Source organism: Hyaena hyaena, unplaced genomic scaffold, assembly GCF_003009895.1.
Source record: "Hyaena hyaena isolate Hyena2069 unplaced genomic scaffold, ASM300989v1 scaffold_3, whole genome shotgun sequence".
NCBI classification, from domain to species: Eukaryota; Metazoa; Chordata; class Mammalia; order Carnivora; family Hyaenidae; genus Hyaena; species Hyaena hyaena.
Genome location: NW_024080635.1, coordinates 1,301,415 through 1,357,449, shown reverse-complemented (window position 1 = coordinate 1,357,449; position 56,035 = coordinate 1,301,415). Strand labels below are relative to the sequence as shown.

The following is a 56,035-nucleotide window of genomic DNA, read 5'->3' as shown; positions in this document are numbered from 1 at the left end:
TCACCAGAGGAGGAGAGAGTGGAGGTAGACACAGAAAAGATTTCCCGGAGCAAATAGGAAACCTCCTGGCTTCCTGACCCCTGCTAACATCCAAGATCCAGGATCTAAGCGTCCCACCGCGTAGGCGCTAGGGATTCTCAAGTGGCCGCCCTGCTGTTCCCATTTCCCAGTGTGGGGCAGCCGGGAGCATTGAAGCTTACTCAGGTTTGCGGAGCAGGGTGGCAGAGCTCAATGCTTTTTGTCGGAATCGACCAATGGGATGGCGGCACCCGGTTGCCAGGGCTACGGAGGGGGCCGGGCCGGGCGGGGCCTGAGCCCTCAGGGGCGGGGCATGGGCGGGGCTTATATAAGCGGACGGCAGCCTGAAGGCGGGGCGTGGGGTCGGTGGCTGCTGGGCGGGCGGGGCGCAGGCCGCGGGGCCCGAGCCGGGGGGAGCGGGCGAGCGGAGGCGCCGAGGATCCGATTCACTCGCTGGGGAGACCTATGGGCCGAAGCCGTGTAAATGCGTTTTAAGGCGAGTGCGGGGAGTGGCTCGGGGAGCCTCCGGGAGCGGGCGCCCTCGGCTCCAGTGCTGACCTGCCCCCGGCCCCCTTGCCTCCTCTCAGCAGGGGCCTCGGCTCCGCAACTGCCACTCCTCCTCGGGGTGTTGCACAAGTTTCGAGGTCACCGGCGACCCCCCCTAGCAGCACGCCTGGCTCTGGCCCCCGCGAAGGAGGACGGGGCTTGGTAAGGGGGTGTGGGGGGGCGGGTCCTCGGCCCTGCATGCGGGAGGGCTCACCTGGACAGAACCTCAGCCTTAGGGTTCCCGCCCGGGAGCCCGCAACCCCTACACACCATGTGGCCCCATGCACGCTTGGTTAGAATCCTAGCACGTCAGGACCAGCCTGGCCCTCCATTTACAAACGGTGAAACTGAGGCTACCAGAGGAGACAGGGAGTAGCCAGTGTCACGCAGCGGAGGGAGGACTCGAATCTAAGCTCTTGCTCTTGGGCTGAGACTCCTTGGTGGGGCCACGCCCAGCCTCTTTATTTGGGCGTGGTCAAGACTGAGGGTCCCCTGAAAACTTCCCCACTGGAGCTTCCTGGCTTGCCAGTTCCCTGTCCTTCTTTCCCCTTTTGCTAAAACCTGAATTTCACTACTGGAAAGGACCTCCAAAATAATCCATCCATATAACAGATTGGAAAACTGAGGTTCGGAGAGGCAGTGAGTGACATCTAGGCATGTAATGCATTGTCTCAGGCCAGGATTCCTGATCGTCCCCACACTTCCCAGTGAACCTAAGCTCCCCAGGCATGTGGGTGTGACAGGACTGAGCCCCGGGCTTGGGGAGGTCAGGGAGGGCAGTGGAGAGCAGTGGAGGGCAGCCCCCTCCAGCGGCTCCCTCACTCCGCACCTCCCCTCCCTGCAGTGTGTTGCATACTTTCTAAGGCGGCGGGGCGGCGGCTCCATCCAGCCCATCGGCTCCTCCTCCTCGGCATGGCTGGCTACTTGAGCGAAACGGACTTTGTGATGGTGGAGGAGGGCTTCAGCACCCGAGACCTGTTGGAGGAGCTCACGCTGGGGGCCTCACAGGCCACCGCGGTGAGCCGCTGGGAGTGGGGGTGGGTCCCCTGTTCCCTGTGCAGGCCCAGCGCATTCTCCCCAAGGACTCCTCTGGCCTTCGTCTTCCTTCACTAATTTGGTGCCCAGTCCCGGCTCTTGGCCAGACACGGGCTCATTGCATCCCCATTTCCTTGTCCTTGTCCCCAAACTTTGCCCTTCCTGCCTGCCCTGCCCTGATGAACAGCACCCCACCCTCTAGGTCAGAAACCTGGGAACCCTGTTTCCCCCGCACCCCCTGCTTTGGGGCATCACCAAGCTCTGACCACGACTTGCCAGTGTGGTCTTCTGGGGCCCTGGCTTTGTAGATCAGGCCTCATCTCTCTAGAGTCTCTCTCACCTCCTCCCTGCCTCCTCCCGCCCGCTCCTACTATATCACAGCCACGCTCAAACTCAGAACTGTGTGACGGTTCTCCACTGCCTGCCGGGTCAAGCCAGAGCTCTGTCTTCACAGTCCTCTCCCAGCTTCCCCACCGCCTCTCCAGCTCCATCACAGCCCGACCACTACTGGTATTTCCCAGTGATGCCATGTGCTGTTACCACCCCATTTCCCCGGCCTGTTCCCTCCGCCTGGAATGCCCTTCTGCTGGCCTCTCTCGCTCTTACCTGCTTCTCTCCTTCCTCATTACTCATCAGGGTTACTTTTTCCTAATCTCCCAGGCGGATTGTTTTAATGTCCTTTTCTCCGTGGCCTCCACTGCATTCTGTAGGAACTCCCGTCGAGTTTATTGAACGGGCTCGTAATTTCTTAAAGGGTTTTTCTGTGCTCTTCAAGACCCAAGCCCCATCTGGTCATCTCTGTCCCTTAGCATAATGTCAGACACCAAATGGGCTTGAGTAAAAAAGTGTTGCATAAAAGGGAAACTGAGTCCCGGTGAGGGTTTAAGTGATGCTGTCTCACCCATAGCCTCATCCACGGTGAGCCCTCAGCAAATCTGATGACCAGCTCACAGGCATGGGGCGCAGTGCAGTGGGATTAGCTCAAGGCGTCAGCGACCACCTATTTGTGGAAGACAGTGGGCTGCAGGCCATAGCTCTGGCCCACAGGGATGCATCGGATGAATTCGCACACAGTTCTGATACTTTGGGAGTGTGCGCTAAATGCAACGAGAGCATGAAAGGCAGAGTTGCTTTATTGGTTCAGAGGAGGCGGCATTTGAGCTAAAACTTGGAGACCTTTTTGGAGAAAGGGTCTTCTGCGTGAAGGGCATGGTGGGAACAAGAGCTTGGAGGTGGGAAAGACACTCCAGCGTGGAGCTGTAGCTAGGGGAGGGGTCAGAGCCAGATCACAATCCCCGTCCCCCCTCGAATGCAGGCTGAGGAGGCTGCCTTCTGTGCAGAGACTTTTAGAGGCGGCCTCAGGGTGAATACCTGGGAGCATTGTAGATGGGCCACACCGGGAAGGGGCTGAGCGCGGCCTCACGTTCACCCTTCTCATGCAGGGTGATGTTGCTGCCTTCTTCGTGGCTGACCTGGGTGCTGTCATGAGGAAGCACTTCTGCTTCCTGAAGTGCCTGCCGCGAGTCCGGCCCTTTTACACTGTCAAGTGCAACAGCAGCCCAGGTGTGCTGAAGGTCCTGGCTGAGCTTGGGCTGGGCTTCAGCTGTGCCAACAAGGTGAGCCTGTGGCCCCCTCACTGGCACCTGCCCCTCGCTGCCTGCTCAGCACACACATGGCTGGGCTGCTGCGGGTGGGCCCCCCGGGGAAGCAGGGGTCCCCTCTGGGAAGGGCCGCCCACTTGGGAGGTGGTTCAAGGGATCAGGGAGGGAAAAGCAGGCATGGAAGTTCTAAATTGGAACCTTGTGTGCCTCTGGGTAGGTGGGTCTCCTTTTTAAAGGAGATTTTCAAGCTTCTTGGCATAGAGTTATTCATGGTATTCTTTCAATTAAAGGGAAACAAAACGAAAACACCTTTTTATCATGGTTTTCTTTTCCTTTTAATAAGTCTTATTAACGTGTGACAGTACATTTTCTCAACTAGTCCTTCGAGAATTCTGTTGTGTTGCCAATTTTGCTGCCTTTCTCATTCGATTAATGCTGTTGTCTTAATCGCCTCTTGCTGTGTCTGGATTTACTTTGCTCATTTACTATTGTCGTTGAACTACAATGTGCTAGTCAATGTGTAAGTAGGGCTGACACTACAGTGTTGAGCAGGGCAGGCTCCTTTGTCCCAGAGTTGAACGCTTAGCTCATCTATTTTCATCCTGTTCTTAGTTGATAAAAGCCTTTTTTTAATTTAAAAAAATTTTTAATGTTTATTTATTTTTGAAAGAGAGACAGAGCACGAGTCAGGGAGGGGCAGCGAAAGATGGAGATAGAATCCAAAGCAGACTCCAGGCTCTGAGCAGTCAGCACAGACCCCGACGCGGGGCCTAAACCCCGCGTGAACTGTGAGACCATGACCTGAGCCAGAATCAGAGGCTTAACTGACTGAGCCACCCAGGCGCCCCTTTATAAAAGCCTTTAAGCTATAAAATTTTCTTCAGAGTATAACTATGGACATATTTATTCATTTAGCAAACCTTTTTTGATCACCGACTGTGGGGCTAAGTACCATCCAGGTGGGGATTTAGTGAATGAATGAAATAAAACAAAAAAGGCCCTTCTTTCATGGAACTTGCTTTCTAAAAAAGCAAGCTAAATCAGGAAAATCGATATTATTTTATAAGATGGTCAAAGCTATGGAGAAAATTCAGGTGGGGAAGGGAAGTAGAAAATGTTGGGAGGAAGGATTATACTTTTATACAGTTTGGCCAGGGAAGGCTTCACTGAAATTTGAATACAGACCTGAAGGAAGCAAAGGATCAAGCCAGGTGGATAACTAGGGAAAGAACATTCCAGGCAGAGGAAACAGCAAGTGCAAAGGCCCTGAGATGAGAGCAAACCTGATGGGTGTTGTGTTGTGATGTTGTCATTACTGTTATTATTATTTTTTAAATTTTAAATGTTTATTTATTTATTTTGAGGGTGAGGGAAGAGGAACGGAGAGAGGGGAGAGAGAGAACCCCAAGCAGGCTCTGCACGGAGCCTGATGCAGGGCTCGAACTCACACACCGCAAGATCATGACCTGAGCTGAAATCAAGAGTCAGACGCTTAACTGACTAAGCCACCCAGATGCCCCATTACTGTTATTTTTTTAAAATAGTTGGTAATGATTGTTTTTAGGGGAACTCCTTTTAAATCCTTGTCAGCAATAAGGCTGAGTGTTTTGAGGAGGATTTTATATCCTGCGACTTTGCTGAATTCATGGATCAGTTCTAGCAGTTTTTTGGTGGAATCTTTTGGGTTTTCCATCTACAGTATCATGTCATCTGTGAAGAGTGAACGTTTGACCTCCTCCTGGCCGGTTTGGATGCCTTTTGTTTCTTGGTATTGTCTGATTGCTGAGGCTAAGACTTCCAATACTATGTTTAGTTACAGTGGTGAGAGTGGACATCCCTGTCTTGTTCCTGACCTTAGGGGGAAGCTCTCAGTTTTTCCCCATTGAGGATGATATTAGCGGTGGGTCTTTTGCATATGCTTTTATGATCTCGGGGTATGATCCTTCTATCCCTACTTTCTTGAGGGTTTTTATCAAGAAAGGATGCTGTATTTGTCAAATGCTTTCTTTGCATCTGTTGAGAGGATCATGTGGTTCTTGTTCTTTCTTTTATTAGTGTGATATATCACATTGATTGTTTTGCGGATATTGAACCAGCCCTGCATCCCAGGTATGAATCCCACTTGATCGTGGTGAATAATGATTTTGACGTATTGTTGCATCTGGTTGGCTGGTATCTTGCTGAGGATTTTTGCATCCATGTTCATCAGGGAAATTCGTCTGTAGTTCACCTTTTTAGTGGGATCTTTGTCTGGTTTTGGAATCAAGGTAATGCTGGCCTCACAGAATGAGTTTGGAAATTTTCCTTCCATTTCTATTTTTTGGTACAGCTTCAAGAGAATAGGTGTTAATGCTTCTTTGAATGTTTGGTAGAATTCCCCTAGAAAGCCATCCTGCCCTGGACTCTTGTTTTTTAGGAGGAGAGTTTTAATTACTAATTTGATTTCTTTACTGGTTATGGGTCTGCTCAAAGTTTCTATTTCTTTCTGTTCCAGTTTTGGTAGTTTATATGTTTCTAGGAATTTGTCCATTTCTTCCAGATTGCCCAATTTATTGGCATGTTATTGCTCATAATCTCTTATGATTTCTGCAGTGTTGGTTGTGATGGTTCCTCTTTCATTCGTGATTCTATTCATTTAGGTCCTTTCCTTTTTCTTTGTGATCACACTGGCTAGGGGTTTATCAATTTTGTTAATTCTTTCAAAGAACTAGCTTCTGGTGTCATTGATCTGTTCTACCATCTTTTTTATTTCAATAGCATCGATTTCTTCTCTAATCTTTATTATTGCCTGTCTTCTGCTGGCTTGGGGTTTTATTTGCTGTTCTTTTTTCCAGCTCTTTAAGGTGTAAGGTTCGGGTGTGTGTCTGATACCTTTCTTCCTTTTCTAGGAAGGCCTGGATTGCTATGTACTTCCCTCTTATGACCACCTTTGCTGCGTCCCAGAGGTTGGGGGCTCTGGTGTTACCATTTTCATTAGCTTCCATGTGCTTTTTAATTTCCTCTTTAACTTGGTTAGTGAGGAGGATTCTAGAAAGAGACCCTGGAGGAGAAAGAAGGAGAGCTAGCCTGGGCAGGATGACATGGGTAGGAGAATTCTGGGTGGGAAAGAGGTGTTCCATGGTGGCACAGTGAGAACGAGAAGGTTCATCTTTATCAAAGATGAATGTTCATACTCTTAGTGAGTGATAGCTGAGTCCACCTCTATCAGCACTGCGAAGCCTCTTTGCATTAGCGCTTGCTTTGTACGCCTAGTTTTGTGCGTGTCTCACATGAAGCTGTGAGGGGCATAGGGGGAGAGAGAGAGAGAGCGAGCAAGAGCCATTTTACAGTTGAGGAAACTGTTGGCCAACCACATACAGCTTGCTGGTAGCAGGGCCAGGACCTCCCCCTGTGGCACACTGGGGCTCTGCTCGGGAGAGGAGGAAGGGGATCCTTCTCCAGCCTTCCTGGTCTAGAGGTCAAGAACAGAACCCAACCCAACCCTGGCTCATCTTGTGCATCTGGAAACCCAGAGGTGGGGCCCTGCGCTTGGCCCTCTGGCCTCAGGGAGGGCCTCCACAGAGAGCAGAGTTGTAGGGTGCTAGGGCTCAGAAGGATCTGGAAGTCCACAGGGACATTAAAAGCATGTACTGTTGCTGAGCACTTCTGTCACGCCAGGTACTTTGCTGAGCGTTTTCTGTACGTGATCTCATTTTGTTCTTGCAACAACCCTGTGAGGTAAGTATTCTTACCCTGATTCTGACAACAGCCCTGTGAGAGGAAGCATTTAACATATGGGCAAGGAGGCGCAGAGGGTGAGCGACTCACTGGGAAGTGGCCTCTTGCGTAGGGCCAGTGGCAGGGGGGGTCTCCGGGTGGCAGAGGGGGGTCTCCAGCTCTCTCACTGCATCTTTCCATTGTCCTTGGGGAGAGGACGGCAGAGCTGGGCCCCAGTTGGTGACCATTGCTTTAGCCAGCACCTGGGCTGGGAGAGGCCAAGGCCCCTCCCCGCAGGCGGGAAAGTCACTAGCCTTTGGGTACAGGTACTGAGATGGCTCTGGGATGCACAGCTTTTCTTGAAAGGCCAAGGCTGCCCTCTTCTGGTGGGACATCACTAGTGGCTACGCTTGGCAGCACCATGCCTTGGCGGGTGTTGACTGAGGACTCTGAGCTAGGGCTGGGTGTACAGTTACCAACAGACAGGTCAAGGGCACAGGCCCCGCTTTGCATGGGGCTCTGATCCACCCACCCACCTTCTCAAGGACCTTCTGTCACCTCCCATACCCCATCCTGTCTTCTCTTGCAGTCTCTACCAGCATCCTCCCCTCTTAAAAATCCTTCCCGGGACTCCATACCACCCCCCGGCCCAGTTCCATGCTCCCACTTGACAGCTAGAGTTGTCTACACTCACCTGTCTGTGCGCCTCTGGCTCTTTGCTTTAGCACCTGCATCTGAGCCACTGCATCCCCATTGCCACTGTCACTGCTCTGAGGAATCTCCTCTTACCAACATCCCCAGAGATCTCTAGGATCCAGTAGGCACTTTATTTTAATCGCTCACTTTGAATTATTCAAATAATACACCAATTCACTTACACACACACATAGGCCATCAGCTTTATGTCTCCATAGATAATCATTATGAGTTTGAGTTTGGTGGGTATGCGGTACTTAAAAAATACTTACAAATATGATCCATAGAAAATACACAAAATATAAAAAATATTTATGTGGTGGACACTGTCTCAATAGCTTTAAACGCAGAGGGTGTCGGAAATCTGTCCACGTCGATGCATTTCGACCTTGTTGGGGACACTCCTTGGTCCCCTTATTATCCTGACTCTCAACAGCATTCAGCATAGTGACTGTCTGTCTGTCTGTATGTTTCTGTGATAATAACACTTAATGTGAGATCTATCCTCTTAACAAATTTTCAAGTGTACGGTACAGTGTCGTTTCCTACAGACAGGGCTCTGCAGATCTCTGGGACTTAACTCACCTCACAGGACTGGGACTTTATGTCCACTGAATGGCGACTCCCCATTGGTGACATATTCTTTTTAAAATCAATCAACAATCACCTGTGCTCCCGGCTGTAAAAACTTCCACAGCAAGTCGGCTGATGGAGGACTCGGCTCTGCACCTGCCCCGCCCCTGCACGGGGCACCTCTGACCCCCGACACCCTTCCCCTGTACAGACACAAGTTGCAAGACGAGGTTCGCTGTGCCGGCAATGATGTTATAATCAGTGTATCATCCCCGCCTTCTGGACGCGTTCTTTGTCCTGCCTTCCCCACAGGTCTCGGATGCCCGACTTCCCGCTCTCTAAGTGGGAGAGCGCCTCTGGATTCTGTCTCAGGCCCCCTTGCTTGTCAACTCTCCCCCCTCTTAGGGAAGTTCATCTCCTCCCACGGCTTTAAATGCCATCACGATGCCACCACCTCCCACGTTTTGGCCCCCAGCCCAGACCTTCTATATCCAGCAGCTGACTTGATACCACAGGATGCCCGGAACCCAGTGTGTTCAAACGCACTCCTGATCTTCCCCTTCGAGAAGGGCCCCTCGGCCTGCAGGGCATGGAGTCAGACGTGCCCACTTGCGGCAATCCACCACCACGCTCGCCAGCCCCGCCTCCGGGGCACAACTCCCCCATCTGTTATGTCACCCAGGGCGAGCATGACCGGTCTCCCCAGAGTCCTCTCGGCCCTTCCTGAGCCCAAGTTCGCATGGTAGCCAGAGCGACATGCATTTAAACCTTGCATTTGAAGTGCACGTCTGACCACGTCCTTTCCCCTCTTGAAACCCTTCAAACGGATTCTCACGACTCATAGGGTAGAATGTAAATCCACATCAACCCACCTCCCTGCCACCTCATCTTCCCCCACTGGGCTCCCCCCCCCCCCAGACCCCTCCAGCGTCCTCTGGTCCTTGACTAGGCCGAGCACACTCTGCCTCAGAACCTGTGCACGGGCTGTTTCCTCCACCAGAAACATTCTTCCCTTCCTTCTCCACCTGGGCACGGCCTCCTGCGGGGCTCAGCCTATTTTTCTGACCCTCAGAAAGGCTGTCCTTCACTCCTCACACCTGGGCCTCCCGTGCCACTTTCCCCACAGCCTGAAAGCTTCACAGGGTCAGAGACTTTATTTTACTCGCCACTTGTTTTCTTTAGCACCAGTCACAGAGCCTGGCATCTCAATAGAGACTCAGAAACACTTGTAACTCAGCATCGAGGTTGAATTTTCCATTACAGTATTGTGGTTAAGAGCTGGTTGTGCTAAAGTCTGGCAGGGCTGTCGGCTTTGCCACTTGAAAGCTGTGTGACTTTGGACAAGTCCCTGAACCTCTCTGAGTCTCTCTTTCCTGTCTCATAAGACTATGATGAGGATTAAGTGAAAGAGTATATAAAATATAGTTTTTATTTTTTAAAATGTTTTTATTTATTTTTGAGAGAGAGGGAGAGAGAGACAGAGCATGAGGAGGGGAGGGGCAGAGGGAGAGAGGGAGACACAGAATCTGAAAGCAGGCTCCAGGCTCTGAGCTGTCAGCACAGAGCCCAACGCGGGCCTAGAACTCCTGAACCACAAGATCATGACCTGAGCTGAAGTCAGATGCTCAACCGATTGAGCCACCCCGATGCCCTATGTATATAAAATATTTAATGCAATGGCTGCCATATGGTAATTCTCCAATGAGTAACAATAGTTACTGTTTAAGTATTTATAATCAAAACTAAATCACAAGTCCCAAATTGCTACCATTGCTTCTTTTCTTACCTCATGTGGCGAATCTGGGAGCAAAATCACATTTTCAGGGCACCTGGGTGGCTCATTGGGTTCAGTGTCCGACTTTGGCTCAGGTCATGATCTCACAGTTTGTGAGTTCAAGCCCCTCATTGGGCTTTGTGTTGACAGCTCAGAGCCTGAAGCCTGCTTTGGATTCTGTGTTTCTGTCTCTCTCTGCCCCTCCCCTGCTCATTACACTGTCTCTCTCTCTCTTTCTCTCTCTCAAAAACAAACAAGCATTTTTAAGAAATCACATGTTTTCATACCCACTCAGACTCAGGGTTTTTGGAAGTAAGCTGTGAGGGCAGCAACCCCAGCCCTGTCCCACTCTGCTCCTTACTGGCTGTGTTTTGGCAGGCAGGTGGGCTCCTCTGAACTCGATTTTGTCCTCTGTAAACTGTGGCCAATAAATACTTCATAGGACAGTTACCGGCATCACATCGGATAATGCACAGTAGTACCTTGTGCTGAAAAGTTGCTAAATTGAAATTAGAGTCTTATTATGAATTTTCTTAAATTTATTTTTGAGAGACAGAGACAGAGAACAAGCAGGGGAGGGGCAGAGAGAGAAGGAGCCACAGCCTCCAAAGCAGGCTCCAGGCTCTGAGCTGTCAGCACAGAGCCCGATACGGGGCTTGAACTCACGAGCTATGAGATCATGACCTGAGTCGAAGTCAGACGCTTAACTGACTGAGCCACCCAGGCGCCCTTAGAGTCTTATTATAAACTCAGGCTGGCCTAAGATGGCCCTGTGTCTGCTATAGCGTTTCAGAACTGGCTTCGTGTTGACTTCCTTCCCCTAACTGTGGAGAGTCAGACTTGAGTTTGAAAGTTGGCCCTGCCTCCTTGTTGCTGCAATTGCCTCTCTGAGTACCGGTCTCCTTCTCTATAGAGTGGATCCAGTACTCCTCTGATGGGGTTGTTCTAAGGGGTAAATAAAGCAGTTAATCCAAAGCAAGGGTTGGCAAATCATGGATGGTTACCACACCCAGGCCACTGCCTGATCTTGGGAAGCGTGACTGGATCGCGTCCGTGCTCGTTCCCTCATGTGCTCTCTCTGGCGGCTTTGGTGTTGAGTAATCGTCACAGAACCTACATGGCCCGCTGAGCCCAAACCACCTGCCCACTGGCCCAAACCACCTGCCCACTGGTCCTTTACAGAAAAGGTTTACTAACATCTAATCTGGCGCCTGCTTGTGGTAGGTGCTCAGTGATGATGGTTGCTCTCATCTTCATCATGGTACCATGAATGCAACGATCTCATGAAACGGTGTTCTGGAAAGGTGAGGAAGAGGAGGCCCCCTGGGGAGAGGGGCTTGCCAGAGTCACCCAGCACAGTGCTATCCACGCAGCAGGCGTGGGTGTGGGTGTGGGATGATCTGGTTCTGTGAACTTTCCAGTGCATCAAGGAATACTCTTTAAACATTAAATCTGTCAGGGAAACGTGTCAGATGCCTACTGTCAGGGCCGTTGTGACTGCATATCGTGTCTTCGTTTCGTGTGAATTAGAAAATGTATCCCTGAAGACAGTTGTTATGATGAATATACTGATTTTGTCAGGATGAGATGCTTTACTGCCGGGAAGTTGTGACAAATATATAAATCTACCATGTATTCTCTGTGGATGGGACCTCCCTCCCCTCAGTTATACAGTGCGCTACCTGCATGACTGTCTGTGGCAGCCTTGCCTGTCCAAGAAAGGTGAACCTGCGTGAGTCCTCATTTTCATATATCTGTTGTGTAAAAACGAAGCCCCCTTCTTAAGGACCTCCCCATGCGTGGCTATGACTTTGCCCCTTGTTTGTGCTTCTCGGCTTCTGTGGGCCCGGTAGGCCCTGAGCCTCCTCACCATCACCTTTGGGACCCCACAGGCAGAGATGGAGTTGGTCCAGCGTATTGGCATCCCCGCCAGTAAGATCATCTACGCCAACCCCTGTAAGCAAATTGCACAGATCAAGTACGCTGCCAAGCATGGGGTCCGGCTGCTGAGCTTTGACAACGAGGTGGAGCTGGCAAAGGTGGTAAAGAGCCACCCCAGTGCCAAGTAAGCTGAGAACCACTCATGTGGGGAGGCCGGGCCGAGTGTGAGGACAGCGGGGGCGGGAGGGGTAGAGGTGGAGCAGAGGACCCTGCCCTGGACCCGGCCACAGTCACAGGAGGTTGGGGTGGGCGCTCCTCACTGGACCCAGCATGCCAGGGCCTGACTAGGACAGAGGCAAGAATAACCGCGACGGCCCAAGCAGAGCAAAGCCCACGGTGTCATGGAGGTCAAAGTCATGGGCCGAGAGAGCAACGGGGGGTGGCCAGGAAAGCTGTGCCAAGGAGGTGACATTTGAGGTGCACCCGAGGGGCAGACAGAATAAGGAGGGCGCACAGACAGTGCAGCAGAGCGAACTGCTGATGCAAAGAACGCATGGAGGTTGGAAACGGCATGGGTGTTTGAGAGATGAGAGAAGTTTGGTGTGGCTGGAACGTACCGTGTGGGGTGAGGGCAACGGTCAATGTTGGTCATCACGGTCACAAGGGGCAGGGGCCTGATGCCAACGGGCTCTGGCAGGGGCCAGGGCTGGACTTCTGCTTGGGCTGTGGCTTTCACATGATCACTTGACACCCTGGAGATTGGGGGTGGGGCCTCCTCGAGGTGTTGGGGAGGCCAGGTGATCGGACACTCTGGTTCACCCGAAGCAGCTTCCATTTTGTCTGTTTTACATGATATTGGGGTTTCCAATAAGACTGTTTAAAAGGTGGTGGCCCTCACGCAAGAAAAGTTGGAGAAGTCTGGCTGGTGTGGAGGCTGCCTCTGAAGAGGCGGGACCAGGGCAGGGGCCTAGGGCTGGGCCCGAGGACATCCAGGGAATGGCCTGGCCAGGCCCTGGAGGCTGATCGGCAGTGCAGGGACACGCAGGGGTCAGGAACCTGCGGGGCGGGCAGCTCTGAGCTCACGCCCCTTTGCTCAGAGAGGCCGTGGCTGGGGTAGGGGGAGATGGGGTCCACCCGGCAGAGGTGCCTGTCTCCTCAGGATGGTTCTGCACATCGCTGCGGAGGACTCCCCGAGCCACCTGAGCTTCAAGTTCGGGGCGTCGCTGAAATCCTGCAGACACCTGCTCGAAAATGCGAAGAGGAGCCACATGGAGGTGGTGGGTGTAAGGTGAGTGCCTGGAGGCCCCACCGACCTGCCAGGCCTGCGCCCCTTTCCCAAGAATTAATCACTTCTATACGAGCGCCCCCTCCCGGCCTCTCAAGGAGGGCCTGCCCCTGGGCCTAGAGTCCTGCCTTTGGAGAGCTTCCTCTCTTTGGAAAGAAGGTTTGGAGTGTCCCGAGGACTCAACCCCGTGGTCCCCACAAGGTCTTGTCCTCGGAGGCTCCAGGAGAGACCTGTGCAGGAGTTATACCAACTTGTAGGCCAAAGGTTGTGCAGCCACATCTTTGCTCTGCCTCTTTTCTTGCAGGGATATGGAAGAAGTCATAATAAAGACCTAACAGTGTAGTTTTCATTGATCCCGTGCTTAGGATATGCCAGGCACTGTGCTAAATGCTTCAGGTACATTATCCCACAGGCCTGTGGGATCTTATCCCCACTTTATAGGTGGGGAAACCAAAGCACAGGCAGGCTACACCGCCAACAGACAGGTACACATAGACCTGGCTGACTCTAGGGCCCTGGTCCTCATTCCAGAAAGCTCAGCCCCGGTGGCAGCACAAAGGGATGGGAGGGACACCAAGTACCAGGGGACCTTGGCTCTAGTCTCTCGTCCACTTCTCACTTGCCACAAGACCCTTGGTAATGTGTTTAACCTTCCAGACCGTCAGTCACTGCATCTGTAGAATGGGTACAGTGTCCATGTCCAAGGTTGCTCCCGGCTGGGGCTGAGCCGGTTGCACCTGGGGCCCTGCATGTAAGCCGGGGCTATTCCTCCCTTCCCAGTTTTCACGTTGGCAGTGGCTGCCCTGACCTTGAGGCCTACACTCAGTCTATCGCAGACGCCCGGCTTGTGTTTGAAATGGGTGCTGAGCTGGGCCACAGGATGCACATCCTGGACCTTGGTGGTGGCTTCCCTGGATTGGAGGGGACCAAAGTGAGATTCGAAGAGGTAACTCTGGGGTCAGATGCATGATACTAGGCTCTGTGGAGGGTGGAAGAGGGCATACTGGACACTGTGAGTGGAGCACATACAATGTGTTGTATACTGTGCTTGGTGCTTTATCTGGCCTATCTTTTTTAAAACGTTTATTTATTTACTGAGAGAGAGAGTGAGAGAGCTAGAGCATGAGTGGGGGAGGGTCAGAGAGAGAGGGAGACAGAGAATCTCTGTTCTTCGCAGGTTCTTTGCTGTCAGTGCAGAGTCTGATGCTTAACCTACTGAGCCACCTAGGAGGCCCTGGACTATCTTACTAGTAGCCCTGTTTACAGCTGAGCAAACTGAGTTTCTTGGAGGTTACGTCACTTTCTGAGTCCCAGCTCTGGCCTGTCTGTAACCCATGCAGATATTTGAAGCTTAACCACTCTTATTTGCTTAAGTCCTAAAACTCTTTGAGGGCCTGGTACGCTCTATTCCTCCTTGGGTGAACTGATGAGGAATCAAATGGGAGGGCGAGAAAAGGAAAAGCCCACCTTGTCTACTCCTTTTGAGATGAAATCAAGAAAAATGTGTCATCGCAATCCCCAATCCAACCACTAGAGGTCGCTTCTCCTAAGTAAGTGCCTAGTCCTGGAATATCCACATCCAGGGACTGACCCTAAGCAAATAATCCCCGATGGACACAAAGAGTTAGCCTCAAAGATGAGCATTGTAGCAGTGTTCGTAACAAAAGGCCCGTGGACTTTCCTGGTCCATCTAACACTCAGGAACTGGTTAAATGATGAAACATTTGTACGACTTCCATGTGAGGCCATTCACAGAATCTGTTGAATAAAACAGGTTATAAAACATATATATATATATATATATATATATATATATATATCCCTATTATGTTTATAATAAAAATGGCATTTGTATAAAAAAGAAAGGGGCTACTGCAAAAAGTTAGCAATGATAACAATCTGCATGATAGAATTAAGGGCGATTTTGATCTTTTTTCTTCTCTTTGTTTTCTGTGAAAAATGTGTCATTTAACAGATTGGTCATTTATAAAAGAAAGTTCCATATTAGGGCTTCTGGAATCGAGCACACCTCTTCCCATAATGGAGGCGTTGAGATAAGTGATTTACATGAATAGAAGAGTCTTGACCCAGCTCTGTGTGCCTCCCGCCTTCTTGGCCAACTGTCTGCAGTCCCCAGCTGGGAACTTAGCAGCTGCCAAGTCCTTCTTTCTGAAATCAAAGAAGCTTTCAATAAATAGACTTGGAAGGGCGCCTGGGTGGCTCAGTCAGTTCAGTGTCTGACTCTTGACTTTGGCTCAGGTCACGATCTCAGGGTTCGTGGGATCGAGCCCTGCATTGGTCTCTGTGCTGACAGCATGGAGCCTGCGTGGAATTTTCTCTCCCTTTCTCCTGCCCCTCCTCTGCCTGTGTTCTCTCTCTCTCTCTCTCTCTCTCAAAATAAATAAACTTAAAAAAAAAAAAAGAAATACACTTGGAGCTATAGGAAGTCCTCAGGATGCGAGACCCACATTTCAAACGTGTAATTGTCCTCCACCCCTCCCACCACCAGATTGCTTCTGTGATCAACTCGGCTTTGGACCTGTACTTCCCAGAGGGCTGTGGCGTGGACATTCTTGCCAAGCTGGGGCGCTACTATGTGACTTCGGCCTTCACCTTGGCAGTCAGCATCATCGCCAAGAAGGAGGTTCTTCTGGACCAGCCTGGCAGGGACGGTAAGTACCAGGTGGGCAGCACAGCCCCATTTTTTCCTGAAGCTAGGGACAGTAACTGGTCTGGTTTTAGGGGATGGGGACTCTGACGGGTAGATCCTTGCTTTAGGGAAACTTACAACCACGTCTTCTCTTACCCCCAAGGCACTTACTTAGTATTGTTTTTTCCTATGCATGCTTATATTTTATGAAGATTGAGATGAAAACAACCTCAGGGAGAACACCTTATTAACCCATTGTACACATGTGAAAATTGAGAGCCAAAGAGAATACAAGGGAATTGCTTAACAGGAAAAAGTAAAGCCTGCATTTGACCCCATGTCTGTCTCCTCTCCAAAGTACAGACTCTTACTCATCCAACTGCTTCTCATAACATAATGAAAATAATTAATAACAATTTATATTTGTCTAAGCCTACTAATAGATGACAGAACATAGGCATAGAGAGGTTGAGTCATTAGCCCAAAGTCACACGGCTGGTAAGGGGCAGTGCCTGGATTCGAGTTCAGGCTGGGCTGACTCATGGTTCTCGGCCCACACTGCAACATCAGCGCTCATCCTTGCCTTTTCAGATAGATCAGTTCTCCCAGCAGCACCCCCGAGTGAGGAGGGTCAGAGACTCTGATCCTGGGGCTTTGTCTTCTGCTCTAGGACCATAGGCAGGAGAGCTGAGGTCTGCATGTCTTCCCCTGAGAACCCATTTGGCAGGGTGGTGGGCTCCGCTAGAATGTCTTCTGTGTGTGCATGTGTGTGTGTGTACGCGTGTGCCTGTGCGCGCGCACATGTGTGTGTGTGTGTGTGTGTATAAAGATGACATTTTTCTGGCTTCCTTTATACATCTGGGTGATTGCTATATCTAGTCCAGCCTGGAGACCTGGCTTCTCATTTCAGCTCACGCACTTGCCCCGTCGTGTGCCTCTGAGCAAGTGGCTTAACACCTTGGGGTACTGAGTTTGGCTGGGCTGCTCTTTTGCCTTTGCCGGGCATCCAGGGGCTCGATGCAGGCAGGAAATACGTCCTGGGCAGCGCTGCTCAGCTGCACGGGTGGGTGTGCACATGAGCCTTGTGTCATAGGAGGAGGCAGGACCCACCCCATAGTTGAGGAAGGGGCAGCCTTTTTCCTTCAGTTACCTATACCCTTGCTGAACCTACCACTGTGCCAGCTCCCCACCCCACACCCCTCACACTGCTGCTTGTACTGCCCCTGACCTCTCCCCTCCCCATAGAGGAAAGCAGCTCCACCCCTAAGACCATCGTGTACCACCTCGGTGAGGGCGTGTATGGAATCTTCAACTCAGTCCTGTTTGACAGCACCTGCCCTACCCCCATCCTACAGAAGGTGAGCCTCTCCCACGTGGGCCTGTTTTCAACTGTGTGTGTGTTTAAATAACATTTGGGGGGGTGTGTTTTTATCTAATTTTTAAAAAGTAAAACATATTCATTGTAGAAGATAGTGGGATGAAGATTATCACCCATAATCCCACCATGTAGAGATAGAGGCTTTGAACATTAGATTTCTCAGTCTTTAAAAAATGTATTCTATTTATATAAAAAAAGTTGGATTGTTTTGTTTTGTAATTGCTTTTTTCCCCACTCAGTGTAGGGTATAGGTCTTTCTATACCATTAGCAACAACCTGCTTTGACAACATGCTTTTTGAAGACTACATAGTATTTTAACGAATCTAACCCTAGTGGTTTGGTTTCCTGTTTTTGAGCACTGCGAGTATATCTTGACATCCATCCCTGATCAAGCCCTGGAGTGAATTTCTAGAAGTAAAAAGAAACAGTTCATCTTTAATGGGTTTTTGCAGGTTAACAAGGGAATAGGAATGGACAAAGAGGGGAAAGACAATCAGGCACACCGTTGTATTTTTGTCTGCGTAGCCCCTTTGCTGAAGGGAACTTAAGTGCCTAACCAGCACCTAGACCATCAGGAGCGCTCAGTGTGCTTTTGTTTTGCTCTCTCTTTCCACCTTGTCTAGTGTGTCAAGTCCCACTCAGATGTCAGCTCCTCTTTGTAGCTCTTCCTGCCCCTCGTCTATCACAGGCAGAAGGAGCCCCCCACCCCCAGGTGCCCATGCCACGACTTGATTCTGTCCTCATTCCGTAGCTGGGTTGTTAAATGTGGTTTCCTCCAGCTAGTCTGAGTAAGCCTCCCTGTTTGTGCTCAGGAATTCAGTTTTCCACTGTGATGCGCTAACCCTGCCTGCATTCTTGTGGTTTCCCACATCCTTCTGCACCGAGAAAGGACCGGGGCTGGCCCAGGCCAGCCACACCCCAGGTCATACAGGAGGGCGGCAGCTGCTTCCCAGTTCCTGTCCCCCTTGGGCCCCCCCACCGCCTTCCAGTGCCCCTCTTCCTGGTACATGCCATCCTGACCCACCCCCCATTCCCTTCAGCTCCTCAGATGAACAAGACTGGGGGCCCAGACCACTACCACCCCCCCCATCCAGGGTCTCTGTTTTGATTAATCTCCTGTTGGTGTTCCTATCTCAGGCCCTGCGATGTGACTGACCCACTTTGTGGTCCTCCTCTGGATGATGTTGAACTTTCTCCCTTTGGGCTGTCAACCACTTACCAGGTCCAGCCATGTAACCAGATACGGGGTCGGGCCCCAGTCTGGTGGTGGAGACATATGACAGCACATATAATAAGTTAGCTGCAATGTGTTGGGAGTGTGTCAGAGGGACCCAGCCCGGCTGGGGATCTCTGCACCTTCTTCCCTGTCACTAGTCAGGATGGCAGCTTTGCATCCCTGCTCTTTGTTCCCCAGGACTTTGTGTTTGGACCTAATGTACAGAAAGTTATAGTAAACATAAACCTTCTCAAAGTACACTTCTCATCGTTGGAGACTGCTTGGCCCCTTGTTGTTTGCTTTCTTTCTTTTTAAAAATTCAATAAGGGGCACCTGGGTGGCTCAGTCTGTTAAGTGTCTGACTCTTGATTTCAGCTCGGGTCCTGGTCTCAAGGTTCGTAGGTTCAAGCCCCATATCAGATTCTGTGCTAATGGTGTGGAGCCTGCTTGGGATTCTCCCTCCCTCCCTCTCTCTCTCTCTCTCTCTCTCTCTCCCCCGCCTCCTCTGTGTGCCCAAATGTGTGTGTGTGTGCGTGCGCGGGTGTGCACGTGTGAGGGCATGCGCACACACGCACACACACACTCTCTCTCAAAATAAATAGACATTCAGACATTTAAAAATTCAGTGAATACTTGAGTACTCTCAGTATACAAAGCACTATGCTGAGGCCTGTACAGAATAGCAGGTGAGAAAAAAATGGTCTATGCTTTGGAAACACGACTCTGCTCAGCAGGGGTGTGCATGTGATCAGGACACAGGCTACAACAATGTCATGAGACAAGTACAGAAAACTACAGAACAAGTGTTATTGGGAGTTTTTCAAAAATATTTTAGTATAGATCTTTAAAAGGAAAAGACTTTTGGGGCGCCCTGGGTGGCTCATCAGTTAAGCGTCTGACTTCAGGTTATGATCTCAGTTTGTGGGTTCGAGTCCCACATCTGGCTGTGTGCTGACAGCTCAGAGCCTGGAGCCTGCTTCAGATTCTGTGTCTCCCTCTCACTCTCTGACCCTCCTCCCCCCGCTCATGCTCTGTTCCTGTGTCTTTCTCTCAAAAATAAACATTAAAAAAGTTTTCTATGTATTTATTATTTATTTATTTTAATTTCTGAGCGAGAACGTGAGTAGGGGAGGGTCAGAGAGAGAGGGAGACACAGAATCTGAAGCAGGTTCCAGCCTGTGAGCTGTCAGCACAGAGCCTGATGTGGGGCTCGAACCCATGAACACGAGATCATGACCCAAGCTGAAGTCAGACGCTTAACCAACTGAGCCACCCAGGCACCCCCTAAAAAATTTTTTTTAAAGAAAACTTTAGAAAAATCATAATACCATCATCAAATTAGAAATGAACAATTCAATAGCATCCCCCATCATCCTGCCTCATAAATGGGTTTTTTAGTTGCTGTGCTGAAATCAGCACCAAAGGGTCCACATACTGCATTTGGTCGATTTCTCTCTCTCCTAACCTATTTGCTCGCCAACGTTTTTTTCTTTTAAATTCTTTATTTGTTGATGAGACTGAGTTGTTGGTCTTATAATTTCCTGCATTCTGGATTTTCCTGATTGGTGAATTCTTTGGATTTCCCTTCGGTGCTATTGAATATGTTACTCTGTGCCTTGTGTTTCTTTGAAACTAGGTCATTAGATTAAATGGTTTCAGTAGATTCCCAGTTTGGGGGTAAAAATGTTTCATGGGAGAACTTGTCTTTGTTTTCTTTTTAGTATAATAAGCATTCTTACCATTTTGCTGCCTCATTCCTTTGTCTCTTCCCATGCAAAGTACCTACTCTATTGACTCATGTGTTACCATTTTTTTGATATAGGTTTTTCTTTTTTTTTAATACAGTTTTTTTTTCTATTGTGGTAAGAACACTTAATGTAAGATCTACTCCTGTAACAGATGTTTAAGTTTGTAAGACAGAACTATTACCTATAGGCGCAGCAGGCCCCAGAACTTGTTCGTCTTACAGAGCTGAAATTTTATGTCCACTGACTATCAACTTCCCATTTCCCTCCCATCAGCCCTGGGAACCATGCTTCTATTCTTTGTTTCCAGGAGTTTGACTATTAGATACTTCGTATAAATGCAGTCATGCAGTATCTCTCCTTCTGTGACTAGCTTATTTCAGTTGACACAGTGTCCTTAACGTTCAGTCATGTTGTATATTGCAGGGTTTCCTTATTTTATAAGGCTGATAATATTCCATTGGGGGTATGGATCCATAGCATTTTTTTTTAAACTCATTCGTCTGTCACTGGACATTTAGGTCTCAGCAGCTGTTAATAGCGCTGCAGTGAACATGAGAGTAAGTCTTTGAGATCCTGATTTAAATTCTTTTGGAGAAATACCCAGAAGTAGGATTCCTGGATCTCATGATAGTTCCATTTTTAATTTTTTTTTAAAGTTTATTTATTTTGAGAAAGAGAGAGAGAGAATGGGGTAGGGGCAGAGAGAGAGGAAGAGAGAGAATTCCAAGCAGGCTGTCAGCATAGAGCCCAACTCAGGGCTCGATCTCCCAAACCAGGAGATCATGACCTGAGCCAAAATCAAGGGTCAGACGTTTACCTGACTGAGCCACCCAGGCGCCCCAGGTGGACTTTTTAACGTATAAACATTTTAGGCGTTCATTGAGTGGCCTAAAATGACATATATTTAGTAAAGATACAATTTAATGAATGTGAATTGGCACTTTATAAATGCAAGCTATAGTTGAGTGTGAGGAGGGACCCCAATGGGGCAAGTACCACAGGAGTTTTATAAGAATCTTGGGAACCAAAATTCAGGGTACAAGCTTCAGTCAACCTACTCTGTCTGGAGATCCTTTCTCTGCTGACAAGATTGGGCTTTCCTACCTTCCATTGTATTTTATTCTAGTGATTTATGGTTAAAAAGCCAGGACTCTGTCTTGAGTGTATTGCAATAGCATTTGTCAAGTGTAGTTTTTGTCTTAAGAATCCTTAAGTAATGATTTCTAATGCTTTTTTCATTACTGCCTTGCCATACTGTACACTAGTTTTCTTTTTTTTTTTTCCAACTATCTCTTGTCTTTATCCTGACCTTTTGATGATTTTTCCCCTTGTTCAGCCTATTGCGTGGTGTTTTGACAATAGCTTTGTGCTGTGTTTAGAAAATCAGTAGGGTGCCTTCTATTTCCAGCAACATGATAGTGTAGATACTTTCAACAGCCTCCCCACTGACAACAAAGAAAACAGTGTCCTGACTTGCAGGAAAGCAGGGGATCCTTCAGAGGTCAAGATTAAGTGAAAGCAGGCATCTTCACTTAGAGTGAAAGCCAGTCTAGTCTCCACCCACTAGCCAGAAAGATCCTTTAAAAATGTAAGTCAAATCATGTCTAGTTTTATTAAAACTTCCTAAAACTCAGCTCTGGTTCCCATCTCACTCTAAATTAAAGCCAAAGACCTCTGGGGGCTTCTAAGGCCCCCTATGATCTGCCTGTCTCCTCTCTGACCCCCGCCCTCACCACCCTCCCTCTTCCTCATCCCATTGCAGTGAAGGCAGCCTCCCTGCAGTTACTCAAACTCCTCCAGGCACAGTCCTGCCTTAGCACCTTCGCACCTGCTCTTCTGCCTGGATCACCTTTCTTCTAGGTACCACACGGGCTCACTCCTTTACCTCCTTTCCATCTTTGCCCAAAGGCCATCTTCTCAGTGAGGCCTTACACTTTATATAATACTGCAGCCTGCCCCTCCCCCACTCTATTCTTTCTTTTATTTCCTACCATGTAGTATCTCCTAATATACTATGTAATGTACTTCTTTATTTTGTTGTTTGCCTCCATTCTGCTACACTGTAAACCCCACAGGACAAGGACTTTGTCTATTTTGTTCACCAGTGTGTCCCAAGCACATAAAATAGTGACTATTCAAATATGAGTCAAATGACTTAATTAACCCAGGGAGAAAACTCTGAAACTGGCTTTCTCTCTGGGAGTGTATGCTGAATCCTTGTAGCACTGATCTTCAGTTTTGATGCCTGCATGTGTTCCTAGGGACTCATTCAGGATGGGGAATCTGATAGGATCCCTCACATAAAACTGGGGACCCCCCAAAAGTACATCATCATCAGTGTAAGGGTAAACAGAAAAACATCTGTCCCACAGAGGAGGCCAGCGAAAACAAAAAATAAAATACAAAAAAACCCATGTCTTTTTGATATTAGTAGTGGTTGGAAGAGGGCACAAAATTTTGAATTTATAGCCATAAGCCGCCTTTTCCTGGGTTTGTTGCCCAAATTCATATTAACTGTGTTGTCTGATAAACCTCAAGGCTAGACTTTATTTTATCTTGCAGAAGCAAACACATCCTCTCTGCAGTAGAAATATTCAGCCTAGGCTTCTAAGAATTCTCACAAGTACCAGCCGAAGTAACAGAAAGCAGAATCAGTCCTGCAATTATTTCATGTATTAGAATAATCAGATGTTAAAGATAAAACAAAATATTTACAATGTTTAAAGAAATAAGAAATTGAAAATGTGACCAGAGAATAAGCAAATATAAAAATATGATCTAACAGATTTTAAAAGGATTAAATAGAACTTCTAAAAATGAAAAATATGAAAACTGTAACAGTGCACAGAGTAAGCAAAACTATTAGAGATAGCTGAAGAGAGAATTAGAGAATGGGAAGACAGAGCTAAAGAAACTATGCCAATGTAGCACAAAGACAGGGAGACAGAAAATAAGAAAGGCACTGGAAGTGGCAGAGTGAGAAGGCATAATATCTAATCATAGTTTCAGGAAGAGATTGCATGAGAATACAGAAACCACACTAGTCATTTGAACAGAGAAATTTTAGTATAAAGAATTGTCAACTTTAAAGATGGTTAATTACTAAAAGGGGCAAAAGCAGTTACTACCACTGGTAAGAGAGTATGAAGAAGGAAGAAACTCAGAGGAGGGCCTCTCTTTCCACGGGTGAGGTTGAAACCTTTGAAGAAAGGCTGTGACTATAACAGAGACATGCAGGCTGCCAGTGGCAAAGAAACTTGTCAGAGGGTGCCCACCACAACTGAATCATAGGAGCAGCCTGTTGCTGAGTGGAGGGGAAGCTTGCTGGAAGGTGTGGGCCAAGGTTGAACTGTGAGGGCCACTGAGGTGAGGACTACCAGACCCTCATATGCTGAGCCATAGGGGGGCCACAAATAAAACAGCATGCTAAAAGAGGGAAAGTCTTTTCTTCCCGATCTGTCCTTGCAGTATCTTTCCAGCAACCTCTGTTGACAAAGCCAAACTTAGAGCTACCTGGCAAAGAAGGAATGTCTACAGCATTCAGCTCTAGTACCACAAAGCAAGGCAAAGAGGGGTGGATGGGGGGCTGAGAGACAAACAGTTAGTAACTGGCAGAGAGTCAGTAGAATGGGAGAGAGGAAGACCTATCTTCAGATTTAGAAACTCAAACAAACAAACAAACAAAAAAAACCCCAAACATTAGTGAAACTGAATACCGCAGACAAAGAGAAGATCTTAAAACTAGTGAGAGAATTGAGACAGACAGAAGACTACCTGTAGAAGAATGACAGACTTACAGCTTATTTTTCTCCCGTAACAATGGAAGGTAGGAGATTCTGGAATAGCAGCCTTAATGAATCAACCTAGAATTTTGTATCCAGCAAAATTGTTTTTCAAGAATGATCATGAAATGTAGGCATTTTCAGACAAAGCAAATACTGAGAGACAGACCTTCAATAACAGAAGTTCTAAAGGATATATTTCGGGCATAGGGAAAATGATTCCAGATGGATGGTCTGAGTTACAAGAAGGAATGGTGACCAAAGATAGCTAAATATGTGGGTGTATCCAAAGGATCACTGACTGTCACCACCACCCCAATGATAACATTTAATTTGTGGGGTTAAATACAGGTTTCAGGTATGATTAGGTTCAGCTGTGAGTAGCAGATCCCAAATTATATGACTTGAATGAAATATTGAGGCTTAATTTGCTCATGTAAATGTCTGAAAGAAGGCAATTCTGAACTGGTATAGTGGTTTTATAGTCATGTGGAACCATATTGCTGACAGTTGTACCTATTTCTAGGTGTTATCCTCATCTTGGTAGGTTCAAAATGAAATGCCAGCCATTACAGGAAGGAAGAGGTGGAGCCCATATGCTGGTTGTCTTTTAAGGAAACTTCCTAAAAGTAGCCACTTAACATATGTTTTTATCCCATAGCCACAGGGCTAAGATGTTCGTCCAATGGCCCTAACTACCTGCAAGGAAAGTTAACAAATATGGTCTTTATTCTAGGTGGTCATGTTCCTAGCAAAATTGAGGGTTGCATTGCTGGTGTAGGCAATTAGCAGCCTCTGCCGCAAATAAGATCAAATAAAACACTGGACAACAAGAGAATGTAGGTAGAGAGGTAAAGTGACCAAGGTGGTGTTCTAAGGTTTTTAACTGAGAGGAAGATATTGATTAATTTTAGACTGTAAGTTAGACATGCATGTTAAAATGTAAATGTTTAGCAATACTATAAAATAATAAAAATAGGTAATATGATGGATAATGGATATAATATAAATATATAATATCTAGATAACTAGACAACATAATTACCCACACTGATGATAATTAAAATGATTTAGTTTGGACACCAGCATAAAAAAATTAGACAAAAAAACATAGTTGAGAGCTATGGGAAAGACTCATATATATCTAGAAACTTGATTTTTTGAAACTTCATTTTTGACAGGGCTTGCAAAGCAGATCACTGGGGATTGTTTACTATGTGACACTTGATTGTCCACATGCAAAAAATGAAATTGAATCCCTATCTCACAGCACATGTGAATATAAATCCCAGATATCAATATAAAAAATATTTTTAATGTTTTATTTATTTCTGAGAGAGAGAGAGAGACAGCGTGAACAGGGGAGAGTCAGAGAGAGAGGGAGACACAGATTCCGAAGCAGCCTCCAGGCTCTGAGCTAGCTGCCAGCACAGAGCCTGACACAGGGCTCAAATCCACAGACTGCGAGATCATGACCTGAGCTGAAGTCGGACGCTCAATCGACTGAGCCACCCAGGCGCCCCCACGTATCAATACAAAAGAGTATCTGTTTGACCTTGAAACAGGGAAGAACAATGAAAAATCTTTTAAAAAAATTTTCTTAACATTTATTTATTTTTGAGAGACAGAGAGACAGAGTGTGAGCAGGGGAGGGCAGAGAGAGAGACACACACACAGAATTTGAAGCAGGCTCTAGGCTCAAAGCTGTCAGCCCAGAGCCCGACACAGGGCTCGAACTCACAAACTGTGCAAGATCATGACCTGAGCCAAAGTTGGCCGCTTAACTAACTGAGCTACCCAGACACCCCTGAAACATCTTTAAAAACCAAAAAGGAAGAGACTGATGTTTGTCTACATTAAAATGAAGAGCTTCTGTTCATCTGTTAGCAAAAGGAAAGAGGCAATCACACACTGTAAGAAAATATGGAAACACATACATAAACTGATAAGGGATTAGTAGACAGAATATATGTTGGATTCTTATATAAGAATCTTAAGAAAATAAGAAAAGCAATACAAAATAGAAAGCAATAGAAATAGACTTTAACAGGCAGTTCACAGAAGAGGAAATCCAAATAGAAAATGAAAAAGTGCTCTACTGCCTTGGTAATCAAGGAAATACAAATGAGAAGGAGACACCATTTTCTACTGACTAGATTAGAAAAATATCAAAAGCATGACAACATCAAAAGCTGGTGAGGGTGTGGAGTAGTTGGATCTCTTAGACACCGACAGGTAGGAGGTGGTATTTCTACTTTGGGCAACAAACATTACTCAGGTGAAGTTAGAATTGCATATACCCTATCTTCCAACAAGTTCCCACGTGTATTTGAGAAGATATATAAGAATGTTCACAGGAGCAATTCTTACAGCATAAAACAACATTAACGTTTGTTGGCAGGGTAATAGATAAATAAATTACAGTGTATTCCATATAATGAATTCTATGCAGCATATTGTGAATTATGGCTATATATATCACTTGAATGAATCTTGGGAGTGTAAATTTCAACAACAAAAAAGCAAGTTGAGAGATTATACTCTATAATTTCATTTACATAAATTTCAAAAGTGTACAAAACTAAATATGATGCCTGTGGAAAACAAAGCAAGAGAATAATGAAAACAAAATTCAGGATAATGGTTACCTCTGGAGGGGTGAGGGAGTGGCCTGTCACTGGGTAGGCCACACGGGAGTTCAAAGATATTAGAAATTTTATATTTATTTAGCTGGTGGTGGATACACAGATGCTCATTTTATTATTATTCTTTATATCTTATACACGGTATAAATATTCTTTTGTAGGAATTAAATATTTAACAAAATGGAGTCTATCATTATTGCTTATTTGTATTCTTTGATAGGCTCACATTTATTCTTTTATCATGCCATGTCTAACATTCAGAAAAATATCTTGAGGATTTTAATTAGTAGTAGTCTACTTAGTCTATTTATTAAATTGGGAAGAATTCTCTTTTTTGCTTTATTAAGTTTTTCCAGTTAGGAGAGTGTAGAGCTCTTGTATTTCATCTCTCTCATTAAGGTTTTATTATTTTCTTTGAATAAATTATTGTGGCCCAAGTACATCCAAGAATTTAATAACGTAATGCTTTCATTACTGTTGTGAGTGAAAACATTTCCCTGTGTTTTTGAGCTGAGATAATGGTTTGCATGCAGAGACTCCTTCATTTCCTCTAATAACTACCTCCTTCCCTTTGGATCTTCCAGGTAGGCAAACATGTTATCTGCAATGTGATATATTATTTTTTTCATTTTCTGTATATTATACCTTTAAAAAAATATTTTTCCCCAATAGCTATTGCCAACGTTTCTCATGATATATAAGATAGGAATGGTGACAGAAAGCTTCAGGCTTGGGGGTCAGAAGACATGGATTTGAGTCCTGACTTTACTAGCTGAGTAACTTTAGGCAAGTGACTTTAATCTCTCTCAGCCTGTTTCTCTGGTTTTCTTCATCTGGAAAATGAAGGGCTGAACTTAATTACTAAGGCCGCTTCTGGTTCTAAAATGAGGCCATTCTAATGTATTTCCATTAAGTAAGTGTTGCCTCGTTATTTTAAATAGTTTCTCTGCATTGTGGGGCTTGATTTTGTTTTGTCTGTAGTTTTAATCAAGAATAGATGGTATAGGCTATGGGATGCCATACTGACATGCACTAGGAAAGTTAGATTTCAATTGTAGATCTCCATATCATGATGGAGTCAGTGTTCGCCTTGCACATATTGTCCCTGCCTTTCCAACAGAGGTAGATTATCTATCTTGTTACATACTGAAGGAAGTCACTGAAGGTGACTCTGTGACTATGAGGACCGATTTGGTTAGTTACAGTTTCATTTCAGATTTTCCTGTATGTTCATAAGTTAAATTGTGACCATAGGTTTTTGTTCTGTCCCCCACCCCTGCCATTTTGTGTGCTTCTCTTGTTCATTCCATTTTTTTCCTTTTAAAATATTTTTGTGTACTTTACGTAGAACAGGGATTGTTGACTTATTCTTTAAAAGTTGGGAAATTATTTAAGGACTCCATCAGGGCCATTAAACATTTTAAATGTTTGATCTTGTTTCTTCTGTGGATCCAGTCACTTACTAGGCCTCTTTGAGGAAGGCAGCCCATTGGTACAGCTAGGAAGCCCCTTGTCTGGGACCATTCGGAGTTCTGCTACTAACATCCCTCGGAACCTGGAACAGGTCACTTCCAACTCCCTGACTCTTCTCATCTGTAAAATGGGAATTGCAACTGCTTCTCAGATGAGGTGTGACGTAGTGGTGGGCATGCTCTGCCCTCTCTCACAGAGAGGGACCTGCTAGCAGATGGGACAGTTAATATTTTTACAGGTGCTTGTCCATTTCCACTCAGTTTCCAGACTCATAAAAAGAGCCAAGACTTAACAAGTCTGTTGCCACATGCTTTTGGAATATTCATTTTGCACATTCTTTGTTTCCCTTTTTCTTAAAAAAAGGCTTTAAATGCTTTTTTTTTTTTTTTTTTTTTTTTACGTTATTTATTTTGAGAGAGGGAAAGCAAGCAAGCACAAGTTGGGTAGGGCCAGAGAGGGAGAGAGAATTCCAAGCAGGCTCTTGGACTGCACTGATAGCTCAGAGCCTGACAGGGAGCTTGAACTCACAAACCATGAGATCATGACCTGAGCTTAATCCAAGAGTCGGACGCTCAAATGACTGAGCCACCCAGACACCCCTAAACAATGGCTTTAAATGGCAAAAGGATAGCTTTGCATTATTCCCTGCAAAGTTAACATTTTTTCCCACTAATTTTTTATTTATGCCACTAATAAGAAGAGAACTCATTATAATGCAAGGGTGTCTTTTCTTTTTATTTTATTGTGAGAGAACCTTTGGAGCCTCTTTTCTCAGGATCCTTATAGATCCATATATAGAATTTTCCTCAAAAAGCTTTAGAAATTAGCTTAATGTTTTTTAAGAAGTGGAGCTAAGGGAAATAATTCAGAGCACTTGAGATCAATTTTACTTATTAACAAAAGGCTCATAAACAAGAATGTTAAGTTATATGAACAAGGATGTATTTGTCTCCCTTTTTTAGAATGAACTTCCCAGTCCCTAGATCAGAGCCTGGCACATATAGGTGCTCCATAAGTATTTGCTGAATTAACCAATTAATGAATCTAGGATAGTTGGAATTCCTGACCTTAATATGTGCATGTTTTTATTAATGAGACTAGTAACTTATTAATTAACTTCTTATATACATGAATATTATTTCTGCCTATGGAATCTATGGCTTTTCTTTCTCAATTTTATACATTCCTGCTGCAGGTTAAGGTATTGAAGCACCTTTTCTTTTTCCTCTATTGGTATTCTCTACTAGCTCCTTCTAGACTCTTTGGATGCCTTCTATTCCTCCCTCCCTCCCTTCCTTTCTCTCTCTCTCTTTCTCTCTCTCTCTCCTCCCTTCCTTCCTTCCTTCCTTCCTTCCTTCCTTCCTTCCTTCCTTCCTTCCATCCCTTTCTCACCACTCATATTTGCTATTCATTCATAAAAGCACCTACTATTACTATATGCCAGAGTGCTAAGTGTGGGGGAGATGGGGGGTGAACAAGGTGCTCATTCGTGATCTCTGGGGTCACCGAACTTAGAGTCTGACAGGGAAGACAGGCCTGAGCAGATATGTTTCACAAATACCTAATTCTAAATTTTGACAAATGCTATGAAGGCAAAGCTTGTGGGTGGAGCATGGAGCTTTAGGAAAGACTTTCATGAAGCTGTTATGGCTGAGATCTGAAGAAAAATTAGGAATTGAGGGGGTCGGGGCCTCAGGGAACAGCATGGGGAGGGCTGGGGCTGCAGGAAGGGAAACAGGGTTTCCCTGGGAGCCCAGGGCAGCTGGAATCACTGGAGCCTGTGAACACAGCGGGGTGGCCAAGGGCACTAAGGGGCGGTCAGGGTTTGTTCATGTCCATCTTCCAGTCATGACTCCTCCTCTAGGACCTGCCCAGCAGGGTCCCACACTGTGACCAATCGCACTGGTTGTCGGCAAATGGTCTGTGTTACAGGGTTCTTTTCTGGATTTTTCAGTCATTTAAGGAAACAAAAAATCATTTTATGTAACTGGTAGTTGTGTCTTTGGGCAAGGCACTCAATCTCTCAGAGCCTCAGTTTTCCTGAAATGGGAGGAATTTTTGTCTACCCCATGGGGTCCTCTGTGACCTCTGCCAGGTCACCCTGTGATTATCCGCTGGAGGCCCATCTTCCTCCTCTGACAGAACTCAAGGGAAGGTGGGTCATACTCACCTATGTACTTCTCGCTTCTAGGATGGGGCCTAGCACAGAATGAGAGCAACTGGGAGGCCTTCACAGAAAAGGGAGCCCCAGGGCTGGGCCCAAAGGCCACAGTGGATTTGAGGAAGGGGGAAGGGCTGCCGAGGTGTGGACACACCTGGGGTTTGGAAAGCGGCAGACATGCCAAGTGAAGACTTGAAGCAGGGAGGTGGTAACAATAACAACAATAATGACAGCGCTATCTTACTGGGCCCTTGTCACATGCCAGACACTGTTCTAAATGCCCTCTATATACTAATTTATCCTTTCAGTAACCCTAGGAGATAGGTACTACGATTATTCCCATTTTACAAATGAGAAAACTGAGGCACAGAGGGATTAAGTACTCTGCCCCAGGTCACACAGCTAGTAAGCATTGCCTGGCTTTAAGAGCGGGCATTGTGGCTTCAGAATGTATAAAGCAATGAATGCAGAAATGTTGGAGGGCCTTAAATGCCCATCCAGTCTTCATCGTACTGGTTATGGGAGCCATGGGAAGCTTCTGAGGGAGGACTGCTAAGGCCGCACTCAATGTGACTACCCCTGTCTCCTGCAGAAACCATCCACGGAGCAGCCCCTGTACAGCAGCAGCCTGTGGGGCCCTGTGGTCGATGGCTGTGACTGCATAGCTGAGGGCCTGTGGCTGCCGCAACTACACGTAGGGGACTGGCTGGTCTTTGAGAACATGGGCGCCTACACTGTGGGCATGGGTTCCCTCTTTGAGGGGGCCCAGACCTGCCGAGTCACGTACGCCATGTCCCGGGTGGCCTGGTAAGAGGGCGGGGCCCTGCTGAGGAGGGGGCTGGGGAGGAGAAGGGAGCAGGTAGGAAACCAGGGAAATCTGAGAATTGAGACCGGCTTCCATGTAATCCAGCTTGACAAGTAGCCCTTGGCTGCTGATTCAAGTGAGGCCTGCGCTTGGCACCTGGCCATGGCCATGAATGAGACGGAGCTCCCCCTGAGGAGCTCAGCACCCTGTGAGAGACACAGACAGGCAGACAGGCACTCCTCAGAATCCTGGGGGGCGAGAGTGGGCTGTGGAACCTGAGAATCCTTCCTGGTGCCCAGACAGACTTCCCCAAGGAAAGAAGATGGTAGGTGAAGGGGAGGTAGCCAGCAGGAGGCAGCAGGGGGCTCCAGGCAGAAGGAACGGGGAGTAAGTATGCTGCCTTCTAGAAAATGAGGTTGGTTGTGACTGGAGAGGAAGCAGGGTTGCATCTGGGAAGGGCCTTGAAGGCTGAGTGAAGGGTTTTGAGCAATGCAACGCATGGACTGATTTGAAGCAGGGGGGTGACGTGGTCTGGTTTGGATTTTAGAAAGACCAGTCTGGCTACTGGGGGGACAAGGATAGATGTGGACTGAGCAGACCCGTTGGGTGGCTGCCCTGTGGCCCGGGAAAGACTTGCCTGCTGGCCGAGCCTCCACAGGAAATGCACACAGCACTAGCCCTGCTTACCTCTCTGGGCCAGCGCTGGGATCCAGTGAGGCAAGAGGGGCACAAGGCAGACAGAAGTCACGTGTGTTGAGCCTTTCTGCCGGGCCTTAGGTCCGGCATCATATGATTATGTCCTCACCGGCACAGAACTCTGGGAGCCGTGCTATCACAGAGAGTTTGGGTCAGAGGCGAAGAGCCCCCTTTTGGGGCTGGGAGATGCCAGGGGAGGCAGGAGCAGTGCGGGGACTTCCATGCTGGGCCTCAGGAGTGAGTGCCACCTACGTCCTGGGGGACGCCCCGATGCTTGAGGATGCTACACGCACCCCCCCGCCCCCACACCAACAGTGTAGCAACCCCGCCTGAAGGGGCGCAGCACCAAAGTCACATTCCCTTCACCCAGTCAATAGTCCTTGGTGGTACCTCCTCCTCCCCGCAGGGGCAAAGGTTGGGCTGATGCAGCCATTGTGACAAGGCCTGAAACAAAGTTAAAAAATCTATGACACAGGCCTCCTCCTCCCATCCCAGCTCCATCTTGGCCAAACACAGACAGAGGAGGCAGCAGGAGGCAGTTTATTTATTATTAGAAATAAAAAATTTTGATGTATTAAAATGGCCATGCCGAAAAATTCCCTGTATCCAAGGAGTCCCAGCAAAACATCCTGCTTTCAAGCCTGGCTCTGTGCTGGGTCCTTGAGGGAGAAGAGCACCCTAGACAGCACGGTGACCTGCACACGCGGACACCGGCGCGGAGGGCAGAAAGGTCACTGGGGAGTGAGAGACGGCAGACTGGGGAGGGGTGGTAAGGCTGACGGGTGTGGGGGAGGTAGCCTGGCACAGGAAAGCTGACGGGGAGCAGACTGGGCAGAGACATACGGGGGCGTGAGTCCAGTCCACTCACAGAACTGCAAGAAGTTGTGCCTGACTGGAGTGGCCTGTGCGGAAGACTGGATGGAGAAGGACCTTGCAGGTCTAGGTTCAACTTGATCTTGAAGGCAGTAGAGAGCCACTGATGCTTTTCAAGAAACTGGACGAATCTGTTTTGATTCTGATTCTGATTTGAATCTGATTTGGCCTGGGGAGCCTCCCACCAGAAGGGAACAGCCTGATCACCAGCTGCACACATCAGCAAAGAGGGAGGCCCTCCGTTCAGGGGGGAGGCAGGGCGGGGCAGGGTCTGAGAGCAAACAGAAGCTGATGACGACTCAAGGACAGGAATTTGCCTCCTGGAAAGATGAACTTGGGCCAGAATTGCGTGGCGGCAGGAGCAGAGCAGGGCGGCTGTGTAGCCCTGGCTAGAGATGGTGGTGGCACTGGGAATGGAGGGAGGTGGGTGCCCACGAGGGGGTTCTGGAGCTGGGTTCAGCAGGGACGGACTGGGCGCGAGAACAAGATTCCCAACTGTGGCTGAGCAGCTGGTCAGATGGTAAAGCCATTTATCAACCTGGGTAGGCAGGTGTGCAGGGCTTTTGAGAGGGGCAGGAGATGATTTTGTTAAAGTTCTAGGCCTGGGCTATAAAGACTGTGGGATTTAGACTGAGAGAGTTGGGTTGAATCCTAGTTCTACCACCTTCTAAGGATGTGGCCTTGTGCAGGTCACTTCTCTCTGGGTCTCAACTTCCTTACTAGTAAAATGGGGATAATAGTGCTGCCCTTATGGGAGGATACAATTAGATACTGTAAGTAAAGTGCCCGGCACAATGTCTGGCACATAATAAGTGCTCAATAAATATGGGTTCCTTTCCCCCTGCTGTGGAGGTGGACCGCAGGGGAGAAGAGAGCGGTAGGGGAGACTTCAGCAGCCCTGCCCCACTCCTGCCCTAGGCTGGACGCTGGGGCCCAGGTGGGAACCCTATACCGAGGGGGCTGGGTCTTCCGGTGCAGGGGCCTTCGGGAGCCCCTGGCCTGTGGGGCCCCTGCAGGCTGCCTCCCATGCCCCTCTCTTCCTGCAGGGAAGCACTTCGAGGGCAGCTGCTGCCTGAAGAACAGGACGAGGACACCGAGGGCAGGTGCAAGCCTCTGTCCTGTGGCTGGGAGATCACAGACACCTTGTGCGTGCGCCCCGTCCTCACCCCGGCGAGCATCATGTGAGCGGACCCCGTTCCCCCCTACTCCCACCCCCGGAGATCTCCAGCGGGGCCGCAGAGATGCCTCTGGGAGACTTGGGGAAGGCGGCAAGCTGGGCACCCTCTGGCCAGGACTCTGGTGCTCACTCTGCTGCCCCCCATGCCCCACCTGTAGTGTTTCTGCCCTGTAAATAGGACCAGTCTTACACTCGCTGTAGTTCAAGTATGCAACATAAATCCTGTCCCTTCCAGCTGTGTCTGCCTCCTCTGCAGCGCAAGGGGCCTGGTCAGCCAGGTGTGGGGGTGTTCTTGGGGTCTCCCTTGGTCTCCTTACCACCTTTGTAAATATGAAGCAAATAAATATTTAGGTGTTTTTTTTTTTTTTTTTTTAATACTTCAGTGGAATTTAGCAGTTCAATTCACAAAGCAGCCGGGGCTAGGTCACCCTACACTGATGACCCCATGCCCTCTGCTTCAGTCCTGACCTGGCTGCAGCCTCTCCCATGGGTACCCAGCTTCTCTGACTCATTTCTTTCCTCTGCATAGGCTGCCATGCCTGGCGTCATGAGGAGGAGTGAGCTGTTAGGGGTTGAGGTAGGGGTCAGAGCTGCCTGCCACCCTTCAGCCCTGGAGCTGTGGCTCCTGACTGGTGAGGGGCCTCTATGTGAACCTAACGCCCATCTAAGGCCTGGCCCAACACAGGGGCAACTGAGTATCTAACACGGCTTTGGAAATACATACCAAAGATAAAGAGCACAGAGATGGGGGTCTGAGAGGTCCTGAGGAGGCCCACACCCTTAGGCTCCTTGCAGGTCTGCAAGGCAGTAAGAGTAATACAAATACACCGTGGCTGGTTTCACTCACTCAGGCAGTAAGTGTCATAACAGGGCGGCCCCAGGGCATTGCCACATCCAGTGCCAAAGGCCCCGAAGTGATGTCTTCTCAGCTGGAAGTCTATCATCAGGATAAAGCCTCCTTCACACTGCTGGGGTCCGAGGCTATGCACCTGGGGTGTGTGAGGTGCTTAGCAAAGGAGTTCAGATTTAGAGTCCCCCTAGCTGCTACATGGTACTCAAAAGATTTTTCTTCTGCAATTGAAAAACATTAAAATGTAATTGACGTGCCTTAAAATCCACCCTTTCAAAGCGCAGAATTCAGTGGTTCTTAGCATATTCACAGAGTTTGTACAGCCATCACTACTGTCCAATCCCAGAACATGTTCATTACCTCAAAAAGGTAATGTGCCCATTAGCATTCACTCCTCATTTTCCCCTTCTCCAGTCTGGGCAATCACTAATCTACTTTCCATCCCGATGGATTTGCCCATTCCGGACATATCGTTAGGACTGTTTTTATACCTTCACTTGAGCTTCTCTCTGGGTAAGCCTCATATGTGGTTTTCCCCCCTACACCGCCAAGCAATTCTCTGACGCCAGCTGGGTATCCCACAGTTCAACTCAATTCTGACACAATCTGCCTAGAGGTCACTTCAGATCCCACAGGTTAAGGGCTCAGTCCTACAAGACTTCCCCACTCTCCCCCCACTTCAGATACCAATCACCAAGTCCAGGCTGTGACCTGTGTTTTGGCCAACAGGCTATAGACTGGAGGTTCCAATGACTCTCTTCCTTGAGTTCAATTAATTTGCTAGAATGGGTCACACAACTCAGGGAAATACTTTACTTCCTATGTTACTGGTTTATTATGAATGGATATAACTCAGGACTAGCCTCAGAAGAGCCGCACAGGACAAGGTGTGGAGAAAGGGCGCACCTCCCTCCCAGCACATCCAGTGCACACCAGCCTGCGGGCTCTCCAAACCCGTCCTTTGGGTTTTTATGGAGGCTTCATTACCTACGCAGGACTGATGAGATCACTGGCCACTGGTGACTGAACTCCATCTCCAGCCTCCTCTCCTCCCGAGTTTGAGGGTAGGATTTAACAGAAGACACCTTTGCTGCTCTCATCACTTAGGAAATTCCAGAGATTTTTAGGATCTCTGCCAGGAACGGGATGAGAACAAAACATACATTTATTATTGTTAAGTCACAATATCAGATCTCGTCCTCCTGTCTCAGCATCTCAGCCAGTCCTGGGTCCTGCGTGTGGCTCTGAGGTCCTCTAATGAGGCAGTGTGTTCTGAGTGAACTGGGTGCTTGTCCAAAGCACAGATGTCTTTTCCTGGCTGGGTCTACTTTTTGATACTTTGACACTAAATAGGCTGAAAGGTCAGGACACCCAAGAGATTCAGAGAGCAATCAGAAAGGGTCACTCTATTGCCCCTCGGTTATCCATCCACAACCAGGTTTTACACATTACCACGCTGGGCTCAGCCCTTTTCTAGGAGGCTATTTCTGAGACTTCTGTTTTGATGCCCAAGTAGACCTGGACCCGCTCCTGCTTTTTTGGTGGAGGGGGGAGGAGAGGGGTGGAGAAGGCAAACAGGTTTTTCTGCTGGAAGAGAGTGTCTGCTCAGACCGCTGGCTTCAGTGAGATCCAGGCCTCGCCCATTACCTTGTATGAGGCAGGTTCGCTGGGGAGATGCTTCTGTGGCTTTGAAAGTGACCACAGCTGGCGGGGAGTTTGAACAGATTTCTCACTGGAGCCTTTCAAAGGTTTCATGTTCCATCTGCTGCAAGAAACGTGTGAAAGTTACTTTTCTGAGAAAGCTACACTGAGAAGTTGATGTGACTTGAGAATAATAAAGTTATTTCTTTTCAGTTGTTTTTGTCATTTCCACCATTTTTGTGAAAAGTATTAAACACGTGGAGAATGTGAGACAATGTTGAGGGCCTTCAGGCCCGTACAGGGGAATCTGACCGGGGTCTCCTGGAGCCTGGCTGCACAGGCTTTTGCCTCCTCTGAGCGCCTCCCTAAGCAAGCCACTGGCAGTGAAACTGCAGGCCATGCTGGCTGCTTTCCTGGTGGCCTCTGCCAACCCCAGCCTGCGCTGGGGCCTCCTCTAAGAGACACCCTTCTCTGAACACCTTCCCCCAATCCATCTGTACCTCCCGAGGCTCCTCCTGGGGGCTTCCAAGCTCACTCACTCACTCAGGGAGCCCAGTAGATCTGCTCCTGCCTCCCGGACCAAGCTGCCACCTCTCACCCAGGGACTGGCCCCTCTGTCCCCTCCACTGTTCATTCTACTCAGCCCTGGATCTGGCCATTTCCCATCTCATCAAGAATAACATTTAAAGTCCTCATCCAACTTCTTCTCTGACTCCCTTTCCTCCCTTAGTCACTACTCCCCAGACATATCGGCCCCTCTATTCATCAAACAGCCCATACACGGCACCTATGTTGGCCTTGCATTTACTGCCCCCTCTCTCTGAAATGACCTTTCTGGGTTATCTGTGGGGCTCACTCCATTCAGGATCTACTCAAATGTTTCCTCCAGGCAAGAACTCCTCTGAGGACTCTTTAGAAAAAGCACTTTCCAGTCTCTCTCTTCTCCCTTAACTGGTTTTCTTCTTCTTCACAGTATCTATCGGCACTCGACACGCTCCGTTACATGTTGGTCTGTGCATCATCTGTCAGCCCCTCTGGAATGTGAGCTTGGCAAGCATTTTATTTTTGTCACTGCTAGATCTTCATTACTTAGAACAAACTAGGTGCTCAAAAAGTGTATGGCAGGGGCGCCTGGGTGGCTCAGTCGGGTAAGCCTCCGACTTCGGCTCAGGTCACGATCTCACGTTGGTGAGTATGAGCCTCACATTGGCTCTGAGCTGACAGCTCAGGGCCTGGATCCTGCTTCGGATTCTGTGTCTCCGTCTTTCTCTACCCCTCCCCTGCTCATGCTCTGTCTCTCTCTCTAAAAAACAAACATTAAAAATTTTAAACAAAAGTATATGTCAAATGGACAAGTGAATGAACATAACAATTTGACCTGTCTGAATGCTTCCTCATTTGTAAAATGCGGCTGCTAAACAAACTGCCCTCAAAGGGTTACTGTGAAGATTAAGTGAGAAAATGGTATACAGCACCCAGCTCAGGGCCTGGAATATCATTAGGTGTCAGTAAATGATGCTGAAATGTAATTCCTTGAGTATTTACTGTGGGCATGCCCTGCAGGAGACGCCTGGGATGCAGAGATGAGTCCTCAACGAACTCACAGTGCAATGTGGTCAAAGAGGACCCCAACTGAGAGTAAGGAGTCTGATCTTAATTTGTAGGCAGTAGGGAGCCCTACATGATTCTGGAACAGAAGCATGACAGGACTTTGGAGAAGATAATTGAAAGCATATTCAAAAAGATCAGAGGAAAGAGACCTGGTGGGCTGGTGGCAGCAAGCACTTCCTTCACCCGAAAGCCTGGCTAAGGGCCCAGCCAGGGAGCCTTCCAGAGGTCCAAGGGACACAGCTGTCATCTCTGTCTACCCCTGTGCTGGAGGGAGACTGCGGCTCTCTGGGTGTCATCCCTCCCCTTGGAAGCTGACCTGCCCAGGCCAGCTCATTCCAGCTAGAGGGACCACAGGGAAGGTAACAGGATGGGAGTTCCCACTCAACACTTTGCTCCATGTTAAATCCTCTTCCTGGCACCGGGGGATGAGCAGCTAAGCCCGTGTAAATTCAACCAGCAAAATTACCTGATACAGCCTCCTAGCAGTCAGATCTTTTCGAAATCTGAATCTGATCTTGTCAGTCCTCTGCCAAAAGCCCTTCAGTGGATTCCCACTGTGATGCCGATAAAATAAAAAATTGGAGGAGATCTCTGCCTGCCTCTCCAATCTCATCTCATACGCCACTCTGCTTTCACCATGCTCCAGCCTACTGGCCTCTTTTCAGTTCCTCTCAATTCACAGAGTCCTTTCCTGCCTCCAGGACTTTGCCCTTGCTGTTCCCTCTGCTTCTCCTGGGCTGACTCATTCTCATTTTAAAGGGTCACCTTAATTTTTTTTTAAGTTGTATTTATTTCTGAGAGAGAGAGAGAGACAGTGGGAGCAGAGGAGGGTCAGAGAGAGAGGGAGACACAGAATCTGTAGCAGGTTCCAGGCTCTGCGCTGTCAGCACAGAGCCTAACGTGGGGTTCGAACCCACAAACTGTGAGATCACGACCTGGGCCGAAGTTGGATGCTTAACCGACTGAGCCACCCAGGCGCCCCTAAAGGGTCACCTTAAATGTCACCACCTTGGGAAGGACTTTCTGAATACCCTATACAAAGCAGCCCCCTGTCCATGTTAGGTGAAGTCACATTTTATAAGAATCAGATCCTAACGGCACTATTTTAGGTAAAAAAAACCAAAAACCAAAAAAACCAAAAACAAAACACATCAAGATTATCCCTGAATATCCTTAGGAAGTTATCCTATTGGAGACAATGCACCATTTCCTTTATTTCTGTTCCTCTAACATGCCAGGCACCATTTCCTTATGGCCCCAAACGGCTCCATGATCTTTCCCTCCCTCCTTCAGCTTCTCAGGGAAGCCTTGCTGACCACCACTCTTTAAAACGAACATTCCTACCCCAGCATTTTGTAAGGCTTGGTACCCTTCCTCTTCCCCCACCTTGCTCCACAGCTCACCATCTGACATACCATACCGTCTATTTGGAATTGGGCTCTTAAAGGCAGAGATTTATTTTGTTCACTGCCCTGTCCCCAGTGCCTAGAACTCTGCCTCATACATAGCTGTTCCGTAAATAACTCTTGAAAGAAGGGATCTTTCGCATCTCAGCTTAGGCCATCTCTCCCCTTTCTCCTCCTCTACGCCTTGGTTAGGTATGGCTTCTCTAAGCATTCATAGTATCCTCTATCTAATCATATTAAAGTGATCATTGTGTTGATCACAAGGTAATTTTTGTCTCCTTTTCTTCTTGCGAATCTGTTAACCCCACAAAGATAAGGAGTTTCTCCTAATTGCCAACGTCAACTGGAGCCTGGGTTTGTGCCTGTAGGGTAGGCGTTTAGTGTCTTTTGAATAAACTAGTCTTGGAGGGCGGGGGGTGGGGGAGGCGGGTGGGCATCTGGCCCCTTTGGCTCAGCTCCGGAAGAGCAGCCTGGACGCTGCAGAGGGCCGACCACTGACAGGCATACGCTGGGGACCCGGCAGGCCACCTCAGCATTACATGTAGAAAGATTGAGGTCGACACACTGGCGAGCCTTAGGAAGGAAGGAATACAAGGTGCCTCAATAGCTCTTTCTGCTCTCCCATTTACCTTGGCCTAGGACTGGCAGATAAATCAGAATTCAGACAAACGCCGGACACTTTTTTTTAGTAAACGATTATCCCGTGCAGTATTCGGGATGTTCTTACAGAAAAACGTTAACTTGTTTATCTGAAATTCAGCTCTAACTGGGCGTCCTGCGTTGTATCTGCTGAAGATGGTAATCTTACCCTCTCTCTGGGTTTCGTTTTCCCCATCTGTGAAAGGGGGTATTTCTGGGATACCAGCCTCGGGGGACCCCAGGCGGAGGAACGCCTCCAAAGGGGCCGTCCCTCCGCCGAGCCGTGTGGGGGCGCGCTGGTCTCGGGAGAGTTTCTCGCCGAGTGAATACATGCAAGGCCCTTCCTCCAGGAGCTTGGCTCTCTCACTGAGCATCTGCCAGGGGCGGAAACGATCCTTTCCGCCACGGCTGCACGGAATACCGAACGCACAGCTTCCAGCCGCGGCGGTCGCGGACGTCCGGTGGCGTGACGTCACTTCCGTGCCAGAGAGCCTCCTAGGCTTCGAGCCCCAGGCTATCGCGCCCTCTGCCGGCTTGGAGGAGGATCTGACTTCGCCAAAAGGAAGAGAGAGCGAGTCCATTGGTGGAAAGACGGACGTTGCTACCAGCCTCCACCAATGAGAAACCAAACCTTCGCCGCGGGCGGGGCTCTCACGGAAAGGGGTCAGCCCGGGACGAAAGCGGCGTGGGAAGGCGGCGACCTGGTCTCGGCCCGGCGAGAAAGGCTCCAAGTAACACCGGAAGTGGGCTTGTTACCCACCAGCTACTTCCGCCGCGCTATACAAAGTGGGAGGGTCCTAGAGTGAAAGGACTCGGGAGCTGTAGGGTGCGTGAGGCTTGTTTTAAGTGTCGTGTCTGCATATCCGTTTCGTACCCGAGGAAGACACATGATGAGGTCACGCAGAAAAATGGGGGCTTTGAACGAATTCTTGAGCTGGAGGCCAAGGTGTTCTTATGTTTTATTTTACTTTTTTTTAAACGTTTCTTTATTTTGGAGAGACAGAGACCGCATGAGCAGGGGAGGGGCGGAGAGAGAGGAGACACAGAATCTGAAGCAGGCTCCAGGCTCTGCACTGTCAGCACAGAGCCAGATGCGAGGCTCAAACTCATGGCCCAGAGATCATGACCTGAGCTGAAGTCAGACATTTAACCAACGGAGCCACCTGGGCGCTCTGTTTTTATGTTTTAAAATAATAGAGTGCTTACTGTGGGCCATGTCCAGCCCTTGCTTTATTTCATTTCATCCGCGCAAGCCTGTGAAGTTACTTTGACAGATTCCGACCCCTCACTGCCTGGGTTGTAATCCTGGTTCGGTCTGGTATTACCTGTTTCCTGGGGCAAGTTAACGTTTTGTGCCACAGTTTCTGCGTCTGTGAAATGGCATAATTATACTTACCTCATACCCTTGTTCTAGGGATTAAATTAATGAACATTTAAAGCGCTTAGAACTGCACCTGACTTATTAACCATAGCAACCGTTTAAGTTATTTCCATTTACAAGCTAGGAGACTAAGGCTTAGATAGGAAGTAGCTTGACTAGAACAGACAGTAATTAGTGAAGGCAGGTTGGGAAGCATCTGTGCCTGTTCTGGAGGAATCTCTCAACGTGCACCCAGCCCTTTCTCTATGGAAGCCTGCGGGGCCATAACTGCCTTTACAGCAAGATATGCATTCATTTAGTAGGATCCTATTACCCAATGGCGGCTCTGTGGGCATTTTAATAAACTCAGTTAAGTTGGGGAAGTTCTGTAGCTTGTTCTGTACATCTCGAATTAAGATGGCGAGATTCCAGGAAGGGAAGCAAAAATAATATAAAAACAGGGAGGGGGTCAAAAACATGAGACTCTTAAAAATGGAGAACAGAGAGTTACTGGAGGGGTTGGAGGAGAGGGAATGGGCTAAATGGGTAAGAGGCATTAAGGGATTTCCTCCTGAAATCATTGTTGCACTATATGCTAACTAACTGGGATGTAAATTTAAAAAATAAAGTGCTAAAACTATATATTAAAAAAAGAAGGTGAGACTGCAGGATCCATCTGCTAAATCCCATCAGTATAAAAATCAGCAGAAATGAACGTCTGAAAATGTTAAGTTTGAAATCATGTGAGATCTACAAGTGGAGATAATTTTGATTAGGTGTTGTGAGTGCTGTTAGTGCAAAAACATTAGGGAAAGCTGAGGGAGGTCTGATTAGGGATCAGTGTAACTGCCTGCTAGGGTAAAGGACAGACGTGGCAGAAGCAGTGGACTTTGACAGATAGGTAGGAGTTGGCCAGGTGGAAAAGTCAGGGGAGGTTCCGAGGAGCATTCCAGATTGGGAAATTGTGTCTACAAAGGAATAATGGTGTGATCACTCAGAGTCCTTTCTTGGGAACTGGAGTACCAGACGGAGAATGAAATGGAGATTGGGACATATTATAAAGGTTACGTCCTTGAGGTATAAGCAAGTCAACAGAAGTTTTTGAGCAGGAGAGAGAAAGGGTCAGCAATGCACTTTACGTGGCTCCCTGGGCAGCTGTGGTAGGCAGGCTCTTAGATGTCGCCAATAATTCCGAACTCCAGCATTCACACCTTGGCGAATTTCCCGGAAGTATGGATTGTGCTTATTGATTCCATTCTAATGAGTAGAATGTGTTAGAAGTGATGGATTATTATTCCTGAGATTAGATTAGAAAAAGACTGTGGACTGTGGGTTCTGTCTTGGGCACCCCCTCCATCTCTCTCATCCACTTGCTCTTAGGGAAGACATCTGCCATGTTGTAAGCTGCCCTATGGAGAGGTCTATGTGTCAAAGACCTGAGGTCTCTGTCCAATAGCTAGCAAGGACTTGAGGACTTCTAATAGTCACATGAGTGAGCTTTGAGGTGGATCCTTCCCCAGGAGGGCTTTGGAATGACTTTGGCCATGGCCAACACCTGACGGCAGTCATGTGACAGACCCTGAGCCAGAAGTACCCAGCTGAGCCACTACCAGATTTCTGACCCACAAAAACTCTGAGATAATATACATTTGTGGTTTTAAGTTCTAATAATGAAATTTTATTTTTTAAAAATGTTTATTTTCAGAGAGTCCATACGAGCAGGGAGAGTGACAGAGAGAGAGAGAGAGACTGAGAGAGAGAGAGAGGAGAGAGAATTCTAAGTAGGCTCTGTGCTGTCAGCCCTGAGCCAGATGAGTGGCTCGATCTCACAAACTGTGAGATCATAGCCTGAGCTGAAATCAAGAGTCAGACACCTGACTGAGCCACCCAGCCGCCCCTTAATGAAATTTTAAAGTAATTTGTTATGCAGCAATAGCAAACTAGATAATATAGAGGGGTGAGAAGACAAGAGAGAAAGCAGGGAGATTAGGAGGAGACGGTTGTTGTAGGCCAGGGAAGAGATGATGAGAATCAGAATTGGGGCAGTGGCTGTGGAGTAGAACAGCAGGGGATGAATTTGAGATATGTCCGGAAATAAAAGGAAGACATTCGGATCCCAACTCCATTGGATGTGGGAACAAGGGAGAAGGCAGAGGAGAAGGCAATGTCAATGTTTGGTAATAATGTGTAATGATATTAGAGTTGCTAGCATGTAGGCCAGGGGGGTGACTTTAAAAAGCAGTTCCTTGAGATTTCTGGCAAGAACAAGATAGGTCAAAAGCAGCCTCTATGTTGGACAAAGAGAAAACAGCTACTTTAGGGGAAGAAACGCTGCAGTAAAATTGAGTAAAGGGAGCAAGCACTGGAGGGAACTCTCTTCCCTGAGTTAGATTTACTCGTCAGTGGGGGGGTGGGGGGGGGGCTACTCTCCCCTCCATCCAGTCATGCATTCAGCAAATATTTAGTAAGTGCCTTCTCTGTGCTGGGCACCATTCCAGGCACCGGGGACACAAAACTGAGCACAAAAACCCCTGCCTTCGTGGCATTCATGTCTTCCATGTGGGAAGAGAATATATTTAGTTTCTGGGTGTCACTCTTTCCAGCACTGCTTCTGTTTTCTCCTCCTCCTCCTCCTCCTCCTCCTTCTTCTCCTTCTCCTTCTCCTTCCTCCTCCTTCCTCCTCCTCCTCCTTCTTCTTCTTGTTCTTCTTCTTGTTCTTGTTCTTGTTCTTGTCCTCCTCCTCCTCCTCCTCCTCCTCCTCCTTCTTCTTCTTCTTCCTCTTCTTCCTCTTCCTCCTCCTCCTCCTCCTCCTTCTTCTTCTTCTTCGATTTTTTTTAAAGTAATCTCTATACCCAACGTGGGACTCAAACTCACAATCTCGAGATCAAGAGTCTCCACCAACTGAACCAGCAAGGTGCCCCTGCTTCGGTCTTATTCTTTGACAATTTCAATATACAGAGAGATGGTCCTTCCAACACTTTGTCCTCTCAGTTTCTTGCTTCAAAGATCTTGTCTTCTTTTCACCTCAGGCACTCACTCATGATCATGCTATTGACTTTGCCATGAATCTGGTTTTCTAAGCAACCAGATGTCTTTCCATTTATTCCTTCTCCTATTCTGACTCCCTCAATCCTTCAACGTCGACATGTGGAATCTAGTAATCCTACATCTTGTATTCCCTCTCTCTCTGTTAATGTCCTCTCTTCCAGCTATATCAGTCAGGATAGGCTAGGTGATAATGCAGTAACAATCCCAAAATTTCAGGCTCACATGTAAGGTTTAGATTTTAAGCTTTAACACAGGAAAGCTTTATTTCTCACTCATACTATTTAAACATTGTGGGTTGACAGGGGCCTCTGTTTATTGTAGTCAGAAACCCAGGCTGATAGAGAAGCCAACACCTCAAGTCATGGTGGTCACTATGCTAGAGGAAAAGAGAACTTGGAGGGTTTTTCCGATAATTGAATGCTCCAGCTAGAATTTGTTCCTACTTGGCCAGAACTCGCCACATGGCCATGCCCAACCTCAAGTGAACAGGAAAGTGCATTTCTACCCAAAGTCCAGAACTGAGATGGAGGGGCGGGGTTGTAGAACAGGAATATTCATGGATAGCATTAAAGATTCCCATGCCAGTTTAAATTCCATGGTCAATCTTTATCATCATTCCCTTGCATTCACCCTCAACACCTTTGCCTCTCTTCGATTTGTTGTATTCTCTTAGCAAAATCATAACCCTGGTCAAATACAACTCTCCACCTTCACTCACACGGCTGAAATCACTGCACCTCTCAGACTTTCCAACAACTTCCCAGGACAGGACCTCCAGCCTACTTATTTGGGGGGGGTGGGGGGGTGGGCACTGATATGCCTGGCTTTTGTATTTCAGGGTTGGAGGCTAGGTGTGGCAGGAGCATTTAGAGAAGACTTTAAAAAATTTTTTTAAAGTAAGCTCTACGCCCAATGTGGGGCTTGAACTCACAACCCCAAGATAAAAAGTTGTATGCTCCACGGACTGAGCCAGCCAGGCACTTCAGGGAGACTTTCTTGAGGGAAGAAGGAAACATTGATTGATTGATCCCCTGCTGTGGACCACTCGACCTGTGTAACTGCCATGGACTACACCTTAAAAATTGGAAGGATTTGCTTCTTTGGTTGTGAGAGAGAAAAGGGGAAGATATTTGGGATGGGGTGGCAGGGAGGAGATGCACAAACGTGTGGACGGAAAGTAGCATTAGTGTGTTGCGGCAACAGTGACAATGAGGCATGTTGCTTCTGCCTCCTAAGCATCTCCTGAATTCAGTATCTGAATTCCTACAGCCACTGCCACAGCCTGTCATCATCATCTCTCATCTCTCACCTGGATGATTTTAACCCCTCCCAGCTGATCTTGCCAACACTAGCCTCAACTCCTGTCCAGCCTATTCTTTAAGGGGAAGTCAGATGACTTTCCTAAAATGAATTGTTTTTAAATCATGTAACTTCCTGGCTTGAATCTCTCTGGGAGCTGCCCACTGCTTTCAGAATGAAGCCAGGAATTTTTAGCTGCCCCTCCCCAGCCTGAGGGTCTAAATCAGTGCTGTTCATTATGTTAGCCATCAACCTTATGTGGCTAGAGGGCACTCAAAATGTGGTTTTGAGATGTGCTACAAGTGTAAAATACACCCCAAATTCCAAATATGTAGTTTAAAGAGAATATAAAATATCTCATTAACAATTTTTTTAAGACTGGCTACATACTGAAGTATTTGTATATATGGGATGAAATAAAATATATTATTAAAATTAATTTCACTCACTTTTTTTTTACCTTCTGAAGTGTGCCTACTAGAAAATGTGAAATTGCATATGTCGTACATATACTTACATTGGACTGGGCTGATTAAACCTATATATTCCTCCAGTTTCCTCTCTCTCCACTCCCCTGGTTTTAGCTAAAGTTATTAGAAATAACAGAAACTGACTTTGAAAGGAAATGAAAATTAAAAGTTAGGGAATTGATTGCAAGGGGCTTCTGAATCAAAGGAATTGTTGATTAACCAGCCTGGGGGCCTTAGCAGCAGAGGTTCACAGATGTTATTGTGACTCAGCTCCATTTCTGGGTCTTACATTCCACATTTCAAATCCCTAGGAAGAGAGAATCTGATTAGGTCAGTTTAAATCAGGTGTGTCTGTTCCTGGGTCAATCCATTAAGAACTCTTTGTGAGCTGTGTACTGCACATTTCCTCCTTCTCCCCTCCAGCCTTTATATTCCTAAAGGGCAGTCTGAGTTCTGTAACCTCTAGAAGTCAGCAAACCTTTTTGGTTAAGGGCCAGATAGTAAATATTTTATACAAGCCATAGTATCTCTGTTACAACTGTTTCACTCTGCTGTGTACAGCAAAAGCAGAGACAATACATAAGTGAATGGATACATGACTATGTTTCAATAAAACTTTATTTGTAAAACCAGGAAGTGGGCAATATTTTGCCAATCCCTACACTGTACTTTTTTTTTTTTTGCGTTTTTATTTTTTTATTTTATTTTATTTTTATTTATTTATTTATTTATTTTTACAAATAGTTTATTGTCAAATTAGTTTCCACATAACACTCAGTGCTCATCCCCACAAGTGTCCTCCTCCATGCCCATCCCTCCTCCCCGCCCTACACTGTACTTTCTGTCCTGCCTCCTGTACTATCCTTTTCCACCTTCCTTCTAGCAAGCTGCTAATCATTCTTCAGTTCTTGGTCAGATACCACTTGGAAATTTCCTTAACTCTCCTTCCCTGGCTGGTTAATGGCCTCTTCTCTATGCCACTAAATTCTGTACCCCATCCAAGCACTTCTCATTGTCATTGTTCTGTTCCAAGCCCTGGATTACTAGTCTGGGTCTCATCTATCACTATGAACCCCACACCCAGCACACCTGAGTATCATTGGATGGGTGGAAGAAGCTGTGAACCTGTGGCTGGCAGACAGAGCAAATGTCTGAGATCTTAGGGCAGTGGTGAGAATTCTGGGCTTTTGTATTAGTTGTGTGAGACCCACTCCCTCTCTTTGTCTCTGAATCTCAGAGCTCAGGCAGTGGATAAGGTAGAGGAGAGGCTCCAGGTTGGACAGGGGTTCAGGGCCGTGTCAGGGGCTTGGGGCCATGTTCCCTAGAAGAACCATGTAATAGGAAGAAACTCTTGACCTCAGGAAGGCACAGATGATGCGGGTGTCTTAAGATATAACAAGAGGAAAATTCTAAGTACGCTAAGCCGTGGATAGTGTGATAAGCCATTGCCCCACTGGGGTGAAACCAGGCATGTTCTCATCCAGTCCCTGGAGGGGGACTTCCCACTCCTTGGCCTGGTTCCCTGGGAAGGGGGGTTCCCAGGGAGATACAGGACGGCATGTGGCCAAGGGCAGCCTTGGTCTCGTAGTCACCCGGAGCCACCGTTACAGGGGATGCAGAATGGGCTTCCTGACCCGAGAGCTTGTGAGTAACGTCCAGCAGAACCTGGACAAGGCACAGGAGACAATGAGGCCATACAACATGGTTTCTTCTCTTGACTTGAGAGGATTTCTTCTCTTAAGGGTCACACCTTTGGACAATGCAGACTTGATAGGGCTTTTCCCTAGCGTCATGCTCAAGGAGATTGAGAATAAAACAAAATGGAAACTCCCCGGTCTTTTGGTACTTGAGTGGCTTACCTGGGCCCCTGAGGGGGACGGTGGGCGGGGGTGGACGACCCGAGACCACCGGCAGCATGTCTTCCATAACATGCAGCTGACGATCAGCAGAGTAGATGAGGAGAACAGGGCCGGGATGATGATTACTGCAGCCTGCAAGCCACCCACGTCTGGTCAAAGGGAATGAGGAGTCAGGGTAGGGGTAGCAGACTGCTCCCAGGGGCGGGCTGTTCCCCTGCCCTCAGCAGCTGTGCCCACACAATATTGGGGTACCGGCTCTGGAGGAGGCAAGAACGGACTCGGAGGCCAAGATTGAGTGGCCTTGGGCAAGTAGCCAATAGTTCCTTTCCCCTAGTGGTTGGCACTTAGACGTACATGGTACTTGGTACACGTTTGTGGACTATTAGGGGAGAGAAGCGATGTTAATAACACCAGGTGCTTTATATGCCTTATCTTCTCCAATCTGACAAGATGCCTGCGATATTCCCCCCACCAGATGGAGAAGCTGAGATGCAGAGGATGGCTTGCCTGAGATTAAAAAGTTAGTAAGGGGCAGAGGCAGAATTTGAACCCGGGTCTGCATGCTGCCAGGTCTTCATGCTATCGACGTGTTTCCCAACAAGAATGGGCCAGCCCAGGAAGATAACACGTGGCACATGATAGTCCCTCAATAAATTCTAGCTGTCATTACATATTAATATTAGTTTGACTTATTTGGCCCTCACAGTAAAGGTAGATATTATTATTCCCATTTCTCAGACAAGAAAACTGAGGCTAGGGAGGTGAAATGTCTTGCCTCAGATCACCCAGCTGGGAAGTGGTAAGGCCAAGATTCAAACCCAGGCTGACTCCTCTTTTCTCATGTCCGCCAAGGTGCTTAGGCAGCAGAGGGATCCAGCACTACTGCCCTCGTTTATTCAGCTGAAGAATGGGAAGGTGTCCTCGGGTCTTTAAAAGGCCATCCTATGGAAAGGAGACCATTCTTGTCTGGGGGACACAGAAGACAGAGCTAGGCCCAGTGGGGATGCAAGGGGACCCACACAAGGAAAGGCCTCCTAATTATTATTGTCCAGTAGTGGGATGGGCTGTGGCAGAGCTCGTGAGGTCCCTGCCGCCAGGCATGTTTACCCAGGGATGGCACGGTGTGGGGGACCGTAAGAACCACAGTCTGAGGGTTCTTCTGGTGCCAGGAACAGCATGGGGGCTCTGGGTCCTGCTCCACGGAACTGCCAGCTTGCGGTAACTCTCCTCTCCGGGGCTCTGTAACAAGGGAGTGAGGCTGAGCACTCCCAGCCTCCAGTGCTCCCACAGGAATTCTCACTTCTTCTGTCTTTCTGTCTATTTTGTGCTTCAGCTGTACTAGCCTTTCAGCCTTCTTTTTAGACTCCCTGCCTTCAGCTTTGCCCCGCCGCAAATATGACCTCACTCCTCCCCTGCAGACAACCTTGCTGGGGCACCTGAGTGGCTCAGAGTGACTTTGACTCAGGTCATGATCTCATGGTTCATGGGTTCGAGCCCCGTCAGGCTCTGTGCTGACAGCTCAGAGCCTGGAGCCTCTCCCTCTCTCTCTGCTCCTCCCCTGCTCGCACTCTGTCTCTCTAAAAAATAAATAAACATTAAAAAAAAAAAAAAAGGAAAACCTTGTCCTGGCTCCACAGTGTCCTCAGATGTCTCACAGTGTGGCCTGGCCCAGCCCTGCTTTCCTCTCCAGCGGCATCGCTCTGTGCTCCCTGCGTCACATTCAACCCTTGGCGACATAGCCTCACTTCCGGTTACCCTGCACATGCTGTTCCCTCTTCCTGGAACACTTTGCCCATCCTGCAGTTCTTACTCACCCTGCAGACTCTGCTTCTGCAGTACCGCCTCCAGCAGCCTCTTCTCTAGCCTCGCCTCTGCCCATGTGCTGTGCCTGCCTGGTCACTGTCAACTCCTTGATAGAGACCTGGGATGCCCCTGTCATTGCTTATCTCAGTGACAGCACCTAGTAGGCACCCTCTAGGAGTTTGTTGGCTGAGGGGCTGAAAGAGAGAGGGAGAGAGTGGAGAGCACAGTGGGGCTGTGTTGGAGGAGAGTGGAGAAGGAGGGGAGTCCTCTGGCCTGACCCTTCCCCACCCCACACGTACCGTCACCTTTTCTTCCTCCAGAACTTGCCCAAAGTCAACACTTCTCTGGACTGAGCTCGAGGAGGGTGGACCCAGTGTGGGCTGACCAAATATGACCTTCCTCACCTGGCCACTCCACCCCCTTCAGTTCTGGGCATTTGACTCCAGCTCACGGGCTGGTTCTGATTCATCAACTTCCCTCCTTGAAAATCAGCCAGTGTTGGGCAGTAGGTGGGGGTGAACTGGACTCACCAAGCTCTGCCACGAACTTGCTGTGTGACTTTGAGGAATTCACCTTCCTTCTCTGACCTCAGTTTCCCCAACTGTAGCAAGGGAAGCTGATCCCTACACATATCGCAGGGTAGTATGGGAATGGGAAGTTGACAAGGAGCATGGGTTTGGGAGTCACACAGCCCTGGGTTCAAATCTGAACTCTATTGCTTACTTGGAAAATCATCTTCACTCTCTGGACTTGGTGTTCTTATCTGCAAAATGGGGAAAAAAGTAGTACCTCCTCTCAGGCTTGTCACAAGAATTAACTGAGATGACAGCCAATAATAATTATTATATTAATGATGCTTCAAACAGGCCTGGTGCACAATTAGATTCAATAAATCATAAGGTGTTCAGGGACTTGGAGAGAGAGAGAGCATTTGCAAACATGGCTTCAAATTGGGCTATAGAACTCCAGAATCAGGGGAAATGCCTTAGGAACCACATGGTATGTTGGTGAGGACACGAGACATGCCGCCCCCTCCCCACCAGAGCAGAGGAGGGTCTTGCCCAAGATCACACTCATGTCCACAGTATCTGGCTGGAAAATTCCTGGGGCAGAGGGGGCGCCTGGGCTGGGAAGCTGGGTATTTGTTTTGGGAATCAGGAAATGTTCAAGTGGCTCAGCTCCCTCCTAACAACCCCTGGCACGGGCTTGCCCCTGTTCCTTTCCCCCCTCCCTTAAGTAGGAGGGAAAGCCGGCTGAAGAGCTGGCTGAAGTACAAGGGTAAGTAGTATTTTTCTCTAATCCCACATCCCACCACTTGAGTCTAGAGGCTTTCCTCTGCCTCAAAGTCCACCCAAGCCCTCCACGCCCCATGATGGGAGGAGCCCAAAGTTCAAGAAAGTGGTAGAGGAAAGGGGCGGGGTTCTACTTACTGCCCTGGAAGGTAGCAGCCGAGAAGTTGCAGGGGGGCTCCGTGCCCATCAGTGGGGTGTTGGGGCCTCAGCTCAGGAGGGGTGGAGGTAGGCAGGGGCTCAGGGCATTCCCCTTTCTAAATAGGAGGGGGCAGACCAAGTTTACATCCTGGGGCAGCTATGGCAACAGGCTCGCTACTCAGAAGGGAAGTCAGGAAAAGCAGGGTTCCAGGGGCTCTGAGATCAGACATCCCTTTTGGTGTTAAACTGATGCTGTAGAAGACTATTTGACAACCTGGAAAAAATGAATACAATCTATTATAAAGTAGGGGGAAAAAAAGTAGGCTATGGAGCAGTAAGAGAGCATGTTTTGATTTTTGTATATAAACACACTTACATGGGAAAAAAGACTGTAAATGTTATCACCCAGGCAGCATCAGTGGATAGCTCTGAACAATGGCTGATGGACGATTTTTACTTTGTGTGCCTTGACTGTATTTTCTAAATTTTCTTTTTTTTTTAATGTTTTTTATTTCTTTTTCTTTTTCTTTTTTTAATTTCTGAGAAAGAGAGAAAGAGAGAGAGAGAGACAGCGTGAACAGGGGAGGGTCAGAGAGAGAGGGAGACACAGAATCGGAAGCAGACTCCAGGCTCTGAGCTAGCTGTCAGCACAGAGCCCGACGCTGGGCTCGAACCCATGAACCGTAAGATCATGATCTGAGCCTAAGTTGGATGCTCAACCAACTGAGCCACCCAGGTGCCCCTGTATTTTCTAAATTTTCTATAGTAAGCACGTTATAAGAAACAAATTTACTCAAAGAGGCTCATTTGGTTAAGCTTCTGACTTCAGCTCAGGTCATGATCTCACAGTTTGTGGGTTCGAGCCCCACATTGGGCTCTGTGCTGACAGCTCAGAGCCTGGAGCCTGCTTCAGATTCTGTGTCTCCCTCTCTCTGCCCCTCTCCAACCTGCACTCTGTCTCTTTCTCTCTTTCAAAAATAAATAAACATTAAAAATTTTTTAAAATTTTAATTAAAAAGAAAAAGAAAAAAATTTACTCAGGAAAGCAACATACTTTAAACGAGCAAGGCTTTGGTCAAAAATTCCATTTGTAGGAATTTGCTCTACAGAACACACAGAAACATGAAGAATGATCATATTTTCATAAAAGAAAACTCCAGTTTTGTTTATGCATAAGCAAAAATGCCTGGAAGGACCTGAATCAAACTGCTAACAGCTGTTGATTTCTGGGAGCCAGATGAGAGAGTTTTCTGCTTTATAGTCTTTCATTTATTTGAATTGTTAAACAATGAGCGTAAGTTATTTTGTAATTTTTTAAAAAGGCAAACAATCAAACCGCATTCCTGGTCTTTGCCGGCTCTCTCTGGTTCTCCCTGTGTGGACTCTGGCTGGGGTGGAGGGTGGGACAGTCGGCTCACCCTGAGGGGCTCAGTTTCCATCTCCAAGCATCTTTAGGGAGGAGACTTCTTGGTCCCTAAGATTGCCCCCCAACTTAGAGCTGGGGTGGCTTCATGATTCCAGCTTTGACACTAGCCAGTTCCAGCCAGCAAGCATTTCCTGAGGTCCTCTCTGCACCCAGCGGGCAGAGCGGGGATATGTGATCCCTGCCTCCAGATGTTCGTGGTGGTGGGAGATTGAGTTCTGCTGGGTCTGAAAGCCTGAGATAGCCGCACCTTAAGTGGATGAAGGACGAAGATTTCCACGGGAGGAAAAAGGAGGGCAAGGGCATTCCAGGCAGTGGGATGAGTGTGACAAAAGCAGAAGTGTTAAGGACCAAAATGTGCTTAACACGCTCCATTTGGGATCCTAATATTCTGCAGCCTTTCTCTCCACAGGCAGCCCCTGGAAACGGAAAAGCCATGTCATCACCGACACTCTGTGTCAGGATGTTGGGGACAGGGAGCGAGGCCTGAAGGCTGGGCAAGAACAGCGCCTGCATTGTCTGGGTACACGAGAGTCACCACCACTGCTGGCCGGGTCTGTGCCCACCCAGCGACAGGTGCTCCCATGCTGCCCAAATAGAGGCATAAAAAAGCCCCCTTTTTCTTCCTATCCTTCCTATAAACGTTTGCCTACCTGCTTGGTGTGGGGCCTGAAATCCCATGTCTGGCCACTCTTTCGGGAGTGCCTGTATTAGGAACGCACAGAGGATGGGAAGGGCAGCCGCAGCGCAAACCAGAAGCCAGTTACCCTGAGGAGCACAGGAAGGTGTGTTTGGATGGAGAAGGAAAGGGGTAGAGGAGGATATTTCAGGAGTGTGACCGAAGAAAAGGGAAGGTGAAGGGCATTGTGGGGCAAACTCCACCAGGCAGCGTCGAGCTAGAACCTGAGAGCCGGAGGCGGCCCCATCGGCCAGGGCCACCCATCCCTTTTGCAGAACCAACGAGGAATGAACACTCTTACGGTGGACATGAAGGGGTCTGTCCAGGGTCACATGAGCCAATGTCTACACCAGGTTTCGCAAGGCTCTCCCAGGTCGCGACCCTGCATCCCACACCTGGGAGATTCACACAGGTCCAGCCGGCTCTGCTTTTTCTGGGCCCTTACCTGCATCTCCCTTCTCCCAGTGGCAAGAACAGAGCTGCTGGACCCCAGGACCTCATTCCTGGCTTGTAGATCTGGCAGTTTGTTGAGGGAGGGGCTTCTGCCTGGGGTTTGAGGTAGGCAGAGGAAGCAGGTCTGGCCCCTCAGCCTACAGGGAGTGAGGCAGCAAAAGCCTCTTTCCTGGGAACAAAGATTCCAAAACCTCCAAATCACTGAAGTCCCAGGGCTGACTCTAGTGCCATGGAATCAGGGGACCCCCCAGGGCCATTGCCCCTGATGCCCTCACTTACTTGGAACCCCTTCTGTCTCCAGCAGCTGCCCAGGTGGCTTTGTTCCTACTGTGGCTGATGCTGGCTCCAGACCATGTTGCCAGCAAGGGAGGTACCAGGTGTAGACAGGTACCAACTGGCTTTCCCCTGAAGAAGGGTTATTGGGGTCCAGGCTGACTATCCCTTGTTCTTGGGGAAAAGGACAGAGAAAGGTACTCTGCTCCTGGTGCCTGGGGATGTGGGGGCCCTGGCCACTCCCTTTTTCCTTCTGCTAAGGCTCCAGGTTCCCAAGGGGTGGGAGGAGGCACAAGAATCCACTGGAGGGGAGATTAAAGGTTGTGTGAAAAGAGCCAATAGTTGGGATGCAGGAGGCTGGGTCATACCTGGCTATGGCCCACAGGCTGGTGTCTTCTCATTTGGGTCACAGTTTTCTTCTCTGTAAAGTGATGGGGTTGATGTCAATGGTCTCTCAGCAGCCATCCTGTGATTCTACTGACATGCCCAATTGGGCCGTCTCCATCTCAGAGAGGACTTCCCAACCTTGTGATCCCTTTGTTCTCTCCTCCTCTCTGAGGACCGCAGGCACTGACTCTGGGGGAACCCTCCCCCAGACCTTAGACGTGACCTTAGACGTGAGATCCTTTTCTGAATGCCTCCCTCCTCAGCCCTGCTCCAGCCCCCTTCCAGCTGGTCTTCTGTGCTCCTTCTCCTTGCCTGGGTGGGGGCTTCTCACCTGGCCGCTCTTCCTCTCCTGTGTACTGATTGGGAACAAGGACACCTAGGTTTGGGTCTTGGCTCTGCCAGGTACTGTATGCCTTGAGCTAGAAACAACCCTCTCTGGGCCTCAGGATCCCCCAGGCCCTATCAGCATTCAGACTTGATCACACTCAGGATCACAGTTTTGGGGAACTCAACAGGACCTGGCTTTGCGCCCCTGGTTCCGGCCTCTTGATAGATCCCCCTTGTCATGACATCAGAGTAGGAAGCCCCTAGGCCTCTGGTCCAAAGTGGCAATCCTTCTCATACTTCATCTAATTCCTGCGGTGAGTGGGGGGCATTTTGAAATAGTCAGAAATAGAGTAGAACTGTCAAAATTTGTGAAAGAAGATAAAAGACTGTTCTATTCTGCGCCCAGGGTAAAGATGAAAACAAGCACAAACATACTGTCATTTCATCCAGATGAAAGGAAAAACAAAGGAAAATGAACACATTTCAAAATAAAAGTATCCCTTCCTGCTATATATATATATTTTTTGGAGGTTATGCCTCCTGACTACATCTCTCTTTCTTTCTATCTCTGTTTCTGCTCTGCTTCCCTTCACCCCTTCTTCAGGGGTGGGTCAGGATTCCCAGGGAGACAGAGTAGAATCATGGGTGTCCCAGAGTAAGGAGAAATAACCACTCCCTGGTGGGCAAGGATGATGATTCAGCACCTTGGCCAGCACCCACTACTTCCCTCCCCACCCCCAACCAACCCTACTCCTCTCCAAGCCCCCTTCATTTAAGCCTGTCACTTGGCCCTTTGCAACTGACCTCCTGGTGAAGGGTTTGGGGACGGTGAACAGAGTCAGGACCCAGGCAGGATGAGAGGAAGCCAAGAATGGTGCCCAGGTGTGAGCAGTCAGCCTCCTGGGATGACCTTTCTGGCTGAGCTCTGTGCTGCCAGGAGACCTCATCTCTGTTGTTTTCTGTTCCTGCTACCACCCCAGAGAGAAAGATCCAGAGCAATGGCTTTGTTAGGTTCTGACTAGGACAAAACCCTGTCTTAGACTTACAGAATCCTGGCCAATCAGAGCCAGAACCTTGGCAATCAATTAACTAGATTCTTAGCCCCTCCCCAATAGAGATGGGGAAACTGAGGCCCAGGGAGAGAGAAAAGGACCTGCTTAAGGTCACATAGTGCCTTCTTGAGTCTACTCCTGACCCTGAGAGACACATGGGGCTTGGCTCGAAGTTGAGGCTTGATTCATAATTGCACAAGCGCACAATGGAATGGAGCCAGGGTTAAGGTGCCACTTTGAATCCCGAGGGGGATCAGTTTTGGTGTCCACTCCTTGTCACTAAAGCATTTCCCAGGAGGTCCAGGGAAGACTTTG

At 48.2% G+C, this 56,035-nt stretch overlaps 1 protein-coding gene and 1 long non-coding RNA gene across 2 annotated transcripts; one reads left to right on the top strand and one right to left on the bottom strand.

Moving 5' to 3' along the window:
* The first annotated feature begins 541 nt into the window (after nucleotides 1-541).
* AZIN2 (antizyme inhibitor 2) lies at nucleotides 542-34,073 on the top strand. The gene is made up of 10 exons (XM_039230025.1): nucleotides 542-726; nucleotides 1,409-1,581; nucleotides 3,042-3,215; nucleotides 11,832-12,004; nucleotides 12,980-13,108; nucleotides 13,886-14,051; nucleotides 15,615-15,777; nucleotides 17,001-17,113; nucleotides 30,752-30,966; nucleotides 33,580-34,073. Exons 2-10 carry the CDS (start codon nucleotides 1,477-1,479, stop codon nucleotides 33,716-33,718), a joined length of 1,377 nt encoding a protein of 458 aa, XP_039085956.1. The 5' UTR covers nucleotides 542-726; nucleotides 1,409-1,476; the 3' UTR covers nucleotides 33,719-34,073.
* Nucleotides 34,074-35,371: 1,298 nt separating this feature from the next.
* Nucleotides 35,372-40,303, bottom strand: LOC120230632. Its single transcript, XR_005528090.1, has 3 exons — nucleotides 40,027-40,303; nucleotides 36,208-36,325; nucleotides 35,372-35,692 (listed from the first exon to the last, which is right to left on the bottom strand). It is a non-coding gene; the product is annotated as an uncharacterized LOC120230632 (long non-coding RNA).
* Nucleotides 40,304-56,035: the final 15,732 nt, after the last annotated feature.

What these genes read in the sequence shown, in the direction of transcription:
- AZIN2 (XM_039230025.1), top strand. Translation starts at nt 1,477, where the DNA reads ATGGCTGGCTACTTGAGCGAAACGGACTTTGTGATGGTGGAGGAGGGC. An exon ending in GGGCCTCACAGGCCACCGCG is followed by an intron (nt 1,582 to 3,041) that starts GTGAGCCGCTGG and finishes CTTCTCATGCAG; the next exon opens with GGTGATGTTGCTGCCTTCTT. An exon ending in CTACCCCCATCCTACAGAAG is followed by an intron (nt 17,114 to 30,751) that starts GTGAGCCTCTCC and finishes TGTCTCCTGCAG; the next exon opens with AAACCATCCACGGAGCAGCC.